We start from the raw sequence: 72,089 nt of genomic DNA on the forward strand, positions 1-72,089 counted from the left end.
CCGCTCAAAACCGTGTCACGAAAAAGATAGCAATACCGGCACCGGAGACAATAACACTCCGGAGAATGCCGAAGACCCCGAAGCCCCTGTCGAGCCAACATCCGAACAGGATGATTGGGAGGATGGGAAATTTAACCCCGACGATCCAGTCGAGAACAAGGACTCGGAGGATAGTAACCACCTACTGATCTCCGAAGAGGATGTGAGCCTCGGTGACGAAGACTTCATCATGCCGGAGGAACCCCTCGAACAAGAGCGCTTTAAGCGCCGGCTAATCGCCACTGCGAGAGGCCTAAAATAGAAGCAACAACAACTCCAAGCTGAACAGGATACGGTCAACGACAGATGGACTAAAGTCCTGGCAGCCGAGGAATATGGCCTCGAATGCCCAACCAAGAGCTACCCGAAGCGCAAGCTGCTACCACAATTTGACGACGAGGCCCTTGAGCCAATACCACCAAAGTATAAACCCGCTGACAAACCTGACCGACCACCACGTGGACGGGATTGACCGGCTACTTACGCCGAACGCCAGCCTGCGCCACCCCACCGTTGAGGCAGGGAGGCAGCGGTCCCGGGCTATACCTATGACCTACGCAAGGACCTGGACAATAGAGCCGGTCAGACAAGATCAATCTATGGGTCAAGGGGGTGTGCTCCAACACGAGAGGCCGGCCATCATGCCTGGCGCGACAGGCACAACCTCACTGGGGCCGAAAACCGCATTCGGACTTCATCCGAACTGCGCCGCGACATCGCTTGATACAGAGGCACCGCACACCCCTTATGCTTCACCGATGAGGTGATGGAGCACCAGTTCCCTGAAGGGTTTAAACCCGTGAACATTGAATCATATGATGGTACTATAGATCCCGCAGTATGGATAGAAGATTTTCTTCTCCATATTCACATGGCCCGCGGTGATGGCCTCCATGCCATCAAATACCTCCCGCTAAAATTAAAGGGACCAGCACGTCACTCGTTAAACAGCCTCCTAGAAAACTCTATTGGCAGCTGGGAAGACTTGGAGGATGCCTTTAGAGATAACTTCCAATGCACCTATGTTCGGCCTCCAGACGCCGATGACCGTAGTCACATAGTCCAGCAACCCGGAGAATCAGCTCAGAAGCTATGGACCAGGTTCTTATTTAAAAAGAACCAAATTGTGGACTGTCCGGACGCCGAAGCCCTCGCGGCCTTTAGACACAGCATCCGAGACGAGTGGCTCGCCCGACACCTCGGCCAAGAAAAACCAAAGTCCATGGAATCCCTTAACACACTTATGACCCGCTTTTGTGCGGGAGAAGATAGCTTGCTAGCTCGCAGAAGCAATAGCACCAGCGACCCTAGCACCTTTGAAGCCAGGGATGGCAACGGCAAGCCACAGCGCAACTGTTGGAGATATGCCCTAGAGGCAATCATGTATGATGATATTTCCTATGTGTTTATGAATAAAGATAGTCCTTGGACATTATCAATGATGTGTATCAGCAAGTACGCGACTTGTTTGTGGGACTATGCATTGTATGATGACTGTCCTAAAAGGTCCCTAGTCGAAAGGGTTGTGTGGATGCGCGGCCAATTAGACTAGCATATGACACGGTCGATGGCTTGGTCTCACTAGCCATGCAGCATTGGATGCTAACCGGATAATATGGACTTGGAAGGATCTGGTCGGATTCGACGTAGTCGGATCCGAGTCGAGATAAGGTCCGAGTCGGACAGACCCAACTATGAGACGCAGTGATATGTCATCTGTGAGTCTCTAGTACACCATACATTCTATGTCCTAAGACCTGAGCTGGCACATGTACTCGGGGTGGTGACAAACTTGCTTTGGGCCGAACAAACGCTACTCCGTGATTGGGTAGTTACAAAGGTAGGTTTCGGGCTTGTCCAGACCAATGCCGCGAGACATGGTCGAGCAAGATGGGATTTGCCCCTCCGATCAGGAGAGATGTACTCTGGGCCCCTCGTGTGATCCGACCAGGATAAGCATGGCCATGCGACAAGGATTATGAGATAATCCGGTTTATAGTCGGCATCACTAGAACGAGAAAGTGGTCGGGCTAGCACAAGGATGACACACACGCCTTGAGCCCGACAACATATATCATGTGGAAAAAGGAATGGAAGTATGATGTACAGGTTCGCCTAACCAGTTTCATAGTCTGCTTGGTGTTCAGCATGCCTTGCTAGGGGCCGCTACCAACCATGCAGTTCGGAGGTGATCCGAACTGCGACCAAGCCGGCTTGAACCTAAGGGGTCGCGCGCTTAAGAGAAGGAACCTACGAGGTCGGATCTGAAGGCACTGGTCCGATGTGATCCGAGCTGTATTCGGATTGTTGCTGAGTAGACTTATGGGCTTAAGGATCCGTGCGAGGCCCAAGTGTTGAGCTAGTGACGGATGCCTATATAAAGTGGGGTGCGGCACACTCATGCGGTTGATCGCTTCAGCGCTGTCACTAGGATTTGCATGTGTTGCGAATAGACACCTCCACTCGCCGTCGGTTGTGTGATCGGACCAAGCAGTCCGCCGCACGATGTTCCTGCTGCACGCGCGGATACCGTTAGAGGCGGTGCACCTACGCCGCTCCGGCGAACTTGTACGAGGGATCCGACGATCGGCTGTTCGAGGGACATCGGACGAGGAGGAGACGAACCACGCGGATGCGCTGCCCCAACTCTTCTTCCGCTGCACGGCACTGCGCGTCTAGTGGTAACGAACTGTGATCCATCTCCCGTAGCATGTTCCTGGTTGTTCTGCATGTAGGAAAATTTTAATTTGCAGTCAACGCACCGTACCATAGAACCCAACAGTGGTATCAGAGCCTCTGCTATAGGATTTGGTTTCAGATTGTATGCATATTAGATAGGTGGAGGCGGCAGATGAGATCTGTTGTCGTTGATGAGATCGGTTGTGTGCATGGTTGATGAGATCAACTGCACATGGGGATCGATGAGGCTATGTTTTCTGTCAATCGAGATCGATGAGATCGTGACACAACCTACCCATACCGGTCGGTATCCGCCATCGGGGTTAACAGTGAAACGTAAATCCGAATCAGATTCGCGATAATCGATGAGTTGGTCAGATCAGAAAAATCAGCGTGATCGAAGTGCAGATGTGATCTATGATTTACGAAAACCTCGGGCACTGCCCCTTCGAACCCCGCCCCCTAACCAGCTAGCGGGACCGCGTGTGCGTAGCGCCTTGTATTTCATACACGATCACTCAAACCAGTAGAATGCGATTCTATACGTAACTTTATTTTGCAGGGTTTGATGTGAATAGTATGACTCATGTGTATGTGATGCATGTGTGTAAATTATACATGGCCTGCGTGTCATGTTTGTCAGCCGGCAGGAGCCAAAGTGCTGTCATTATAATGTATAATGACCTGCATGTCGACTTGTGACTCTATGTAAAATTCATTACTAGTTGTAGTAGTTGGATAATAGAGATCAGGTTGGTGGCTTAGCGTCCCGGCGTGACAAACAAGATGGAGTTCCTAGATGGTCATCGGAGTCGGAGCTGACCTGGAAGAACGTCCATGAAGGAGCCATACTATTTCACAATATATGTTTATTTGTGATTGTTATGCTTCTTGTTTTCTATGCATGTTAGAATGGTAGAAAGATCACTCGTTAATATCAAGCAATTTGCCATTCCCGATGTTGCACTTTCGCACGTCAAGTACGTCTAGTAGTGGGCTCATAAAATTGAGGTGCTGCTGGGTGTCCTTGAACTGAAGGGTTCGTGTCGGACACGGACATGCACTGCATCAAGTTAACTTGACAAGGCTATCCAAACGGTTTTGGGCCTTGTGGCAAAGAAGGTTGGGATCCGGGGTATGAGATACCTTCCCGACCGACAGGAGTCGTATAGAGATACGATTAGCAAGGAGTTGCTTACCGGATAGGCATGTTGTCTAGCAGTGATGCTACAGCTCACTAGTCGCATGTGCTAGTCGGATCCTGAATCACTGAGAGTTTGCGGAGGGATGCCGATTCAGTGGGAGTATTTTTGTTTAGGCTTGAATTACTCTACATAAACACATTGCTTAGTGATTGCATATTTTCTGTTGTAGATCAATGGCACCACCTGCTCAACCCAACTTTGCATTAAAATCAATTCTGGAAAAGGATAAACTGAATGGAACAAACTTTACCACCTGGTATAGAAATTTGAGAATTGTTCTCAAGCACGATAAAAAGGAACATGTTCTAGAGGATCCACTTCCAGAGGAACCTGCCGATAATGCTAATGCCACAATTAAGAATGCCTACCAGAAACTCGTTGATGAATCAACGGAGATCAGTTGTCTGATGCTAGCTTGTATGGAGCCCGATTTGCAACAACATTTCGAAAATGTTGAGGCTTACGATATGATCGAGAGTCTCAAGAGCATGTTTCAGACACATGCTAGGACCGAAAGGTTCAGCGTCTGGCGATCCTTGATGGGTTGCAAGCTGAAGGAAGGTGATCGACTGAGCCCACATGTGATCAAGATGATCGGATATGTGCAAGCTTTGGATAGGTTGGGCTTCCCGCTCTTGGATGAGCTCGCTACTGATGCAGTTCTGGGTTCTCTTCCGCCCAGCTATGGGACGTTCATCTCGAACTATCATATGCATGGCATGGATAAGAAGCTCACTGAATTGCATTGGATGCTTAAAGTGGAAGAGCAGGATATCAAGAAAGGCACGCATCAAGTGTTGATGGTGCAGAAATCGGCTAATTTCAAGAAGAGTTGGTCCAAGAAAAAGGCTAAGGCAAAGGGCACGGAGATGGCAACCTCCGCCGCTGCGCCAAAGTCTGGACCGGACTTGAAGACCATTTGCCATCATTGCAAGGAGACCGGTCACTGGAAGAGGAACTGTAGCAAGTGGCTTGCAGAGCATGGCAAGAAGGCCGGAAATTCTTCTTCAGGCAAAGGTACACTTGTTGCATATGTTATAGACATTTACCTTGCTGACATACCTAGTAGCTCTTGGGTATTTGATACCGGATCGATTGTTCATATTTGCAACTCGATGCAGGGGCTGGTAAGAACTAGGCATGTGGCACAAGGGGAGATTGACATCAGGGTCGGCAACAAAGCAAGAGTTGCCGCGTTGGAGGTCGGCACGATGCAGCTCCAGCTTCCTTCTGGATTTATTTTGGAATTGAATAATTGTTATTACATTCCTGCACTTAGTCGGAACATTATTTCTGCCTCATGTTTGATGAGTCAGGGTTATGAATTCAATTTAAAGGACAATGGTTGTTCGTTTTATTTGAATGGTATGTTCCACGGCTATGCACCCATTGTTGATGGGCTATTTATATTGAATCTAGAACAGGAACCGGTCTATAACGTGAATGTCAAGAGGCATAAGCCTAATGAGATAAATCCGACATACTTCTGGCATTGCCGGCTTGGACACATTAGTCTGAAACGCATGAAGAAGCTCCATGATGATGGGCTCCTAACTTCGTCCGACTTCGGGTCATTCGAGACATGCGAATCATGCTTGCTTGGCAAGATGACTAAGTCTCCTTTCGCAAAGAGTTGCGAGAGGGTGTCCGAGCTATTGGAACTGATACACAGTGATGTGTGTGGACCAATGAGCACAACTGCCAGAGGTGGCTATCAGTACTTCGTGACTTTTACCGACGACTTGAGTGGATATGGATATATCTATTTGATGAGGCACAAGTCAGAAACTTTTGAAAAGTTCAAAGAGTTTCAGAACGAGGTTGAGAATCAGCTCGGCAAGACTATAAAACTTCTACGATCAGATCGTGGAGGTGAGTACATGAGCCAAGAGTTTGATGATCATCTGAAAAGCCGAGGTATAATACCTCAGCTCACACCTCCGGGTACGCCACAGAGAAACGGTGTGTCGGAACAGAGGAATAGGACCTTGTTGGGCATGGTTCATTCAATGATGAGCAAATCGGATTTACCCTTGTCATTCTGGGGATATGATCTAGAAACTGCAGCTTTCACACTTAACAGGGTACCATCAAAATCCGTAGACAAGACACCACATGAGATGTGGACTGGAATACTCCCAGTTTGTCTTCTCTAAAGATTTGAGGTTGTGTAGCATTTGTCAAGCGACTTATGTCAGACAAGCTTACACCTAAGTCGGATAAATGCATATTCGTGGGATATCCGAGGGAAACCTTGGGATATAGCTTCTACAACCGGGAAGAGAACAAAGTGTTTGTTGCTCGGAATGGGGTTTCCTTTGAGAAAGAGTTTCTCAGTCGGGAGGCCAGTGGGAGGACGGTTCGACTCGAAGAAATTCGAGGACCACTTGGGGACGGCTCGGCTGGTGATAAGATCATACCGGAGTCAGTCAGGGAACCCGTAGTGGAAGCGGCACCGGAACCACGGAGGCCGGAAAGATTGCGCAGAGTGCGTTATGTATTATTGCTAGAAAGCGACGAGCCAGCCACATATGGAGAAGCGATGGTGAGCCCAGATTCCAAGGCATGGCTGGAGGCCATGAGATCCAAGTTAAAGTCCGTGGATGAGAATCAAGTCTGGGACTTGGTTGATCCGCCGCCTGGCGTAACAACCATTGGTTGCAAATGGGTCTTTAAGAAGAAAACTGATGTGGATGGAAATGTTCAGATCCACAAAGCTCGACTTGTCGCTAAGGGTTATGGACAAGTTCAAGGAATTGACTATGACGAGACTTACTCGCCGGTAGCGATGCTGAAGTCGGTGAGGACCATACTAGCTATAGCTGCATATTTTGATTATGAGATATGGCAGATGGATGTCAAGACGGCTTTCCTTCATGGAAATTTAACCGAGGACGTGTATATGATACAGCCTGAGGGTTTTGTCGATCCGACTAGCGCTAGTAAGGTATGCAAGCTCAAGAGATCCATTTATGGGTTGAGGCAAGCATCTCGGAGCTGGAATATTCGTTTTGATGAGGTCGTCACTGGTCTCGGTTTCATTAAAAGCGAAGAGGACACTTGTTTATACAAGAAGTTATGTGGGAGCTCGATAGTGTTTTTGATCTTGTATGTGGATGACATATTGTTGATCGGGAACGATGTTTCGATGTTGAACTCGGTCAAGGAGTCATTGAATGGCAAGTTTTCGATGAAAGACCTTGGTGAGGCAGTGTATATTTTAGGCATTAAGATCTATAGAGATAGATCGAGAAGGCTGCTTGGCTTAAGGCAGAGCATGTACATAGATAAAGTGTTGAAGTGGTTCAACATGAGTGAGGCGAAGAAAGGGTTCTTGCCACTCTCACATGGTATAAGGCTAAGCGAGACTCGGAGTCCTTCGACATCTGATGAGCGAAGCAGGATGAGTAGGATTCCGTATGCCTCGGCAATCAGATCCATCATGTGTGCCATGATATGTACAAGGCCCGATGTTGCTTTTGCAATAAGCCTAACGAGCAGATACCAGGCCAACCAAGGTGAGAGTCACTGGGCAGCGGTAAAGACTATTTTGAAGTACCTGAAAAGGGCTAAAGAGATGTTCCTAGTTTATTGAGGTGAGGAAGAGCTTGTTGTAAAGGGTTACGCCGATGCTAGTTTCCAAACCGACAGAGATAATTGTCAATCACAGTCCGGATTCATGTATGTCATGAACGGAGGGGCAGTGAGCTGGATGAGTTCCAAGCAAGATATGGTGGCTGATTCTACCACAGAAGCCGAATACATTGCAGCTTGTGAAGCTGCAAAGGAAGGTGTTTGAATCCGGCATTTTTTGGATGATCTTGGTATTTTCCCAGCCTCGGTAAAACCGTTGGACCTTTATAGTGACAATTCTGGTGCCATGCACAAGCCAAGGAGCCGAGGAATCACCACAAGGTCAGACACATAGATCAGAAATATCACCTGATACGAAATATCATAAAGAATGGTGATATAGAGTTATGCAAGATTCACACGGATGCAAATGTTGCAGATCCGTTGACTAAGCCGCTTCCACAACCCAAGCATGAGGGGCACGTTAGAGCTATGGGCATTCGATGTCTATTTGATTCACTCTAGTGCAAGTGGGAGACTATTGGAGATATGCCCTAGAGGCAATCATGTATGATGATATTTCCTATGTGTTTATGAATAAAGATAGTCCTTGGACATTATCAATGATGTGTATCACCAAGTACGTGACTTGTTTGTGGGATTGTATGATGACTGTCCTAAAAGGTCCCTAGTCGAAAGGGCTGTGTGGACGCGCAACCAATTAGACTAGCATATGACACGGTCGATGGCTTGGTCTCACTAGCCATGTAGCATTGGATGCTAACCGGATAATATGGACTTGGAAGGATCTGGTCAGATTCGACGTAATCCGATCCGAGTCGAGATAAGGTCTGAGTCAGACAGACCCAACTATGGGACGCAGCGATATGTCATCTGTGAGTATCTAGTACAACATACATTCTATGTCCTAAGACCTGAGCTGGCACATGTACTCGGGGTGGTGACAGACTTGCTTTTGGCCGACGAAACGCTACTCCGTGACTGGGTAGTTACAAAGGTAGGCTTCGGGCTTGTCCAGACCCATGCTGCGAGACATGGTCAAGCAAGATGGGATTTGCCCCTCCGATCAGGAGAGATGTACTCTGGGCCCCTCATGTGATCCGACCGGGATAAGCATGGCCATGCGACAAGGATTATGAGATAATCCGGTTTATGGTCGGCATCACTGGAACGAGAAAGAGGTCGGGCTAGCACAAGGATGACAGACTCGCCTTGAGCTCGACAACATATATCGTGTGGCAAAAGGAATGGAAGTATGGTGTACAGGTTCGCCTAACCAGCTTCATAGTCTGCTTGGTGTTTGGCATGCCTTGCAAGGGGACGCTACCAACCATGCAGTTCGGAGGTGATCCGAACTATGACCAAGCCGGCTTGAACCTAAGGGGTCGCGCGTTTAAGGGAAGGAACCTACGAGGTCGGATCCGAAGGCACTGGTCGGATGTGATCCGAGCTGTATTTGGATTGTGGCCGAGTAGACTTATGGGCTTTAGGATCCATGCGAGGCCCAAGTGTTGAGCCTGCGACGGATGCCTATATAAAGTGGGGTGCGGCACACTCATGCGGTTGATCGCTTCGGCGCTGTCACCAGGGTTTGCATGTGTTGCGAATAGACACCTCCACTCGCCGCCGGTTGTGTGATCGGATCTAGCAGTCCGCTGCATGACGTTCCTCGTGCACGCGCGGATACCGTTAGAGGCGGTGCACCTGCGCCGCTCTAGCGAACCTGTACGAGGGATCCGACGATCGGCTGTTCGAGGGAGATCGGACGAGGAGGAGACGAACCACACGGATGCGCTGCCCCAACTCTTCTTCCGCTGCACGGCACTGCGCGTCTAGTGGTAACGAACTATGATCCATCTCCCGTAGCATGTTCCTGGTTGTTTTGCGCGTAGGAAAATTTTAATTTGTAGTTGACACACCCTACCATAGAACTCAACAGCAACAGACACAAGCGCCGAAGCAATAACGAAGATACCGAAGACATGACGGTCAACGCCGGATTCAGTGGCTCTAAACCTGGTCAGCGGAAGTACTCGATCGGCCTTGCCAGATTCATGGCACCCCTGATAAGCCTGCTAATCATACAAACAGGAATTGTTGGGTCTTTAAACAGGCCGGCAAGCTAAACGCCAAACATAAGGGGAAGGGGCCACCCAGCGAGGACGATGATGAAGAGCCTCGCCCACCTAACATAGGGGGACAGAAGAAATTTCCCCCTGAGGTAAAAACGGTGAATATGATATATGCTACACATATCCCCAAAAGGGAGCGCAAGCGCGCACTAAGGGACATCTATGCCATAGAGCCTGTCGCCCCAAAATTCAACCCATGGTCAGCTTGTCTGATCACTTTCGATCGCAGAGACCATCCGACCAGTATTTGTCATGGAGGTTCAGCAGCATTGGTCCTCGACCCAATTATCGACGAATTCCATCTCACGCGAGTCCTTATGGACGGCGGCAGTAGCCTTAACCTGCTTTATCAGGACACTATCCGCAAAATGGGCATCGATTCATCAAGAATCAAGCCCACTAACCACCTTTAAAGGAGTAATACCTAGTGTTGAAGCCCGTTACACGGGCTCAGTAACACTGGAAGTTGTCTTCGATTCGTCGGACAACTTCCGAAGCGAAGAGTTGATCTTTGATGTCGTCCCTTTCCGCAGCGGTTATCACGCACTGCTCGGAAGAACTGCCTTCGCCCGCTTCAACACGGTCCCACATTATGCTTACCGAAAGCTCAAAATGCCTGGACCTCGCGGCGTTATTACAGTCAATGGAAACATGGAGCGCTCCCTCCTTACCGAGGAGCATACCACGGCTCTCGCAACTGAAGCACAGGGTGGCCTTATCAAGCCGAATACTACCCCGGCAGTCAAGCCCCCGGACACTATCAAACGAGTGCGGTCTACCCCACAGAACGACAACCCAGATCGTCCAGAGCTAGATTAGCAATCCGGCGTCTGTCGCAACCCCAGCTGGATGGCGGCATACGTACTGCGCGTACATAACTACACACTAAAGATACCACGGGCACGGACGGAGGCATACGGAAAACACGGTCCATGGCATGGCTCGACCCTATCTGGACCTTATATTCTTCCATCTTTTTTTCTTGTTTTTCTTTTTCAGGTTCTTTACAACCCACACCACTCTTCGATGGTACTTAGAGCCCTTTTCCAGGCCCCTTATATACACTCGATCGTTGATCCTCTCAAAGGACCATACACTATGGGGAAAAGCGGCGCAGACGTGCGGCAGAGTGTCCAAAGGATCTTCGAGATCATCTTTTCAAATTTAGGACCCGTATATAGCTTTCCCTTGTTCTCGACATGTAAAATGGCCTTGATGCTTATGGCATCTTCTGTTAAAATATGTTTCGGCGTACCAATCAGACTATAAGGGAAACAGCTTCGCCCAACCTTGTTCGGTATTGGCTTATTTCTTAATCTGTTTTCCGACTTTACGTCCGAATTGGCATATACACCTTGGTACAATTTAAATCACCAATGGCTCCATGCAAGCCATATATATATTCTCAACAATCGGAAGTCCGAACACTCTCAGAGTATACTTCGGCGTCCCGAATACTGCATTATATGCATCGGCTCCGAATCACGTCTTTGGTCAATAGTTGGGTTGCCCGGCTCCTGTGCTTGCCACCTTACGCTCCGTTTTTCGGCTAAGGTAGTAAAGGGAGAACTACTGCGATTGTGTTCCCAGCTGGCCCAGTCAAACACCTCAGTAGAGAAAGCCGAAAACTGACTGTCGTGATGCAGTGAGAGTTGGTCAGCAATTCGGTGACTTACTAAATCTCTAGCAATTTCTTCCGTATTACACGAAGGGCTGTTTTTTCCCACTCACACGCGTAAGGCACCCAAGTTCGGATAGCTGCATATGCACCAGGGGTTACCTTATAACCCCATTGTCAAACTCCTATGGCTAAGTGAGAGTGGTAAAGCCGCATAGTCCGATTTCTTGGTTCGCGGCACTGACACCTCCTTTACGGACCAAGACGTTGGGTCAACGTGTGGTCATGTGCTGTTTCGAACACCCCCATAGTATCTACGTTGGGACTGAAGCCGACGACTGGCAAACTCTCAGGGATATAAACGGCCGCACAGGAGAAAAACACTTTAAAAGACAAACAACATAAATATATTACAAGGCCTTGGTTTATATTACAAAGCTTTGGTTTATACAACATCCGGGCAGTTCGGACACATTCACTCGAACATGATGTCCTTTGAGCACTGGCCCTCTATCAAGCAGGCACCTTCCAGGACATCTTCAAAGTAGCGCCCTGGCATACGGTGGTCTTTGCCCCCGGGCGGACCTTCGACGGCCACGATGGCGGCCTTCATTTTGGCCCAGTGCATCTTGACACGAGCAAAGGCCAGTCGCGCACCTTCTATACATGACAATCGTTTGACCGCTCAATACGGGATAGTTCGTCAACAAGTCGCTGCACTAGGCCAAAATAGCTGCTCGGAACGGCTTCGGTTGGCCACAGCCGGACTATGACATCCCTCATGGCCAATCCGGACATCCTATGCAGCTCGGCCCACTGCGCCATCTGGTCATTCAGCAGTGCGGGGTGCTCCCGCGCGATGAACTGGGACCAGAATAGCTTCTCCGTCGCGTGCCCCTCCTGGGTCCAGAAGAACTGCGCGGCGTCGGCGGCGCCCTTTGGAAGATCCGCAAAGACATCTGGAGCACACCAAAGTCCCGTGAGTAAAATATACGTCTGATTGCCGAATTTACTTTGTAAGAGACAGGGCTTACCAGCCGCTATTTGACCGGCCTGCTTAATCTCCTCGCACGCGGCTCGGGATTCGGCCCGTGCCTCCTCGGCCTCCTTAAGGGCCTTGGCAAGGTCGGTCGCCTGGGCTTTTACTCTTCTCCTCTAGGGACTTGCACTTGTCGGCGGCGTCCTTGAGCGCTTGCTCTACTTCGGTCACCCGCTCCTCGTATTGGTAGCGGACAACCTGCGCGGACTTCAAGTCCTCGGCCGCTTTATCAGCGGCCGCCTTGTTCACCCTCGCCTGCTCCTGTGCCTGGGCAAGTTCACCCCTAAGGGCCTCAACCGCAGCCGCGCTACCTGCAATCATACACATAGCAGCGCATGAGCTTTGACTCAAGATCTGAGTATTAATACAGGCATGAACGAATTGTTCTAAAACATACCTTGCACCTCATCAAATATTTTATTGATGCGGATGAGATCCTCATCGGCTAGCCCCAGCTTACGCTTAAGTTCGGATACTTCGGCGGCCTGGGCGGTCGCTGCTAACAGTGAAGCCTGCATTTCGACATATAAACGTATATTATCTCCTGCGAAAATTATTGATCCTCTGTTCGTCCCCCGTTTTTAAAAAAAGGGACGATCAGAGTCTCAGGGGCTACTATCTATACACAGGCATCTTTTTCATATGAAAATCGGTTAGGGATATTACATTGCATACCTCGAAGCCTATTAGCAGGCTAGTGAAGGCCTCCTTCAGCCCGCTCTTGGCGGACTGAATCTTTTCAATCACCACACCCATCAGGGTGTGGTGCTCCTCCACGATGGAAGCATGTTGCAGCGCCTCCATCAGCGTGTTCGGCACCTCCGGATTAGCGAAGGTTGCCGCTGGAGTTGGTACTCCCCCCTCCTTTGAGGGAGGTTGCTTATTCGATTCCGGAGCCACTTGGGTTTCTAGAATAGTGTTCGGCTGGGGGCCGGACTGGTCTAGGCCCCCGCCGTCAGTCCCCGAGGGGATCGTTCCCCCCGTGCTTTCGGTGGCCGAGGTATTACCCTCTAGCGCCGTTTTAGCGGCTTCCTGTACCACCCCGTGCCCCGGAGAGGCCCTTCGAGACAACACCTCGGTGTCGTCCGTGGCAATAGGCGGGGAGGCTCGCGAAGGTGACTCACTCTCCATCATCCTTGGATCCAAAGAGTTCCCCTTCGATGATTATTGGGGAAGATCGCGGGCCGGACTACACCATACAAAACAACAAATACCATAATCATCAAAACTGAACTTATGTACGGCATCTTCGAATACTTATGATTCGGCAAGGGGCTTCGGCCTGGGGCGCCACTTGGGGATGGCCTCGACGTCCGAGTGCGAGCCGTCTGGGAGGGATATTTTTCCCCTTTTGGGCACCTCCGCCTCGGGATCTTCGGAGGCCGCCCTTTTCTTCTTCTTCCGCTTAGGGGAAAGGTTGCTGTCGGCCTCCTCCTCCTCTTCGTCTTCATCCTCCTCGGAGGAGTGAGTTTTGGTCTCTTCAGACATCGTGTCCGAAGTACCTTTGTGGTGGAGGCCATCTTTGGCTTCCTTCTTCTTCTTCTGGACCTTTTTCTCCGGCGCCTGATAGGGCGCCGGGACCGGCATCCTCATTAGAAGAGGATCTGCTGGGTTTTCGGGCAATGGAGCTGGACATCTGATCCGTTCCGCCTTCTTTGTCCAACCCTGTTTTACAGGATGGAATTCTCAGTGCACTCCCTCTTTTGATTAATGAACTATGTTATGTTCGAAAATGTAGCACTTACTGGGGAGGCTGGATGATTGCAGTCGAGGCCGATGTCCTCGGACGTCCCTGGCCACGACTTTTGAGTCTTGAAAAGTAGCTTCCAGATCGCTTCATCCGTCGTGCCAAAGAGTTGCTTCAGGATCCGTGGCCCTGCAGGATTGAACTCTGACATGCGGAGAGGCCGACGTTGGCTGGGAAGGGACCGGCGGATGGGCATCACCTGGATCACATATGTGAGGCTGGTGTCCTTCTCTATGATATTTTTGATGCGCTTCTTCAGCATCAGCACTTTGTCGAATGATCCCCAGTCCAGACCCTGGTTGGTCCATGATGCAAGCCGCAATGGGGGTCCGGACTTAAATGCAGGGGCGGCCGCCCACTTAATACCACGCGGTTCAGTGATATAAAACCACTCATGCTGCCATATCTTGAGGGTCTCCACAAAGGCCCCTTTGGGCTAGATAACTTTGGGAAGCTTGCTCACCATGGCCCCGCCACAATCCGCGTGTTGCCCGTCAACCACCTTCAGCTTCATGTTGAAAATCTTGAGCCACAGACCGAAGTGTGGAGGGATGCGGAGGAATGCCTCACACACGACGATAAACGCCGAGATGTGAAGGAAGGAGTTCGGGGCCAGATCATCAAAATCCAGCCCGTAATATAACATGAGACCAAGAACAAAGGGGTGGAGGGGAAACCCTAGCCCACGGAGAAAGTGAGGGAGGAACACAACCCTCTCACCGGGCTCTGGAGTGGGGATAACTTGCTCCTTGGCCGGGGGTCTGTGTCTGATTTCCACTGTCAGGTACCTCGCCTCCCGGAGCTCCTTGATGTCCTTCTCCGTCACGGAGGAGGTCATCCACTTGCCTTGCGAAACCAGATCCGGACATGGCCGGAGTACTTGGTGGTAGTGGGAGAGATTGGGACTTGGGTGCTAGAGCTTGGGAGCAGATGGGCTGAGGAAGGAGAAGGCGTGGGGTAAAAAGATGGATCCTTATCTCCTTTTAAAGGCAGTGAATATCAAGCGCCCCCCACGAGCCTTAAAACTTGCCTATTCCCAAGGGATCGTGCAAACGACACAGTTGGATTATCCAAACCCGTATTGATGAGAATCCAGCAATAAGGAGACATGATCTCTGCTTTGACAAGACGCATCAATGAGGACCGCGCCTTGAAATACGAAGCGGGAGGCTAAAAATGGTTCGAAATAATAATAAGGCCAAAACATAACGTCTCGCCGAAAAAGCTGTCAGTAGACACGGCTAATTTTGTTTAAGTATTTTGCCCTTGTGGTTCAGGGTTGTGATTGTTATACAGAGTCGAACACAGTTCTTTTGACCAATTGCTTTGGAGTATTCGGAGGAGGAACCCGCCTTGCAATGCCGAAGACAATTTGCGCGCCGGACACATCATCATTGAAGCCTGGTTCAGGGGCTACTGAGGGAGTCCTGGATTAGGGGGTTCCCAGGCGTCCGGGCTATGTGATATGGGCCAGACTAATGGGCCTAGAAGATACAAGATAGAAGGCCTTCCCCCGTGTCCGGATGGGACTCTCCTTTGCGTGGATGGCAAGCTCGGCGTTCGGATGTGAAGATTCCTTTCTCCGTAAACTGACTCTATACAACCCTAGGCCCCTCCGGTGTGTATATAAATCGGAGGGTTTAGTCCGTAGAGGCGAGCATAATCATACAGGCTAGACATATAGGGTTTAGCCATTACAATCTCGAGGTAGATCAACTCTTGTAACCCCTATACTCATCAAAGTCAATCAAGAAAGAAGTAGGGTATTACCTCCATTAAGAGGGCTCAAACCTGGGTAAACATCGTGTCCCCTGCCTCCTGTTACTTTCAATCCTCGGACGCATAGTTCGGGACCCCCTACCCGAGATCGGCCGGTTTTGACACCGACAATGATGACATGATGTAGAGGGATAAACTCAAGCAATATGATGAAAGCCCTATCCTTTTACCCTTGATGGCATCAATACAATGCATGCCTTGCTACCCCTACTATGTCACTGGGTGAGGACAACGCAAGATTGAACCCAAAACTAAGCACCTCTCCCATTGCAAGAAATACCAATCTAGTTGGCCAAACCAAACCGATAATTCGAAGAGAAATACAAAGATATTTAATCATGCATAAAAGAGTTCAGAAAAGACTCAAATAATATTCGTAGATAATTTGATAACAAATCCACAATTCATCGGATCTCGACAAACACACCGCAAAAGAATATTACATCGGATAGAACTCCAAGAACATAGAGGAGAACGTTGTATTGAAGATCAAAGAGAGAGAAGAAGCCATCTAGCTACTAGCTATGGACCCGTAGGTCTGTGGTAAACTACTCATGCTTCATCAGAAGGGCATCAAGGTTGATGTAGATGCCCTCCATGATCGAATCCCCCTCCGGCAGGGTGCCAGAAAAGGCCCCAAGATGGGATCTCACGGGAACAGGGGCTTGCGGCAGCGGAAAGCTATTTTGGTGGACGCTTCTATTGGTTTGGGAATTTATTGCGCAAGAATTAGGGTTGGAGGACTCCCGAGGGGCCCACAAGGCCTCATGGCGCGCTCCCTCCCAGGTGCGCGCCTGGCAGGCTTGTGTCCTCCTTGGCCATCTTCTGACCCCCTCTCCAAGTTCCGTGGATGTCGTCTGGTCCAAGAAAAATCATCATAAAGTTTTATTCCGTTTGGACTATGTTTGATATTCCTTTTCCGTAAAATTCAAAAACAAGGAAAAAACAGAAACTGGCACTGGGCTCTAGGTTAATTGGTTAGTCCCAAAACAGTATAAAATAGCATATTAATGCATATAAAACATCCAAAACAGATAATATAATAGCATGTAACAATAAAAAATTATAGATACGTTGGAGACGTATCACCGCGCACCGGACCCACACATATTCGTGTAACCGTAAGTGTGGGCTCTGATACAAAATTGTAATGCCCTGTTATGCCTGGCGGGATCAAGACTGGCCTAACATACCAACACTAGTCGTTCCTGCGCACTTTGTCCCACCCGTGCGCACCCGGGACCATCTTCCCGACCGGTCACCCATCCTAGAATTACTCCAGGCTAAGCATGCTTAACTTTGAAGTTCTTTTTGAATGGTCTTCCGAAAAAGAAGGAATTCCTTGATTATATGAGTAGGCTATCATTTCTATTAAGCCAGACTCACACATCGGCGTCGTCTCAGGATCTCACCATTTCCGTCACGCTGAGCCGGTCCTCCAAAGGGTTAGCGTCCCTCGAATGGGCCGGAGCACGTTCAGTCGGCTTTACGGGCAGGGCTTGTCTCTTTTGGTAGCCCCGCCTGTGTCAAGTCAGTGGCTGCGCTAGTCACCTCTGCAGAGCCGACTATTCGGGAGGTTCATCAGGAGCCGGAGAAGGCCTCATTTGTCATCTAGATCACCCTCAGCGAAGGCGTGTCCCACAATGTTTCCGCCAAGGTGGACTTCTCTAACGCATAGGCCTAGGGGCTATGCTTGATCCCTCGAAACGTGGCGACATGTTGCTTCACTGAACAAGAGGCCACCCTGGGATCGTCGTCCACCGAGCAATCGATGCCCACAGTAGGCTCATATTAGGCTTTGTTGTTTTATGTCTAAAAAGCTAAGTTCTCTATCAGCCATGTACTCGGGATCTCGCCCGTTAAAAGGAGCGTCATGGCAATGCCCACACTATGTATCGTTGTAGTCTTGTTCCGTTTCCCCGTACTTGTACTCTCCATGTGTATTCATCGAGCTGGGAAAAAGGGGACATGGAGTCACTGACGCACGCACACGTCTAAACTGTTTCCTTCCCAAAATTTCTTCAACGTATACCAGTCTCGGCTGTAAAACGGCGGCTTCCCGAGACCTGCTCCTGCGAATGCTCTATCGCCCCGAAAAGTAAAGCAAAGACATTGCGTTTCGGACCTGCTCCAACGTATATGCATTGCACTATTCTTGTGATCAGAGGCAGTTTCCCCGACTACGTGGGATTCTGCTGATTATACTATGGGACCCGGGAAGAATGGTGTATGCACACACTTAAAAATGTAGGATTCCTACAAGAAATCCTTAACTTCTTACAAAGTAAGAGACACATACTTAACAAAATCCTCCATGCTACTTGACGGTGTCCTAGACTAGGGGTACCAACCCAGATGGTCCACAATCCATGGGCCGAGGTTATGGCCTACCGATCTCATAAGGAAGGACTCCGGAAGCCTCGCACTTCGACGTGATCTAGAAGGACCGTGCCTAAGACTTGGCGTGTACTCCAAGGACAACATCGGCCGCTGGCATGTTTATCCCTAGATGGGCAACCGACCATGTGTAACCCTAGGTAACCCCAATGTCTGTATAAGCTGAGGGGTTTAGTCCATAGACAAGGTCAAAATTATAATCACCTAGCCTTAGGGTCAGAACACAACTTATGATCTCGAGGTAGATCAAGCTTGTACTTGATACATCATCATCAAGACAATCAAAGCAGGACGTAGGGTATTACCTCTTCGAGAGGGCCCAATCCTGGGTAAAAATTGTCCCCTTCGTCTCCTGTTACCCATAGATCTAAGATCCACAGCTCGGGACCCCCCTATCCCAAGGTCTGACGGTTTTAGTACCGACATTGGTGCTTTCATTGAGAGTTCTGCTGCGTGATTGGAAAGAGATTGATGGCTCATCTATAGATCAACTGCAACACTAGCTGTGGTGACATCTTCATCCCTGGCCAGCTCTTCGTGTTTGGGAGCATTGTTTTGCATGCTGACTCAGCGGGCCATTTCGCCCCGAGAATTTTGCTTCGGACTAGGCTGTCATGTTCTGGAGCTTGGAGTACACCACACATGTACATGGTGAACTCGTCCATTCTGGCTGGATGCCTGGTCGGGTCGAAAACCCTTTGGCCTACGCAAGTTCGACCTTGGAGCCGACCTCTTTTCTGGGCTACGGGTCGGATCCCCCGATAGATCCGGCCCCAACCGCGGAGCCGGTCGCCGTCACGCCAAGCATGGAACTTATCCCCTTGTCAGGTTCGGACCTCGACCCGACCCCGAATACGGACCCTGCACTAAGTTCAGATCATACCTCCTTAGTAGGCAGTCCGGGATCAGCCCCAGCCAGCCAATGCGCCGAGGTTGCGCAAGCGACTTGTGAGTCGCGCTTCAAATTTTCCCCGGCCTATAACATGTGATTTTTTTGGAATATATGTGATTTTTGGGAAGCGGAATCAACATGAGATGATGCCCGAGGGGCCCACAAGCTCAAGGGGCGCGCCCCCTACCCAGGGCACGCCTTGCAAGCTTGTGTCCACCTCGTAGGTCGGTTCTAGGTGTCCTTCGGTCTCAATGAAGCTTATATCCGTATAAAAATCATATTAAAGTTTTAGCCCAATCGGAGTTACGGATCTTCAGGAACTTAAGAAACTGTGAAAGGCCAGAAAAGAAGAACGCGAAACAGAAGAGAAAGAGAGAGATAGATCCAATCTCGGAGGGGCTCCCGCCCCTCCGCCGCCAGGGAGGCCATGGACCAGAGGGGAAACCCTCCTCCCATCTAGGGTGAGGCCAAGGAATAAGAAGAAGGAGGGGGCTCTCTGCCCCTCTCTCCCGGTGGCACCGGAACGCCGCCGGGGCCATCACCGTGACGACGATCTACACCAACAACTTCGCCGCCGTCATCACCAACTCTCCCCCCCTCTATGCAGCGGTGTAACATCTCTTCTCCCAACTGTAATCTCTACTTAAACATGGTGCTCAATGCTATATATTATTATCCAATGATATGTGGCTATCCTATGATGTTTGAGTAGATCTGTTTTGTCCTATGGGTTGATTGATGATCATGATTGGTTTGAGTTATATGTTTTATTATTGGTGCTGCCCTATGGTGCTCTCTGTGTCGCGCAAGCATGAGGGATCCCCGCTGTAGGGTGTTGCAATATGTTCATGATTCGCTTATGGTGGGTGGCGTGAGTGACAGAAGCACAGACCCGAGTAAGTGGGTTGTTGCGTATGGGAGTAAAGAGGACTTGATACTTAATGCTATGGTTGGGTTTTACCTTAATGATCTTTCGTAGTTGCGGATGCTTGCTAGAGTTCCAATCATAAGTGCATATGATCCAAGTAGAGAAAGTATGTTAGCTCATGCCTCTCCCTCATATAAAATTGCAATAATGATTACCGGTCTAGTTATCGATTGCCTAGGGACAAATAACTCTCTTGTGAAAAAAGATCTCTACTAAAACTAACTTAATTGTTTCTTTATCCAAACATACCCTAGCTTTTATTTACGTGTTCTTTATCATCTTGCAAACCTATCCCTTTACACCTACAAAGTACTTGTAGTTTCATACCTGTTCTAGGTAAAGCGAATGTTAAGTGTGCGTAGAGTTGTATCAGTGGTCGATAGAACTTGAGGGAGTATTTGTTCTACCTTTAGCTCCTCGTTGGGTTCAACACTCTTACTTATCGAGAAAGGCTACAATTGATCCCCTATACTTGTGGGTTATCAAGACCTTTGTCTGGCGACCTTGCTAGGGAGCAATAGTGTGGGGTGAATATTCTCGTGTGTGCTTGTTTTCTTTATCACTAAGTAGATTTTATTTTCTGTTCTAAGTTGTTCTTTATCTTTAGTTATGGATATGGAACACGAAATACCAAAAAAAAATAGGTGTACTTGCTGCTCATGGAGATAGGTAACCTCCTAAAACCTTTGATGCTTGTTATGGGGAAAATATTAAACACTACATTGATAATCCTGAGAAAACCCCATTCAACTTGACAATGGGAGACATGTTGGATAAACGTAATACTTTAGGGATTATCGCTTGACTCAAAAAGGAAGCTCTTATGGGATAAAATTGAAATGTTGCAATTGTATGCTTGGATTTTATGCTTGAGATATGATTATACTTGTTGCTCTAGGATGAAGGCTCCACACCTTCCCTTTTTCATGTGAATTTAATCATAATGAAACCTTGGCTTCTTATGCTAATGGTATATATGATTACTATGATGTGGAACAAATAGAAGAATTTGTTGCTTTTAAGGGTGCCTATGTAATTGATTTGTTTTTGATAAGTGTGAAAATTATGATGATGATGTTTATAGACCTCAAAATTATGCTATACTTAAATATTGCTATGAGAATTATGAATATAATGCTGATATTAATGAGTTTATCAAGAAAGTCTCCGCTATCCAAGAAGAGACTAATATTTTGCAGGAATCTATGGAAGAAGAAATTGATGGCATTGTGAGCTCATTAGATGAAAAAGATGACGAGGAGAGCGAAGAACAAAAGGAGGAAGAGCGGATTAGCTACCCGTGCCCACCTTCTAATGAGAGTAACTCTTCAACTCATACATTTTTTAATCTCCATTCGTGCTTATGGAAGGATGAATGATATGATAATTGCTATGATCCCTTGGATTCGTTTGAAACATCCCTTTTTGATGAACTTGATGCTTGCTATGCTTGTGGCCATGATGCCAATATGAATTATGTTTATGCAGATGAACTTTCTATGGTTCCGTATGTTAAATATGAAATTGTTTCTATTGCACCCACACATGATAGTCCTATTTTTTTTGAATTCTCCCAACTACACTATACCGGAGAAGTTTGCGCTTATTAAGGATTATATTGATGGGTTGCGTTTTACCATTACACATGATGATTTTGATAGATATAATATGCATGTGCTTTCTGCTCCTACTTGCAATTATTATGATAGAGGAACTACATCTCCACCTCTCTATGTTTCCAACACAATAAAATTGCAAGAAACTGTTTATGCTATGTATTAACCTTTACTTGATGTGCATGAATTGTTCTTTTATGACATGCCGATGCATAGGAAGAGAGTTAGACTTTGTTGTTGCATGATATATATTAATTTGTGCTCACTACTAAAATACAAATCATTGTTAATTAAAATTGGCTTTGATACACCTTGGGATCCGGTGGATCCATAAGTTGAGCACTATATGCCTAGCTTAATGGCTTTAAAGAAAGCGCTGCCAGGGAGACAACCCGAAAGTTTGAGAGAGTCATATTATTCTGTTGTGTGCTTTTAACACGTTTAGAAACAAACAAATTATAGAGGGGAACCTAAAACTTTTCCAAAAGAAAAGTCAAAGTAAGAAAGACAAGCACCGTTGAAGTGGGGTAGCTCCTTGAACTTTGTTCATGCCCATGGAAACTTTGCAAATCTTGAATTACAGAAACATTTCAACAAAAATAATTATCCCCTTGTACAAATCCATTGTATTATAAAAATAATGTTCCAAGATTTTCCTTTAGGATGATAGATTGCTTGTTTGGTATGTGCAGTGCAAAAACAGAAACTTTGGCTGCAGTGGTGAATATACCTTTTTTATTGGAACGTCAAAAGTTACTAAATTTTTTACACAGTACTGCTATCCAATTTTTTTTCTTTTGTCCTATTTTTCAGTATTTTTGGAGTTATAGAAGTATGGTCATGTTCAGATTACTACAGACTATTATGTTTTCGACAGACTTTGTTTTTGATGCATTGTTTTGTGTGTTTTGATGAATCTATGGATTGTATCGGTGATATAAGCCGTGGTGAAGTTAGAGTACAGTAGTTATAATGCAAAAATAAAATATTAATGGGTTTGCAACAGTACGTAAAGTAGTGATTTGCTTTATTATACTAACGGATCACACGAGGGTTTTGGTAAGTTTTGTGTGATTGAAGTTTTCATGTTTTGGGAGAGATCACGATGGATGAAGGAATAAGGAGTGGCAAGAGCCTAAGCTTGGGGATGCCCAAGGAACCCCAAGGTAATATTCAAGGAGTCCCCTAAGCTTGGGATGCCCCGAAAGGCATCCCCTCTTTCTCTAACGACTATCTGTAATTTACTTGGAGCTATATTTTTATTCGTCACATGATATGCGTAAATTCTTGGAGCACCTTTGTCGGTGTTCTGGGAACCAGGGTACCCAGACTTGCCTGTATACGGCCCACGGCGTGGCTCCCTTAATGGCTTGGTACGACCCATCTGCAAAACCGCCGAGACAAGACCCTCGCGAGGGCCCTGGCCTCGTGAGGCGGACGACACCAAGACCTCCAGAGGGAGTAGCCTCCCGAGGCGGCCTCCCGAAGCGGAGATTTCTATGTAGGTAACTATCGGCATTCTGGGAACCAGGGTACCGAGACATGCCTGCCTGCGGCCCATGGCATGGCTCCCTCGACGACCTGGAACGGCCCATCTGTAAGACCGCCAAGACAAGACCCTCGCAAGGGCCCTGGCCTCGCGAGGCGGATGACACCAAGACCTCCAGAGGGAGCGGCCTCCCCAGGCGGCCTCCCGAGGAGTGGAGATTTCTATGCAGGTACCCAGCCTCATGAGGTTGCGATGACGTGAGCCATGACGACAAAGGCCGGGCGGGCGCAGAGGAGGCAGTTTCCCCTTTGGTGCTAAGGATGTAAGTACAGGCATGGGTTCCCGAGGAATCTCCCAAATGCTTCCATTCCGGTGCTAGAAGACCAAGACCACGGGCTTGACAGGACGGATGTCATTGCCGAGCCCAACGTTGCGTCACGACCAGAAGCTTTGCAGGCGAAGTCCACCTTTCATCAGGATTAGATGTACTTGTCCCCTTTAAAATAGGCCATTGTGGGATCCCTTCCTGCCTAAGTTTTGGGGGAAGAGGACCGGGCCACTATAAATATAGGTTAGCCACCACCGTAGAAGAGGCCGATCCCCCCGGACCCGGATCAGATCCAACCCTTTGCACCCTCACTACGATAGCCCTCGCAAGGCTATTCATCCACTGTATCTGTTCATCCTCAGCCCCTCGTGAGGCCAATCCACCCCAAAGCAAGAGTAGGGTTTTACACCGCAAGGTGGCCCGAACCTGGGTAAACTGCTGTGTTCATCTTCTTCCCCATCCACGCAAATCCGGCAAGGCTAGGATGTGGGGCGATGAGCTCGAAGCTTGAGAGGTTGAGATCTTCGCACACGCCCTAGAGTTCGAACCTTTTTGGGTCTGCAGAGCCCTGAATCCGACATTTGGCACGCCAGGTAGGGGCGTGTCGAAGTCTTCTCCTCCATCGACCATGCTTCGTCCTAGCCTCGCAACCCCCATGGCGGGCGTGGCCTTGCAGGCGTGGCCGCCCGAGGCATACGGGAGCATCGCAGGTTGCTCGACTTCCACCCTCGATCTGTGATGAGTGCAGTGGCCCGCAAAGTTCAGGCCGACGTTGCCCCCATGGTACAACAGCGTCGCGAACCCCGAAGGATTCCTCCGGTCATACGCGCAGGCCATCAAGGCGGCAGGCAGCGATGACAAGGCCATGGCGAACTGGTTCCCCTGGCCCTCGCGGAGGCTCCCCGGTCCTGGCTCCTCGATACGTCTCCAACGTACCTATAATTTTTGATTGTTCCATGCTATTATATTATCTGTTTTGGATGTTTAAATGGCTTTACTAAGCACTTTTATATTATTTTTGGGACTAACCTATTAACCGAAGGCCCAGTGCAAATTACTTTTTTTTGCCTATTTCATTGTTTCGCAGAAAAGGAATATCAAACGGAGTCCAAACGGAATGAAACCTTCGGGAGAGTTATTTTTGGAACAAACATGATCCAAAGGACTTGGAGTGGACGCCAAGAAAGAAGCGAGGAGGCCATGAGGCAGGGAGGCGCGCCTGCCCCCCTGTGCGCCCCCCACCTTCATGTGCCCCTCGCAGCTCCACCAACCTACTTCTTCCTCCTATATATACCCATATACCCCAAACATCCAAGAGCACCACGAAACCCTATTTCCACCGCCGCAACCTTCTGTACCCATGAGATCCCATCTTGGGACCTTTTCCGGCGCTCCGCCGGAGGGGGAATCAATCACGGAGGGCTTCTACATCAACACCATAGCCTCTCCGATGATGTGTGAGTAGTTTAACACAGACCTTCGTGTCCATAGTTATTAGCTAGATGGCTTCTTCTCTCTCTTTGGATCTCAATACAAAGTTCTCCTCGATCTTCTTGGAGATCTATTCGATGTAATTCTTTTTGCGGTGTGTTTGTCGAGATCCAATGAATTGTGGGTTTATGATCAAGATTATCTATGAACAATATTTGAATCTCCTCTGAATTCTTTTATGTATGATTTGTTATCTTTGCAAGTCTCTTCGAATTATCAGTTTGGTTTGGCCTACTAGATTGATCTTTCTTGCAATGGGAGAAGTGCTTAGCTTTGGGTTCAATCTTGCGGTGTCCTTTCCCAGTGATAGCAGGGGCAGCAAGGCACGTATTGTATTGTTGCCATCGAGGATAAAAAGATGAGGTTTATATCATATTGCTTGAGTTTATCCCTCTACATCATGTCATCTTTCCTAATGCGTTACTCTGTTCTTATGAACTTAATACTCTAGATGCATGCTGGATAGCGGTCGATGTGTGGAGTAATAGTAGTAGATGCAGAATCGTTTCGGTCTACTTGTCGCAGACGTGATGCCTATATACATGATCATGCCTAGATATTCTCATAATATGCACTTTTCTATCAATTGCTCGACAGTAATTTGTTCGCCCACCGTAATACTTATGCTATCTTGAGAGAAGCCACTAGTGAAACCTATGGCCCCCGGGTCTATTTTCCATCATATAAGTTTCCAATCTATTTTTACTTTGCAATCTTTACTTCCAATCTATATCATAAACATACCAAAAATATTTATTTTATTATCTCTATCAGATCTCACTTTTGCAAGTGGCCGTGAAGGTATTGACAACCCATTTATCGCGTTGGTTGCAAGGTTCTTATTTGCTTGTATAGGTACGAGGCGACTTGCGTGTAGTCTCCTACTAGATTGATACCTTGGTTCTCAAAAACTGAAGGAAATACTTACGCTACTTTGCTGCATCACCCTTTCCTCTTCAAGGGAAAAACCAACGCAAGCTCAAGAGGAAGCAAGAAGGATTTCTGGCGACGTTGCCGGGGAGATCTACGCCAAGTCAAGTCAAGTCAAGACATACCAAGTACCCATCACAACTCTTATCCCTCACATTACATTATTCGCCATTTGCCTCTCGTTTTCCTCTCCCCACTTCACCCTTGCCGTTTTATTCACCCTGTTTTTCTGTTCGTCTCTTTTTGCTTGCTTCTTGTGTGCTTGTGTGTTGGATCGTTTGTCACGATGGCTCAGGACAATACTAAATTGTGTGACTTTTCCAATACCAACAACAATGATTTTCTTAGCACTCCGATTGGTCCTCTTACCGATGCTGAATCTTGTGAAATTAATGCTGCTTTGTTGAACCTTGTCATGAAAGACCAATTCTCTGGCCTTCCTAGTGAAGACGCCACTACCCATCTAAACAACTTTGTTGATTTGTGTGATATGCAAAAGAAGAAAGATTTGGATAATGATATTGTTAAATTGAAGCTATTTCTTTTTTCGCTTAGAGATCGTGCTAAAACTTGGTTTTCGTCTTTGCCTAAAAAGAGTATTGATTCTTGGAATTGGTGCAAAGATGCTTTTATCTCTAAGTATTTTCCTCCCGCTAAGATCATCTCTCTTAGGAACGATATTATGAATTTTAAGCAACTTGATCATGAGCATGTTGCACAATCTTGGGAGAAGATGAAATTAATGATACGTAATTGCCCTACACATGGTTTGAATTTATGGATGATTATACAAAATTTTTATGCCGGATTGAATTTTGCTTCTAGAAATCTTTTAGATTCGGCCGCGGGAGGCACTTTTATGGAAATCACTTTAGGAGAAGCTACTAAACTCCTAGATAATATTATGGTTAATTATTCTCAATGGCACATTGAAAGATCTACTAGTAAAAAAGTTCATGCGATAGAAGAGATTAATGTTTTGAGTGGAAAGATGGATGAACTTATGAAGTTGTTTACTAATAAGAGTGCTCCTATTGATCCTAATGATATGCCTTTGTCTACTTTGATTGAGAATAATAATGAATCTATGGATGTGAATTTTGTTGGTAGGAATTTTTTTCGTAACAACGCTTATAGAGGAAACTTTAATCCTAGGCCGTATCCTAGTAATTCCTCTAATAATTATGGTAATTCCTAAAACAACTCTTATGGAAATTTGAATAAGATGCCCTCTGATTTTGAGACTAGTGTTGATGAGGACATCAATACCATTGTTACACCCACAACCCCTACTGTTACATATACTGGACCAATTACTAAGCTCGCGCACGCCAATTAAATTACCAGGTACTTTTGTTTCTTGGTAATGATTCTAATGTTCATGAGAATATGATGCTGCCTAAATTGGATACATTTGTTTTGCTTACAAATGAAGGGCCTAGCTTGGAGAAGGATGAACATTCGAGCAAGATCAAGCATGGAGTTGATGGCATGCGCAAGGGGAACAAGAACGGAGTTACAAGTGATGATTTCAGGACTTTGAAGCCACCATAAGGACTGCATGAAGCCTTGGACGAAATATACAAGATGCCACTTCATAAATTTCGTCCAGAGGCTATTCTAGGTGCTGCGTCACCTTATTATTGGGCCAGGCCCATGTAATTTCAAAATACATAAGTATAGGCTGTTTTTAGAGTCCGTATGTGTGGGAAACAAGAGATAGGGTTGGTTTCGGACCCCTTCCCCAAGGGCCATGAAATCCCCCCCTCTTCCTCCATATATACAGCCCTTAGGGAACTGTTTAGACTTTGGGTTTTGTTTAGATTAAAAGTTCGCCATAGCTGCAACTTCGTGTACTTCGTTTGTGTTCAACAACCAGACCAAGGCGTCATAGAACCCCACCTTCATTAATAAAGCTTTCCTCTTATATTCGCAATATCCAGATTGCAATCTTAGTTTCTTGCTTGTTCTTTGTTTGCTCGCAGGAAACAGACCCTTGTGGTCAGGTTGATTGTGCTCCGGCGTGGTCAATAACCCTCGGAAGTTGGTTTAGCGATTGCTAAGGCGCGACGTCTCGCACGTTCGTAGTCGGATCGTCAAGGTCGACTCCCACGGAAAACGATAGCCACCATCTCATCAAAACATCGGGACACCTTTGCCTCTATCAAGTGGTATTAGATTTTCAGGTTGCTCGGTGAGATTTTACAGCTTTTCGTAGTTTAGATCGAGTCTGTTCTTCATACCTACAGTCCACGAAAAAGCCACAAAAAAATTAGGGTTAGTTCATCATATCCGAACCAGTTTGAGCCTTTGCATAGTCTTTTCAGTATTTTGCTTTGTTGAATTTGCGGTTGCATCGTCGTGTCCAGTTGCTGGTCTTAGCATCTGGTTTCCCTTAGAGTTTTGAGTTCTGTTCACAAGTTGTCACGCCGCCGCCGCACTATCGTCATCGTTCCTACCATATACCACCACCAACATATTCCTTACCGCTGCCATATACATCCGCCCGTCCACCATCAATCCGAGTCCACATATACATCTGCCTGTCCACCACAAATCCGAGTCCACATATACATCCGCATGTCCAGCACCAACCAGAGTCCACATATACATCCGCCTGTCCACCACCAATCCGAGTCCACATATACATCTGCGTGTCCACCACCAATCCGAGTTCTTTTCGTATTAGGTTTGTTTTCGAGATCCATCTAGTTTTTGTTTTGTGTTTCCTTGCCTGAGTAGGTCTCGAAAAAAAAGTCTGGAGACCCCTGGGCAGTTTTTAGGCCAAAATTTTGGTGACCAAAAATATTTTTTCCCTATCCTATTTTTCGGTCCCACGGAGCGTTTTGAGACACTCGCCATCATAGTGATTTTTTGTCGTACTTTTTCGTCGTCACTGCCCTGATTTCCGAAAAAAAATTGTCAAACAAAAAATTCATGCCCATCTTGTCAGTTTGACCTCGAAAGAGTTTTGAGACATTCGCCATTATAGTGATTTTTCGCAAAAAAAAGACCGCAAAAAAAAGAGCATAAAAAACAGAGCGAAAAAAATTCCAGAGTGTGCTTTTCCCTAGTTTACGTGCAACGCCATGATTTTGTTAGTGTTCTAGGCTCGCGTCTCTAGCACGGTACCGTCGTTGAGCGTTTATTCAACTTTGCATCTCTGAATTGATTATTTCTGACCCTTTTTGCTACCATATTATAAGCCTTCCCAGCTCCACATACATCTACGACGTGCGTTTGACTCTCCCTGGTAATCGCTCTATCCAAGCTTTGAGAGTTTTGACTACAACAGTTGCCGTTCACCGCCTGCTGCTGGGTAAGAATTGGTAAGAATTTGAGATTTTCTTGATGGATTTGTGGCACCCCACCACCGTCATTTTCTAGTAGTCTGTAGGATCATATTCTTGTGTGTTTCTATTGCTGCTAACCATGGCAGGATCATAACCCGACGAGATTGACTGGGAGAACTTGACGAACAAGGAGCTTCATGATAAGTTTCAGCAAATGATGAGTGGACAGGTGCAAGATGTGCTAAACAGATTTGAAGAGGCCATGGAGAAGATATATGGCATGGAGAAGACGTTCGAAACAAAGCTCGATAACAAGTTTACTGAATTGCTTTCGCGTTTTCCACCACCACCGCCGGCTGCACCTGTCGCACCTCTACAACAACAACAACAACAACGTCGCCTTCCAAATCAAGTGGGACGAGCACAGCGCGTTCCCATTGACCCTGGGCAAAATTCTGGTGCCACTGTTGATGCTTCTATAGCTTCTGCTGCTACTGCAGAGGTGGAGGACCATTACGAGGATGAGGTTGATCAAAATCAGAACTACGTGCAACCACCAGCACCACCACCACCAGGTCGTCCTCGTGCATATCATCGCAACGGTAGGGATGCACCACCACATGAGGTACGAGATCATGACCATCTTCCTAAACTGAAATTGAATATTCCACCATTTGAGGGTAGATATGTTCCTGATATATATCTTACTTGGGAGTTAGAAACTGAACAACGTTTTACATGTTTACAATATCCCAAGGAGAGACGTGTTCCTGCTGCTGTTTGTGCTTTCACTAGTTTTGCATGTGTTTGGTGGTCTGAACATTGTAGATTATATCCTATTCCAGCTACTTGGGCTACTTTGAAAACTGCTATGCGTACTCGTTGGGTTCCACCATATTATCAACATGAATTACTTCAAAAATTGCAGCGCTTAAGACAAGGAAAAAATTCTGTAGAAGAATATTATCAGGAATTACAAACTGGCATGATTAGATGTGGTATTGTTGAGGAGAATGAAGCTATGCTTACACGTTTTATGGGTGGATTAAATAGAGAGATTCAGATCATTCTAGAGTATAAGGATTATAATAATATCACTCGTTTATTCCATCTTGCTTGTAAAGCTGAACGTGAAGTGCAGGATCGACAAGCATTGGCGCGGACTAACTTTTCTGCAGGTCGACCTTCATCATGGACACCGCGTGCATCCTCTACTTCCAGACAATCTACTGCACCGATACCTCCATCAGCTGTTACCTCCAGCCGTGATACAAGGAAGCACACACAACCACCATTATCTGCCAAGAGCACACCTATCGGGCCTGCACAGAGTTCTTCTTCCATGGCATCAACAGGGCACACAAGTGATATTATTTGTCGTCGTTGTAAGGGAAGAGGGCATTTGGCGAGAGAATGCAAATCTCAGTGTGTGATGAGTGCTACTGAGGATGGTGGGTATTAGTCCGCTAGTGACTATGATGAGGAGACTTTGGCTCTTATTACACGTGAAGAACACGGTGGAGATGATTCTGATCATGAGACGCAATACATGGCTCCTGAAGATGCTGACAGGTATGAATGTTTAGTTGCTCAACGTGTTTTGAGTGTGTAGGTCACACAAGCTGAGCAAAATCAGAGGCATAATTTGTTCCATACAAAGGGAGTTGTGAAGGAACGTTCTATTCGCGTCATCATAGATGGAGGGAGCTGCAACAACTTGTCTAGCATGGAGATGGTGGAGAAGCTATCTCTCACCACAAGACCACATCCACATCCTTACTACATCCAATGGTTCAACAACAGCGGCAAGGTTATGGTAACATGTATTGTTCGTGTGCATTTCAGTATCTCTACATATGCTGATTATGTTGATTGTGATGTGGTACCCATGCAAGCATGTTCCTTATTACTTGGTAGACCATGGCAATTTGATAAAAATTCTGTACACCATGGTAGAAATAATCAGTATACCCTTGTTCATAAGGATAGCCATATTACTTTGCTTCCTATGACTCCTGAATCCATTTTGAAAGATGAAATTAATAGAGCTAATAAAGCAAAACAGGAGAAAAATAAGAGTGAAAATCAGATTGTGGCAAAAGAGTTTGAGCAACAAATGAAACCTAATAATAAACCATCTAGTGTTGCTTCTTAAATTAAATTGAAAAGTGCATGTTTACTTGCCACAAAATCTGATATTGATGAGCTAGATTTTAGCAAATCTGTTTGCTATGCTTTTGTGTGCAAAGAGGCATTATTTTCATTCAAGGACGTTCCTTCCTCTTTGCCCCCTGCTGTCACTAACATTTTGCAGGAGTTCACTGACGTCTTCCCACAAGACATGCCACCGGGATTACCACCTATTCGAGGGATTGAGCATCAAATTGACTTAATTTCCGGTGCATCACTACCCAACCGTGCACCATACCATACCAATCCAGAGGAGACGAAAGAGATTATGCATCAAGTACATGAGCTGCTCGACAAAGGTTACATGCGCGAATCTCTTAGTCCTTGTGCTGTTCCTATTATACTAGTGCCTAAAAAGGATGGTACGTCGCGTATATGTGTTGATTGTAGAGGCATTAATAATATTACTATTCGGTATCGTCATCCTATTCCTAGGCTAGATGACATGCTTGATGAATTGAGTGGCTCTACAATTTTCTCCAAAGTTGATTTGCATAGTGGATACCATCAAATTCGTATGAATTGGGAGATGAATGGAAAACAACATTTAAAACTAAGTTTGGTTTATATGAGTGGTTAGTCATGCCTTTTGGGTTACCTAATGCACCTAGTACTTTCATGAGACTAATGAACGAAGTTTTACGTGCTTTCATTGGATGATTTTTGGTAGTCTATTTTGATGATATACTGATTTATAGCAGATCTTTGGAGGAACATTTGGAACATTTACGTGTTGTTTTTATTGCTCTACATGATGCACGTTTGTTTGGTAACCTTGGGAAGTGCACCTTCTGCACCGACCGACTATCTTTTCTTGGCTATGTTGTTACTCCACAGGGAATTGAAGTTGATAAAGCCAAGATTGAAGCTATTGAGAGTTGGCCGCAGCCCAAAACGGTCACACAAGTGAGGAGTTTTCTTGGCCTCACTGGATTCTATAGGCGTTTTGTGAGAGATTTCAGCACCATTGCTGCACCTCTCAATGAGCTTACAAAGAAGGATGTGCCTTTTGTTTGGGGTACCGCATAGGAAGAAGCCTTCACGGTATTGAAAGATAAGTTGACACATGCTCCTTTACTCCAACTTCCTGATTTTAATAAGACTTTTGAGCTTGAATGTGATGCTAGTGGAATTGGATTAGGAGGTGTGTTATTACAAGATGGCAAACCTGTTGCATACTTTTCTGAAAAATTCAGTGGGCCTAGTCTGAATTATTCTACTTATGATAAAGAATTATATGCTCTTGTTCGGACTTTAGAAACATGGCAACATTATTTATGGCTCAAAGAATTTGTTATACATTCTGATCATGAATCTTTGAAACATATTAAAAGTCAAGCTAAACTGAATCATAGACATGCTAAATGGGTTGAATTCATTGAGACTTTCCCTTATGTCATTAAACACAAGAAGGGTAAAGAAAATGTTATTGCTGATGCATTGTCTCGTTGCTATACTATGCTTTCACAACTTGACTTCAAAATATTTGGTTTGGAGACAATCAAAGGTCAATATGTGCATGATGCTGATTTTAAAGATGTAATGCAGAATTGTAAAGAAGGAAGAACGTGGAACAAGTTCGTCATTAATGATGGATTTTTTTTTCGTGTTAACAAGCTATGCATTCCAGCTAGCTCTGTTCGTCTTTTGTTGTTGCAGGATGCGCATGGAGGAGGATTAATGGGACACTTTGGCGTGAAGAATACGGAGGATATACTTGCTACACATTTCTTTTGGCCAAAGATTGGACGTGATGTTGAGCGTTTTGTTGCTCGCTGCACTACATGTCAAAAAGCTAAGTCACGACTAAATCCTCATGGTTTATATATGCCTTTGCCTGTACCTAGTGTTCCTTGGGAGGATATATCTATGGACTTTGTTTTAGGTTTACCTCGAACAAAGAAGGGGAGGGATAGCATATTTGTTGTCGTGGATAGGTTCTCGAAAATGGCACACTTTATACCATGTCATAAAAGCGATGATGCTGTTAATGTTGCTGATTTGTTCTTTCGTGAAATTATTCGCTTGCATGGTGTGCCAAATACTATTGTTTCAGATCGTGATACTAAATTTCTTAGCCACTTTTGGAGATGTTTATGGGCTAAGTTGGGGACTAAACTGCTTTTTAGTACTACTTGTCACCCCCAAACTGATGGACAAACTGAAGTAGTCAATAGAACATTGTCTACTATGCTTAGGGCTGTTTTGAAGAATAATAAGAAAATGTGGGAAGAATGCTTGCCTCATATTGAATTTGCTTATAATCGTTCATTGCATTCTACTACTAAGATGTGCCCTTTTGAAATTGTGTATGGTTTCCTACCTCGTGCACCTATTGATTTGTTGCCTCTTCCATCTTCGGAGAAGGTTAATTTTGATGCTAAAGAACGTGCTGAATTGATTTTAAAAATGCATGAGTTAACTAAGGAAAACATTGAGCGTATGAATGCTAAATATAAACTTGCTGGAGATAAGGGTAGAAAACATGTTGTGTTTGCACCTGGAGATCTTGTTTGGTTACATTTGCGTAAGGATAGATTTCCTAATTTGCGCAAATCAAAGCTAATGCCACGTGCTGATGGTCCTTTTAAGGTGTTAGAGAAAATAAATGATAATGCATATAAACTTGAGCTGCCTGCAGATTTTGGGGTTAGTCCCACTTTTAACATTGCAGATTTGAAGCCTTATTTGGGAGAGGAAGATGAGCTTTCGTCGAGGACGACTTCATTTCAAGAAGGGGAGGATGATGAGGACATCAATACCATTGTTACACCCACAGCCCCTGCTGCTATACATACTGGACCAATTACTAGAGCTCGCGCACGCCAATTGAATTATCAGGTACTTTCGTTTCTTGGTAACGATTCTAATGTTCATGAGAATATGATGCTGCCTAAATTGGATACATTTGTTTTGCTTACAAATGAAGGGCCTAGCTTGGACAAGAAAGATGAACCTTGGAGCAAGTTCAAGCATGGAGATGATGGCATGCGCAAGGGGAACAAGAACAGAGTTACAAGTGATGATTCCAGGACTTTGAAGCCACCATAATGAGTGCATGAAGCCTTGGACGAAATATACAAGATGCCACTTCATAAATTTCGTCCAGAGGCTATTCTAGGTGCTGCATCACCTTATTTTTGGGCCTGGCCCATGTAATTTCGAAATACTTGATTATAGGCAGTTTTTAGAGTCCGTATGTGTGGGGAAACAAGAGTTAGTGTTGGTTTCGGCCCCCTCCTCCAAGGGCCACGAAATTCCCCCTCTCTCCTCCATATATATAGCCCTTAGGGCATCGTTTAGACTTTGTGTTTTGTTTAGATTAAAAGTTCGCCATAGCTGCAAATTCGCGTACTTTGTTTGTGTCCAACGACCAGACAAAGGCATCACAGAACCCCACCTTCATTAATAAAGCTTTCCTCTTTTATTCGCAATATCCAGATTGCAATCTCAGCTTCTTGCTTGTTCTTCATTTGATCGCAGGAAATAGACCCTCGTGGTCAGGTTGATCGTGCTCCGGCGTGGTCAATAACCCCTCGGAAGTTGGTTTAGCGATTGCTAAGGCGCGACGTCTTCCCACGTTCGTAGTCGGATCGTCAAAGTTGACTCCTACAGAACACGAATGCTATCTCATCAAAACATCGGGACACCTTCGCCTCTATCAACACCTTTTGGGAGAGACACACATGAATCGGAATTTATTAGAATACTTTATGTGCTTCACTTATATCTTTTGAGCTAGATAATTTTGCTCTAGTGCTTCGCTTCTATCTTTTAGAGCACGGTGGAGGTTTTATTTTACAGAAATTATTGATCTCTCATGCTTCACTTATATTATTTTGAGAGTCTTTTAGAACAGCATGGTAGTTTGCTTTCGCCATAAAATTAGTCCTAATATGATGAACATCCAAGATGGGTATAATAAAAACTATCATATAAAGTGCATCAAATACTATGAGAAGTTTGATACTTGATAATTGTTTTGAGATATGAAGATGGTGATATTAGAGTCATGCTAGTTGAGTAGTTGTGAATTTGAGAAATACTTGTTCTAAAGTTTGTGATTCCCGTAGCATGCACGTATGTTGAACCGTTATGTGATGAAGTCGGAGCATGATTTATTTATTGATTGTCTTCCTTATGAGTGGCGGTCGGGGACGAGCGATGGTCTTTTCCTACCAATCTATCCCCCTAGGAGCATGCGCGTAGTACTTCGTTTCGATAACTAATAGATTTTTGCAATAAGTATGTGAGTTCTTTATGACTAATGTTGAGTCCATGGATTATACGCACTCTCACCCTTCCACCATTGCTCGCCTCTCTAATACCGCGCACCTTTCACCGGTATCATACACCCACCATATACCTTCCTCAAAACAGCCACCATACCTACCTATTATGGTATTTCCATAGCCATTCCGGAGATATATTGCCATGCAACTTACCACCGTTCCGTTTATTATGACACGCTCATCATTGTCATATTGCTTTGCATGATCATGTAGTGGACATCGTATTTGTGGCAAAGCCACCATTCATAATTCTTTCATACATGTCACTCTTGATTCATTGCATATCTCGGTACACCGCTGGAGGCATTCACATAGAGTCATATTTTGTTCTAAGTATTGAGTTGTAATTTTTGAGTTGTAAGTAAATAAAAGTGTGATGATCATCATTATTAGAGCATTGTCCCAAGTGAGGAAAGGATGATGGAGACTATGATTCACCCACAAGTCGGGATGAGACTCCGCACAAAAAGAAAAAAAGAGGCCATAAAAAAGAGAGAAAAAGGCCCCAAAATATATAAAAAAATGAGAGAAAAAGAGAGAAGGGACAATGTTACTATCCTTTTGCCACACTTGTGCTTCAAAGTAGCACCATGATCTTCATGATAGAGAGTCTCCTATGTTGTCACTTTCATATTCTAGTGGAAATTTTACATTATAGAACTTGGCTTGTATATTCCAATGATGGGCTTCCTCAAAATGCCCTAGGTCTTCGTGAGCAAGCGAGTTGGATGCACACCCACTTAGTTTCTTTTTGAGCTTTCATACACTTATAGCTCTAGTGCATCCGTTGCATGGCAATCCCTACTCACTCACATTGATATCTATTAATGGGCATCTCCATAGCCCATTGATATGCCTAGTTGATATGAGACTATCTTCTCCTTTATTGTCTTGTCCACAACCACCATTCTATTCCACATATAGTGCTGTGTCCATGGCTCACGCTCATGTATTTCGTGAAGATTGAAAAGGTTTGAGAACATCAAAAGTATGAAACAATTGCTTGGCTTGTCATCGGGGTTGTGCATGATTAACTACTTTGTGTGATGAAGATAGAGCATAGACAGACTATATGATTTTATAGGGATAACTTTCTTTGGCCATGTTATTTTGAGAAGACATGATTGCTTTGTTAGTATGCTTGAAGTATTATTATTTTCATGTCAATATTAAACTTTATCTTGAATCTTTCGGATCTGAACATTCATGCCACAATAAAGGAAATTACATTGAGAAATATGCTAGGTAGCATTCCACATCAAAAATTATGTTTTTATCATTTACCTACTCGAGGACGAGCAGGAATTAAGCTTGGGGATGCTTGATACGTCTCCAACGTATCTATAATTTTTGATTGTTCCATGCTATTATATTATCTGTTTTGGATGTTTAATGGGCTTTACTAAGCACTTTTACATTATTTTTGGGACTAACCTATTAACCGAAGGCCTAGTGCAAATTGCTGTTTTTTTTGCCTATTTTAGTGTTTCGCAGAAAAGGAATATCAAACGGAGTCCAAACGGAATGAAACCTTTGGGAGAGTTATTTTTGGAACAAACGTGATCCAGAGGACTTGGAGTGGACGCCAAGAAAGAAGCGAGGAGGCCACGAGGCAGGGAGGCGCGCCTGCCCCCTGGGCGCGCCCCCCACCCTTGTGGGCCCCTCGCAGCTTCACCGACCTACTTCTTCCTCCTATATATACCCATATACCCTGAAAACATCCAAGAGCACCACGAAACCCTATTTCCACCGCCGCAACCTTCTGTACCCCTGAGATCCCATCTTGGGGCCTTTTTCGGCGCTCCGCCGGAGGGGGGATCGATCACGGAGGGCTTCTACATCAACACCATTGCCTCTCCGATGATGTGTGAGCAGTTTACCACAGACCTTCGAGTCCATATTTATTAGCTAGATGGCTTCTTCTCTCTCTTTGGATCTCAATACAAAGTTCTCCTCGATCTTCTTGGAGATGTATTCAATGTAATTCTTTTTGCGGTGTGTTTGTCGAGATCCAATGAATTGTGGGTTTATGATCAAGATTATCTATGAACAATATTTGAATCTCCTCTGAATTCTTTTATGTATGATTTGTTATCTTTGCAAGTCTCTTCAAATTATCAGTTTGGTTTGGCCTACTAGATTGATCTTTCTTGCAATGGGAGAAGTGCTTAGCTTTGGGTTCAATCTTGTAGTGTCTGTCGGTGTACAAAAGAAGGGGCGCACCTTTGTACCCCTTTACCTGTGCACGGACAGTCGGAGCCGCACCCACGGCCTCACCAAGCAGAACAGGGGAGGTGAATCAAGGCAAAACCGAAGCCCAAGACAGCCAAAGCAACGCCAAGACCAAGAACGCAAAGAAGCAGAGGGGCGGAGCAGTTTCCCCCGGCAAGACCCTTGCCGGGGATGGCCTCAGCAGCCCCGGCAAGACCCTTGCCGGGGCAGCGCGCCCAATCACCAACAGAGCGAGCCACCCTCGAGCCCACGGTCTCCAACACTATTGACCACGTTGGGCCAGGGCTCGGGAGGCACCTCAGTGGTGGCATGCAGATCTTTGTGAAGACATATTCAAGAACAGATGAGGATTAGAAGACAGCGATCCTCGGCAAGATCCTTGCCGAGGGGAACCACAAGACCCCCGGCAATATCCTTGCCGGGGACAACAGCGCGCCACGGCAAGGCCCTTGCCGGGCCACCGTGCAAGGGCGCCAGCAGGGCCACCTCCAGGCCAGCACCAGCCAAGTCTCCACTGCCGTTCGCATGCAGCTGCCAGCCCAACCAGCTGGGCAGGCACCTGCGTGGCAACATGCAGCTCCCAGGCCAACTCAGCAAGCGCCTGCGTGGCGGCATGCAGATCTTCATGGAGGCTCTACCACCGGGCGACCTCAGCTGCCTGCCTGCCTACATGGCACCGCATGCATCACTGACCAAGACGCGTGTCGAAGCAAGGAGGAGCGGTGATGGATGGGACGGGCCTCGTTCCTGTCCCCAATAAAGCAAGGGGACACCTAAGCGATGTATTAAATGCGTCTTGTCCTATAATACGAGCGATAAGCTCGTAGCACTGTATGCCTTTCCACCTCCTGTATGCCACTGTGGCAGCCCCTTTCGACTATAAAAGGAGGCCCATGGCGTACTGGAGAAGGATTCGGCTCTTCCGAACCACGCACCCACCATAGCTAGTTCGAGAGCTCAAGAACTCTCTGAAATACATCCACCAAAGTAGGACTAGGGTTTTACGCATCCTCGCGCCCGAACCTGGGTAAACGATCCTCGTGCTGACTACGGATCCCACTCTTCTTGCAACCCCGCGCCCCGGTAACCGTAGTAGGGATTCTTGTGATCCCATAGGTGTCGTTTCCCACCGGCAGTGTCCTTTCCCAGTGACAGCAGGGGCAGCAAGGCACGTATTGTATTGTTGCCATGGAGGATAAAAAGATGGGGTTTATATCATATTGCTTGAGTTTATCCCTCTACATCATGTCATCTTGCCTAATGCGTCACTCTGTTCTTATGAACTTAATACTCTAGATGCATGCTGGATAGCGGTCGATGTGTGGAGTACTAGTAGTAGATGCAGAATCATTTTGGTCTACTTGTCGCGTACGTGATGCCTATATACATGATCATGCCTAGATATTCTCATAATTATGCACTTTTCTATCAATTGCTCGACTGTAATTTGTTCACCCACCGTAATACTTATGCTATCTTGAGAGAAGCCACTAGTGAAACCTATGACCCCCGGGTCTATTTTCCATCATATAAGTTTCCAATCTATTTTTTACTTTGCAATCTTTACTTTCAATCTATATCATAAAAATACCAAAAATATTTATCTTATTATCTCTATCAGATCTCACTTTTGCAAGTGGCCGTGAAGGGATTGACAACCCCTTTATCGCGTTGGTTGCAAGGTTCTTATTTATTTGTGTAGGTACGAGGCGACTTGCGTGTAGTCTCCTACTGGATTGAGACCTTGGTTCTCAAAAACTGAGGGAAATACTTACGCTACTTTGCTGCATCACCCTTTCCTCTTCAATGGTAAAACCAACGCAACCTCAAGAGGTAGCACTCCGCGGCCTCCCGCATGCCTCGATCTCCTCTTGGGAGGAACTCTGCCACCAGTTTGTCACGCGCTTCGCAGCTCCGGCGCCCCACATGGTCGCGTGCATCATCAGTGGATCGTAGGTGCCTGCGTCTGGTCGCCGCATCAAGCAGCTTCTCCGTCGGCAAGGTACTGCCCAGCCACAACGCGGGTCTGTGAACGGCAGCGCCGGGCCTGAAACCGCCATCACCTTTGATTCTAGAGACCACCCCAAGCCATGACCGTGGCGTGTGCCCTACCCATGCTATGCACGCCCACCATCAGCAATGCCGCGGTGACCAAGATCCTCATCGACGGAGGCGCCGGCCTGAACATTCTCTCGGTGGTAACCTTCGACCTGCTTCAAGTGTCGTACGACCTGCTCCTCCCCACCCAGCCTTTCTTAGGGGTGGTCAAGGGCTCGCCCACTCCCCTAGGGCAGATATGCCTCCCCGTCACCTTCGGCACGCGCGGCAACTACCACACCAAGCTCATCGACTTTGACGTTGCCCACATCGGCCTCCCGTACAACGCCATCCTGGGGTATCCGGCCCTTGCCAAGTTCATGGCGGCGACCCACCCGGGCTACAACGTCGCCAAGATGCCGGGCAACAGCGGTGTCATCACGGTGGCCGGGGATACGAAATACGTGGTCCGGGTTCTCAAGCTCGCCTACAGGGCCACAGACGCTTCGTGCCCTTCCACCGTGGGCGCCACGGAGGCTCAGGAGGCCGCGCCCACTATGAAAAAGCAGTTGTTCTCTCAGGACCGGGCCGAGACAAAGCAGGTGCTTGTCGACGCAGGGGGCTCGAACCCCACCTTCACCATCGGTGCGGGCCTTCCTCCGGGCCAGGAGGAGGCACTGGTTGGCTTCCTGAGGGCTGGCAAAGACGTGTTTGCGTGGGGAGTGTCGGACTTGGTTGGTGTCTCGAGGGAGCTTATCGAGCACCACTTGATGGTGTGTCCTAGTGTGCGCCTGATGAAGCAAAAAGCGCGACGTCAAGAACAAGAGAAGCAAGCGTTCATTGTCCAGGAGTTCGCCAAGCTCCGAGAGGCCGGCGTCATTTGGGAAGTACGCCACCCGGACTGGTTGGCGAATCCTGTGATCGTCCCCAAGAAAGGGGGGAAGGAGTGCATGTGCGTTGACTTCACAAGCCTCAACAAGGCCTGCCCTCAGGACCCTTTCCCGCTCCCGTGTATCGACCAGATTGTGGATTCCACTACCGAGTGCGATTTGCTGTGCTTCTTGGATGCTTTCTCCGGATATCATCAAATCAAGATGACGATAGAGGATGTCTAGAAGACAGCTTTTATCTCCCCGTGTGGCGTGTACTGCTACATTTGCATGCCCTTCGGGTTGCAGAACGCTGGGGCAACTTTCCAGCGACTGATGCACATCATGCTCGAGCCGCAGCTGGGGAGGAATGCGGAGGCATACGTTGATGACATCGTAGTCAAGTCACGGGAGGCAAGGACCCTAATCAAAGACCTAGAAGAAACATTCACTAACCTGCACAACATAAACCAGAAGCTCAATCCGGAGAAGTGTGTGTTCGGGGTCTCGTCTAGCAAGCTGCTGGGTTTCCAGGTGTCGCATAGAGGGATCGAGGCCAGCCCCAAGAAGGTCAAGGAAATAGAGCGGATGAGCCCTCCTCAGACCCTCAAGGAGATCCAGAAGCTCGCGGGGTGCGTGACCTCCTTGGGGCGCTTCATCTCCAAGCTTGGCGAGCGCGCCCTCCCTTTCTTCAAGCTAATGGAGAAGAAGGACACGTTCGAGTGGACACCGGAAGCTGAGGTGGCCTTCGAAGACCTCAAGCGATAACTCACGAGCCCGCCTGTCATGGTGGCGCCCAGTCCGCGTGAGCCCATGGTGCTTTACCTGGCGTCCACCCCCCACTTGGCCAGTGCGGCGCTCGTGGCGGTCAGGGAGGGACCTGCCGGCGTGGGCTCGAAGCAAGGCAGCCCACGAGAAGCCGCGCAACCTTCATTGCCCCAGGGCGATGCTCCTGGGGATCCCATTGCTTTGTCGACCTCTGAGCCTCACGAGTCCCTCGCGCCCCCTCACGGAGGAAGACGTCCCTCACTCCTCGCCCCTCATCAAGCATCTGGTGTACTTCTTCAACACCGTGTTGCCCGATGCATGCGCGCCCTACCCGATGCAGCAGAAACTCCTGCTCGCGCTCCTCGCCGCCTCTAGGAAGCTACATCACTATTTCCAAGGCCACCCCATCAAGGTCGTATCGGCATATCCTTTGGAGAAGGTGCTGCACAGCCCTAACCACGTGGGGAGGGTTGCAGAATGGAACATCGAGTTGCATGCCTTCCAGCTGGAGTTCAGCACGACCAAGGTCATCAAGAGGGTGGCCCTGGCCGACTTCATGGCGGAGTGGACCGATGCTCCTGATCGGGGGCTGTATGAGGGCCAATCCCTCGTGCCAGGTCACGAAGCACCCGACGGATGGGTCATGCACTTCGATGGTGCCTTTGCGTGGCAGAGCGCGAGGGCTGGAGTCGTGCTCGTCTCGCCAACCAAGGACAAGCTCTACTATGTCGTGCAATTCTGCTTTCGGCGCGACGAGAAGGTCTCCAACATCATCGCAGAGTATGAGGGCTTGATTGCTAGCCTCAGAGCCGTGGCCGGCCTAGGAATCAAGCGCCTCACCATCAAGGGTGACTCCCAACTCCTCGTAAACTTCTCCAACAAAGAGTACAAGCCGAAGGACAAGCACATGGAGGCTAACTTGGAAGAGGTACGTAAAATCGAAAAACGCTTCCTGGGCTTGGAATTGCAGCATGTCCCGGGGGGCGCAAACGAGGAAGCAGATGACATCGCCAAGAGGGCATCCCGTTGCAAGCCCAGAGGCTTGGTGTCTTCGAGGAAAGGCTCCACAAGCCGTCAGCGGCCCCCACGGCCACGGGTTCAGTGTTGCTCAGGGAGGAGCTGCCGACGGCCCCGACCTCAGGAGCTCGCTCACTCCTAGCGCTGGAACCTCGGGCGGGTTGCTGGACCGAGGAGTTCAAGGCGTACGTGCTCCGTGGCGCCATGCCAGAGAAGGAGGAGTACGTGTAATGCATGGTCCGCCAGGCCATTGCTTATTGCTTGCAGGACGATGTGCTATACCGGCGACGCCCCAACAACGTCTCGCTGCGGTGCATATTTGAAGAGCAAGGGCACGGGTTGTTGGCTAATATCCACGGCAGGGACTACTGGCACCACTCCTCGTCATGCACCGTCATGGGCAAGGTGTTCCGTAGCGGTTTCTACTGGCCGACGGTGCTTAACGACGCTCAACGACACCACCGATCTCGTGCGATCATGCGAGGCTTGCCAATTCCACGCCAAGCAGATTCACAAGCCCGCGCAAGGTTTCCATACCTCCCGCTCTCATGGCCGTTCGTGGTCTAGGGGTTGGCTATTCTAGGCCCATTCCCTCGAGCGGCCAAAGGATACCACTACCTCTACATCGCCATCGACAAGTTCACCAACTGGGTAGAGGTGGAGCCCATACGCACCATCCCCGCTGGGTCAGCCGTCAAGTTCATCAAGGGCCTCGTGAGCTGTTTCAGTGTTCCTAATCGTATCATTACTGACAATGACTCAGAATTCACAAGCAACCTCTTCAGAACGTACTGCGCTAACCTTGGAACGCAGATTTGCAATGCTTCAGTGTCGCACCCACGGAGCAACGGCCAGGCCGAGCGCACCAACGCGGAGGTCCTGAGGGGCCTCAAGGCGAGGAGCTTCAAGAAGAATCTCGAGGCTTGCGGCAGGCGTTAGCTTGGTGACCTTCAGTCTGTGTTGTGGTCAATCTGCACCACTATGACTAAGCCTACCAACGAGACCCCGTTCTTCCTCATCTACAGGGCCGAGGCGGTCCTCCCTCTTGTGGCCACGCATCGCTCCCTGCGGGTCTTGGCATTCGACGAGGCGCGTCAGGATGCTCGGGGAGGAAGCCCGCCACCAAGCATCGCTCCATGCAGCGAGGTACTGAAGGCAATATGCCCTAGAGGCAATAATAAAGTTGTTGTTTTATATTTCCTTATTCATGATAAAGGTTTATTATTCATGCTAGAATTGTATTGATCGAAAACGTTGATGCATGTGTGAATACATAAACAAACAATGTGTCCCTGGTGAGCCTCTACTAGACTAGCTCGTTGATCAAAGATGGTTAAGGTTTCCTAACCATGGACATGAGTTGTCATTTGATAACGGGATCACATCATTAGGAGAATGATGTGATGGACAAGACTCATCCGTTAGCTTAGCATAATGATCGTTCAGTTTAATTCCTATTGCTTTCTTCACGTCAAATACATATTCCTTCGACTATGATATTATGCAACTCCCGGATACCGGAGGAATGCCTTGTGTGCTATCAAACGTCGCAACGTAACTAGGTAATTATAGAGATGCAACACCAACGACAACAAGAACAAGAGGAGCGAGCGCGACAACACCAAGATGCACAAGATGCCGAGGCACAACGCCAAGAACAACAACTACGAGAAGCTCAAGCACTTGAGGCGCAATGCGCCCTTCGAGATTCAAGTCGTGCCGTAGCCAATCGAGGCCGACTAGCGCGGGAACATCAAGAAGCGCTTCGTGATGAAGTTCAAGAGCAGATTTATCAATCACGTGTGCATCGTCAAGTTCCTCGTCAAGATCGACAAGCGCCTCCTCAAGCTAGACAAGAACCTCAAGTTCGCCAAGAGAATGAAGACAATGGAAATCCTCCAAGACAAGAGCAACATGAGATTGTCAATCCTCAACGTCATGGGCGTCATCATCCTCGACCCCAACACAATGCAGAGCAATGATACAGCAAGGTAAAGTTCACCATGCCCAAGTTCTCCGGAAGCAATGACCTTGAAGAGTACATATCATGGGAATTGAAGGTTGAAAAAATCTTCCGCTTGCACAACTATGAAGAAGAGAAGAAGATCATGATGGCATCCCTTGAGTTCCAAGACTACGTCCTCATTTGGTGGGAACAAGTCATTGAGCGCCGAGCGGCAAGAGGTGAACCACCCATCACTACTTGGGAGCAAATGAAGGATGTCATGAGAGCACACTTCATGCCAAACTACTACAACCGCGACCTCTTCAAGAAACTCCAACTACTCAAGCAAGGAACCAAGAGCGTTGAAGAGTACTACAAGGAAATGGAGATTGCCATGATACGAGCCAATGTCACGGAAGATGATGAGCAAACTATGGCTCGTTTCTTGAATGGACTCAACCATCCTATCAAGAAGATTGCCGACTTCCAACCATACTCGAACCTCATCGAGCTAGTGCATCAAGCTAACAAAGCGGAACGCCAAGTGCAAGATGACTTCAAGTACACCAAGTTCTCATCCAAGTCCTATGGTTTCTCCAACTCTCAAGCGTCAATGACTCCAACACCTTCTACCTCAGCCTAACCATCTACAACCAACGGCGGCAAGTCAAGTTACAAGAAAACTTCGACAAGCTCAAGTCCTCCTCCTAATACAAGCAACTTCAAGCCGAAAGCTTCATCATCATCTACCCCAACCGATGAGACTATCAAGACGAGTTCCTTCAAATGCTTCACATGCGGCGGCCGAGGCCACAAGTCTTTCGAGTGTACAAGCAAGCGCACCATGATCCTCAACGACGATGGAACCTACGACTCCATGAGTGAAGGAGAAATGGAAGCCCTTGAGCAAGTGGCCATGCACCAGCAAGTGAACGACGATGAAGATGATCAAGCCTTTTGTGACGAAGATTCGAGCCCCGCTCTCGTTGTCTCCAAGGTCTTGACTCTTCCACATCAACAAGAAGAAGACCAAAGATGCCATATCTTCCACACCAAGGCCGGCATCAATGGAAGGTACGTCAAGGTCATCATCGATGGAGGGAGTTGCCATAACTTAGCAAGTGAAGAACTATGCTCCAAGCTTCAATTGGTCAAGATGAAGCACCCGCACCCCTACAAGGTTCAATGGCTAAGCGACTCTGGCACAATCCAAGTCGAGCATAAGGTACAAGTTTCCTTCAAGATCGGAGCTTACAAAGACACTTTGGAGTGTGCTGTCATTCCAATGACCGTTTGCCACCTCCTTCTTGGACGTCCATGGCAATTTGACCGAGGTGTCATCCACCACGAGCATAGAAATCACTATAGCTTCAAGATGAAAGGAAAGGAGTACGTGCTATGACCTATGTCTCCAAGTCAAGTGATCGCCAACAAGCAAGCTACCCATCGTGGAGAGTGCTACCTCTTGAGCACTGCGTTGGTTTTCCCTTGAAGAGGAAAGGGTGATGCAGTAAAGTAGCGTAAGTATTTCCCTCAGTTTTTGAGAACCAAGGTATCAGTCCAGTAGGAGGTCACGCTCAAGAACCTCGCAACCAACGCGATAAAGGGGTTGTCAATCCCTTCACGGTCACTTGCGAGAGTGAGATCTGATAGAGATGATAAGATAATATTTTTGGTATTTTTGTGATAAAGAGTAAAAGTAAAGAAAGCAAAGTAAACAGTAATGGAAATAACAGGAGATTAATATGATGGAAAATAGACCCGGGGGCCATAGGTTTCACTAGTGGCTTCTCTCAAGAGCATAAGTATTACGGTGGGTGAACGAATTATTGTCGAGCAATTGATAGAATTGAGCATAGTTATGAGAATATCTAGGTATGATCATGTATATAAGCATCACGTCCGTGACAAGTAGACCGACTCCTGCCTGCATCTACTACTATTACTCCACACATCGACCGCTATCCAGCATGCATCTAGAGTATTAAGTTCATAAGAACGGAGTAACGCTTTATGCAAGAAGACATGATGTAGAGGGATAAACTCATGCAATATGATATAAACCCCATCTTTTATCCTCGATGGCAACAATACAATACGTGTCGTTTCCCCTACTGTCACTGGGATCGAGCACCGCAAGATTGAACCGAAAGCTAAGCACTTCTCCCATTGCAAGAAAGATCAATCTAGTAGGCCAAACCAAACTGATAATTCGAAGAGACTTGCAAAGATAACCAATCATACATAAAAGAATTCAGAGATATTCAAATATTGTTCATAGATAATCTTGATCATAAACCCACAATTCATCGGATCTCGACAAACACACCGCAAAATAAGATTACATCGAATAGATCTCCAAGAGAATCGAGGAGAACTTTGTATTGAGATCCAAAGAGAGAGAAGAAGCCATCTAGCTAATAACTATGGACCCGAAGGTCTGAGGTAAACTACTCACACATCATCGGAGAGGCTATGGTGTTGATGTAGAAGCCCTCCGTGACCGATGCCCCCTCCGGCAGGACGCCGGAAAAGGCCCCAAGATGGGATCCCACGGGTACAGAAGGTTGCGGCGGTGGAATTAGGTTTTTGTGGTCTCTTCTGATAGTTTGGGGGTACGTAGGTATATATAGGAGGAAGAAGTAGGTCGGTGGAGCCACGAGGGGCCCACGAGGGTGGAGGGCGCGCCTGGGGGGTAGGCGCGCCCCCCTACCTCGTGGCCGCTTCGTTGGTTGCTTGACGTCCACTCCAAGTCCTCTGGATCACGTTTGTTCCAAAAATCACGCTCCCGAAGGTTTCATTCCGTTTGGACTCCGTTTGATATCCTTTTTCTGCGAAACACTAAAATAGGCAAAAAAAACAACAATTTGGGCTGGGCCTCCGGTTAATAGGTTAGTCCCAAAAATAGTATAAAAGTTTATAAATAAGCCCATTAAACATCCAAAACAGAATATATAATAGCATGGAACAATAAAAAATTATAGATACGTTGGAGACGTATCAAGCATCCCCAAGCTTAATTCCTGCTCGTCCTCGAGTAGGTAAATGATAAAAAACAGAAATTTTGATGTGGAATGCTTCTTAGCATAATTCTCAATGTAAATCTTTTTATTGTGGCATGAATATTTAGATCCGAAAGATTCAAGATAAAAGTTTAATGTTGACATAAAAACAATAATACTTCAAACATGCCAACCAAGCAATTATGTCTTATCAAAATAACATAGCCAAAGAAAGCTTATCCCTACAAAATCATATAGTTAGGCCATGTTTCAATATTGTCACACAAACGTTCTCATCATGCATAACCCCGATGACAAGCCGAGCAATTGGTTCATACTTTTTAATGCGCTTCAGCCTTTTGAACTCTTACGCAATACATGAGCGCAAGCCATGGATATAGCACTATGGGTGGAGTAAAGTATAATGATGGGGGTTATGAGAGAAGACAAAAAGGTAGAAAGTCTCACATTGACGCGGCTAATCAATATGCTATGGAGATGCCCATCAATTGAGGTCAATGAGAGGAGTAGGGATTGCCATGCAACGGATGCACTAGAGCTATAAATATATGAAAGCTCAACAAAAGAAACTAAGTGGGTGTGCATCCAACTTGCTTGCTCACGAAGACCTAGGGCATTTTGAGGAAGCCCATCATTGGAATATACAAGCCAAGTTCTATAATGAAAAATTCCCACTAGTATATGAAAGTGACAACATAGGAGAGTCTCTATCATGAAGATCATAGTGCTACTTTGAAGCACAAGTGTGGAAAAAGGATAGTAACATTGTCCCTTCTCTCTTTTTCTCTTTGTTTTCTTTTTTTCTTTTTTTCTTTGGGCCTTCTTTTTTCTTTTTTTTGGCCTCTTTTTTTATTTATTTAGTCCGGAATCTCATCCCGACTTGTGGGGGAATCATAGTCTCCATCATCCTTTCCTCACATGGGACAATGCTCTAATAATGATGATCATCACACTTTTATTATTTACAACTCAACAATTACAACTCAATACTTAGAACAAAATATGACTCTATGTGAATGCCTCCGGCGGTGTACCTGGATATGCGATGAATCAAGAGTGACATGTATGAAAAATTATGAATGGTGGCTTTGCCACAAAATACGATGTCAATTAACTACATGATCATGCAAAGCAATATGACAATGATGAAGCGTGTCATAATAAACGGAACGGTGGAAAGTTGCATGGCAATATATCTCGGAATGGCTATGGAAATGCCATGATAGGTAGGTATGGTGGCTGTTTTGAGGAAGATATAAGGAGGCTTATGTGTGATAGAGCGTATCATATCACGGGGTTTGGATGCACCGGCGAAGTTTGCACCAACTCTCAAGGTGAGAAAGGGCAATGCGCGGTACCGTAGAGGCTAGAAAATTGTGGAAGGTTGAGAGTGCGTATAATCCATGGACTCACATTAGTCATAAAGAACTCATATACTTATTGCAAAAGTTTATTAGCCCTCGAAGCAAAGTACTACTACGCATGCCCCTAGAGGGATAGATTGGTAGGAAAAGACCATCGCTCGTCCCCGACCACCACTCATAAGGAAAGCAATAAAAGAACACCTATGTGTCAAAATTGTTACACAACTTTTACCATACGTGCATGCTACGGGACTTGCCAACTTAACACAAGTATTTCTCAATTTCACAATTACTCAACTAGCACACTCTAATATTACCACCTTTATATCTCAAAACACTTATCAAGCATCTAACTTCTCATGATATCCAATGAACTCAATATGGAAGATTAATTTCACAATTAAAGCAAATTACCATGCTGTTTAAGACTCTAAAAATAATATAAGTGAAGCATGAGAGATCAATAATTTCTATAAAATACAACCACCGCCGTGCTCTAAAAGATATAAGTGAAGCACTAGAGCAAAAACTATATAGCTCAAAAGATATAAGTGAAGCACATAGAGTATTCTAACAAATTCCGAATCATGTGTGTCTCTCTTAAAAGGTGTGTACAGCAAGGATGATTGTGGCAAACCAACAAAAAAAGACTCAAATCATACAAGATGCTCCAAGCAAAACACATATCATGTGGTGAATAAAAATATAGCTCCAAGTAAAGTTACCGATGGATGAGGACGAAAGAGGGGATGCCTTCCGGGGCATCCCCAAGCTTTGGCTTTTTGGTGTCCTTGGATTTACCTTGGGGTTCCTTGGGCATCCCCAAGCTTAGGCTCTTGACACTCCTTGTTCCATAGTCCATCAAATCTTCACCCAAAACTTGAAAACTTCACAACACAAAACTTAACAGAAAATCCCGTGAGCTCCATTAGCGAAAGAAAACAAAACACCACTTCAAGGTACTGTATTGAACTCATTGTTTATTTATATTGGTGTTAAACCTACTGTATTCCAACTTCTCTATGGTTTATTAGCTCTTTTACTAGCCATAGATTCATCAAAATAAGCAAACAACACACAAAAAACAGAACAGTCTGTAGTAATCTGTAACTAACGCAAACTTCTGGAACTCTAAAAATTCTGCCAAAATAGGACGACCTAAATAATTTGTTTATTGATCTGCTGCAATTGGAATCAGTATTTTATCACGTTCTGGTGATTTTTAACAATTGTTTTCGCGAACAGAAAGTTTCTGGAATTTTCAGCAAGATCAAATAACTATCATCCAAGAAGATACTATAGGTTTAACTTGGCACAAACACTAATTAAAACACAAAACCACATTTAAGCAGAGGCTAGATGGATTATTTATTCCTAAACAGAACCAAAAAGAATAAAAACTAACAATAAAATTGGGTTGCCTCCCAACAAGCGCTATCGTTTAACGCCCCTAGCTAGGCATAAAAACAAGGATAGATCTAGGTATTGCCATCTTTGGTAGGCAATCCATAAGTGGCTCTCATAATAGATTCATATGGTAATTTAATTTTCTTTCTTGGGAAGTGTTCCATGCCTTTCCTTAACGGAAATTGGAATCTAATATTTCCTTCCTTCATATCAATGATTGCACCAATCGTTCTAAGGAAAGGTCTATCAAGAATAATAGGACATGAAGGATTGCAATCTATACCAAGAACAATGAAATCTACGGGCACATAATTCCTATTTGCAACAATAAGAACATCATTAATTCTTCCCATAGGTTTCTTGATAGTGGAATCCGCAAGATGCAAGTTTAAAGAGCAATCATCAAATTCATGGAAACCTAACAAATCACACAAAGTTTTTGGAATCGTGGAAACACTAGCACCCAAATCACACAAAGCATAGCATTCATGATTGTTAATTTTAATTTTAATTGTAGGTTCCCATTCATCATAAAGTTTTCTAGGGATAGAAACTTCCAACTCAAGTTTTTCTTCATAAGATTGCATCAAAGCATCAACGATATGTTTAGTAAAAGCTTTATTTTGACTATAAGCATGCGGAGAATTTAGCACGGATTGCAACAAGGAAATACAATCTATCAAAGAGCAATTATCATAATTAAATTCCTTGAAATCCAAAATAGTGGGTTCATTGCTATCTAAAGTTTTAACCTCTTCAATCCCACTTTTACCAATTTTTGCATCAAGATCTAAAAACTCTGAATTTTTGGGACGCCTTTTAACTAAAGTTGACTCATCTCCAGTCCCACCATTATAAAGATTCATATTGCAAAACAAAGATTTAATAGGGTACACATCAATAACTTTTAGATCTTCATCTTTATTCTCATAAAAACAAGAAGAACACGCTTTCACAATGCAATCTTTCTTAGCACGCATCCTAGCGGTTCTTTCTTTGCACTCATCAATGGAAATTCTCATGGCTTTGAGAGACTCATTGATATCATGCTTAGGTGGAATTGATCTAAGTTTCAAAGAATCAACATCAAGAGAAATTCTATGCACGTTCCTAGCCAATTCATCAATCTTAGGCAATTTTTCTTCAAGCAAGGCATTGAAATTCTTTTGCGAATTCATAAACTCTTTAACACTAGTCTCAAAATCAGAGGGCAACTTATTAAAATTACCATAAGAGTTGATGTAGGAATTACCATAATTATTAGAGGAATTACTAGGATACAGCCTAGGATTAAAGTTTCCTCTATAAGCGTTCTTACCAAAATTGTTCCTACCAACAAAATTCACATCCATAGATTCATTATTATTCTCAATCAAAGTAGACAAAGGCATATCATTGGGATCAGAAGAAACACTCTTATTAGCAAACAATTTCATAAGTTCATCCATCTTTCCACTCAAAACATTAATTTCTTCTATCGCATGCATTTTTTTACTAGTAGATCTTTCAGTGTGCCATTGAGAATGATTAACCATAATATTATCTAGAAGTTTAGTAGCTTCTCCTAAAGTGATTTCCATAAAAGTGCCTCCCGCGGCCGAATCTAAAAGATTTCTACACTACTAGAAAAAGGCCTACTAGTGGCGCATCAGTTTTGCCTACTAATGGCGCACTACTGGTGCGCCACTAGCATCATGCCACTAGTAATTTTTACTAATGGCGCACCGCTGGTGCGCCATTAGTATCTGGTATACTAATGGCGCACCAGTGGTGCGCCATTAGTATATGCCACGGTGCGCCATTACTATCTGACTTAGTAATGGCGCACCACATAGAAGTGCGCCATTAGTAACAAATTTTTTTCAAATATTTTTTCAGAAATATTTTTTTCAAAAAAAAGGTTTTCAAAAAGTTTTTTTATTTTTTTTTCAAATTTTTTTTCCAATTTTTTCTTAATCTCGGGTCACTATGGCTTAATCTCAGGTCAATATGCTTAATTTCAAGTCAAATCGCACTAAGTGGTCAAACTTTCCGGAAGGTCACCCATCCTCACACTACTCCAGCCCGAGCATGCTTAACTTCGCGGTTCTATCCAACGCCAGCACCACCGCACTTAACAGCCACTTGTTGATATATCTATCATATCAATCCTATTAAACCTTGTTGATGTCTAGGACTTTGTTCATATTCATGAGTATGATGAAATTTTGAAAAATATTTCAAACTTCCCTGTCATATTAAGAATCATTTTTTGAAAAAAAAATCCAAAAAAATTCAAAACCAATATTTTTTCTGTTACTAGTGGCGCACCTAGCAACCGGTGCGCCACTAGTAAGTTTGAAATTTTTTGAATTTTTTGCCTCCAGATCTTGAAAGCCCCGTATCTTTTTTTCTGTTAGGTTTTTGAGGATTTTGAAAATAAAAAACATTTTCATCCGAGTTCGTATGCAAAAGTTATGCCCATTTTAAGAAATTCCAGAGAGATTTTGCAAATAAAGTCGAAATTCATATTTGTTAATTTTCCCAACAACTAGACCACATATCACATGGGAAACTTATTTTATTTTATTTTTTTGACATTTCCATCATTTTCTTTTATTTTTTTAAAACTGAAAAGGCGGTCAGGGGGGGTGCATTCGGTGGAATGGGCCAAGTTACTAATGGCGCACCGTGGGGGTGGTGCACCATTAGTAGTTCAACTAGTAATGGCGCACCACCCCAACCGTGCGCCATTAGTAGTTTTAAAAAAATTGAAACAAAATTTGTAACAAAATTACTAATGGCGCACCTGTGGGAGTGGTGCGCCATTAGTAGTTGAACTAGTAATGGCGCACCGTGGGAGTGGTGCGCCATTAGTAGTTGAACTAGTAATGGCGCACCGTCCCACGGTGCGCCATTAGTAGTTTAAAAAATAAAAATAAAAAAAATTTGAATTTTTTTTTGAAACATAATTACTAATGGCGCACCGTGGGATGGTGCGCCATTACTAGTTGAACTACTAATGGCGCACCATCCCACGGTGCGCCATTAGTAGTTTTGAAAAAAAATTAAATTTTTTTTACTAATGGCGCACCGTGGATGTGGTGCGCCATTAGTATTTTCACACTAATGGCGCACCAACACATGGTGCGCCATTAGTATTTAGTAATGGCGCACCACATGTACAGTGCGCCATTAGTGTCCATATTGGCTATAGCTGTTTTTGTAGTAGTGCTAGAAGCAAAATTCAATCCGACATAAATTTTTTGTATAATCATCCATAAGTTCAAACCATGAGTAGGGCAATTACGTATCATTAATTTCATCCTCTCCCAAGCTTGTGCAACATTTTCATGATCAAGTTGCTTAAAATTCATAATATTGTTTCTAAGAGAGATGATTTTAGCGGGAGGAAAATACTTAGAGATAAAAGCATCTTTGCACTTATTCCAAGAATCAATACTATTTTTAGGCAAAGGCGAAAACCAGGTTTTAGCACGATCTCTAAGAGAAAACGGAAATAGCTTCAATTTAACAATATCATTATCCACATCTTTCTTCTTTTGCATATCACACAAATCAGCAAAGCTATTTAGATGGTAGCGGCATCTTCACTAGGAAGGCCGGCGAATTGATCTTTCATGACAAGATTCAGCAAAGCAGCATTAATTTCACAAGATTCAGCTTCGGTAAGAGGAGCAATCGGAGTGCTAAGAAAATCATTGTTGTTGGTATTGGCAAAGTCACACAATTTAGTATTATCTTGAGCCATCGTGACAAGCAAGCAATCCAACACACGATCAAACAAGAAGCAAGCGAAAAAGAGGGCGAACGGAAAAGAGAGGGCGAATAAAACGGCAAGGGTGAAGTGGGGGAGAGGAAAACGAGAGGCAAATGGCAAATAATGTAATGCGAGGGATAAGAGTTTGTGATGGGTACTTGGTATGTCTTGACTTGTGTAGACTCGGAAACGGTGCCAAAAATGGCTTGTTGTTGGGAGTCAAATCTTGACTTGACTTGGCGCACACCTCCCCGGCAACGGCGCCGGAAATCCTTCTTGCTACCTCTTGAGCATTGCGTTGGTTTTCCCTTGAAGAGGAAAGGGTGATGCAGTAAAGTAGCGTAAGTATTTCCCTCAGTTTTTGAGAACCAAGGTATCAGTCCAGTAGGAGGTCACGCTCAAGTCCCTTGCACCTACAGAAAAAAATAAGAACCTCGCAACCAACGCGATAAAGGGGCTGTCAACCCCTTCACGGTCACTTATGAGAGTGAGATCTGATAGAGATGAAAAGATAATATTTTTGGTATTTTTATGATAAAGATTAAAAGTAAAGAAAGCAAAGTAAACAGTAATGGAAATAACGGGAGATTAATATGATGGAAAATAGACCCGGGGGCCATAGGTTTCACTAGTGGATTCTCTCAAGAGCATAAGTATTACGGTGGGTGAACGAATTACTGTCGAGCAATTGATAGAATTGAGCATAGTTATGAGAATATCTAGGTATGACCATGTATATAGGCATCACATCCGTGACAAGTAGACCGACTCCTGCCTGCATCTACTACTATTACTCAACACGTCGACCGCTATCCAGCATGCATCTAGAGTATTAAGTTCATAAGAACGGAGTAACGCTTTAAGTAAGATGACATGATGTAGAGGGATAAACTCATGCAATATGATATAAACCCCATCTTTTATCCTCGATGGCAACAATACAATACGTGTCGTTTCCCCTACTGTCACTAGGATCGAGCACCGCAAGATTGAACCCAAAGCTAAGCACTTCTCCCATTGCAAGAAAGATCAATCTAGTAGGCCAAACCAAACTGATAATTTGAAGAGACATGCAAAGATAACCAATCATACATAAAAGAATTCAGAGAAGATTCAAATATTGTTCATAGATAATCTTGATCATAAACCCACAATTCATCGGATCTCGACAAACACACCGCAAAAGAAGATTACATCGAATAGATCTCCAAGAGAACCGAGGAGAACTTTGTATTGAGATCCAAAGCGAGAGAAGAAGCCATCTAGCTAATAACTATGGACCCGGAGGTCTGAGGTAAACTACTCACGCATCATCGGAGAGGCTATGGTGTTGATGTAGAAGTCCTCCATGATCGATGCCCCCTCCGGCAGGACGCCGGAAAAGGCCCCAAGATGGGATCTCACGAGTACAGAAGGTTGCGGCGGTGGAATTAGGTTTTTGTGGCCGCTTCTGATAGTTTGGGGGTACGTAGGTATATATAGGAGGAAGAAGTAGGTCGGTGGAGCCACGAGGGGCCCACGAGGGTGGAGGGCGCGCCTGGGGGGGGGGGAGGCGCGCCCCCTGCCTCATGGCCGCCTCGTTGGTTGCTTGACATCCACTCCAAGTCCTCTGGATCACGTTTGTTCCAAAATCACGCTCCGGAAGGTTTCATTCCGTTTGGACTCCGTTTGATATCCTTTTTCTTTGAAATACTAAAATAGGAAAAAAACAGCAATTTGGGTTGGGCCTCTGGTTAATAGGTTAGTCCCAAAAATAATATAAAAGTGTATAAATAAGCCCATTAAACATCCAAAACAGAATATATAATAGCATGGAACAATCAAAAAATATAGATACGTTGGAGACGTATCAGAGAGAGTAGTGAGAGAGCAAACCACCAAAAAGAGAGTGAGCGCCACAAGCCCAAATTGAGTGCCTCCACGATGAACGACCAGAACAACTTAGTCCATTTGCCACCAAACGTGAGATGAGAGAAGTGTGTGAGAACCCATCAAGTGTCATGCACTATGTACTTGTGTGCAAAGATGAGGCACCAAAAGCTAACACCTCTCACAATCTACCTCTAGTGTTATCTTCTCTTTTGCAGGAATTCCAAGATGTTTTCCCCGACGAGCTACCTCCGGGTCTACCTCCACTACGAGGCGTCGAGCACCGCATCGACCTCATCCCCGGAGCACCACTTCCAAACAAGGCTCCCTACCGAGTCAACCCTGAATAAACCAAAGAAATACAAAGGAAAGTAAAGCATCTCATAGACCATGGACATGTGCGTGAAAGTTTAAGTCCTTGTGCCGTACCGGTCATTCTTGTACCAAAACGAGACGGAAGCTTTCGCATGTGTTCCGATTGTAGACCTATCAATGCTATCACCATTCGCTATAGGTACCCCATTCCACGCCTTGATGATATGCTAGATGAACTTAGCGGTGATGAGTGGAAAACCGCTTTCAAAACTAAGTTTGGTTTGTATGAGTGGTTAGTCATGCCTATGGGTTTATCGGAAGCACCAAGTACTTTCATGCATCTTATGCATTATGTGTTTCGCCCTTACATTGGTGAATTTGTTGTTGTTTACTTCGACGATATCCTTGTTTTTAGCAAATCTCTCAAAGAGCATGTCACCCACCTTCGCACCGTGCTACAAACTCTTTGAAAAGAGCGTCTTTATGCTAATATGGAGACTTTTTGGTGTTGATAAGCTTGTTTTCTTGGGTTTTGTAGTATCTTCTAAGGGTGTTCATGTTGATGAATCTAAGATCAATGCTATTAAAACTTGGCCCCAACCAGCCAATTTGCAACAAGTGCGTAGTTTCCTTGGTTTAGCCGGTTTCTACTGTAGAATTGTGAAGGATTTTAGCACAATTGCATCTCCTTTACATGCTTTGAGCAAGAAGAATGCACCCTTTGTTTGGGGACCATGTCAAGATAGCGCATTCAATGAGCTTAAGAATTTGCTTACTCATGCTCCCGTGCTTGCATTACCCGACTTTGACAAACCCTTTGAAATTCATTGTGATGCTAGTGGTAATGGCATAGGAGGTGTGTTAACGCAAGAGAAGCGCCCCATAGCATACTTTAGTGAGAAACTCTCCGGAGCGCAACTCAATTATCCCATCTATGACAAAGAGCTATATGCTTTAGTGCGAGTTTTGCATGAATGGGAACATTACCTTCGCCCTCATGAATTTATCATCCATATCGATCATGAAACGCTTAAATATCTTAAGGGTCAAACTAAGTTGAACAAGCATCATGCTAAATGGAGTGAGTTTATTGAGTCATTTCCTTATGTCATCAAGTATATCAAAGGAAAGGAAAATGTTGTGGCAGATGCGCTTTCCCGTATATGCATGCTTGTTACTCAACTTGAATTGAATGTCATTGATTTTGAGCACATAAAAGACTTGTATGCGCTTGATCCTACTTTTGCTATTCCTTATGCCAAGTGTTTGACGCATACTTCTTGGGATAGATATTACCTGAAAGATGGTTATCTTATGAGAGCTAACAAACTTTGCATCCCCGAGTCTTCTCTTCGTTTGTTACTTTTGCAAGAATCTCATGGAGGAGGACTAATGGGACACTTTGGATGCGACAAGACATTTGCTACGCTCTCCAAGAACTACTTTTGGCCAAAGATGTTTCGCGACGTCAACCACTTCACCAACCGATGCTCCACATGTCGCAAAGCTAAGTCTAAAGCTCAATCTCATGGACTCTATATGCCTCTTCCAATAACGTACCAACCATGGGAAGATATTAGCATGGATTTTGTCCTTGGTTTGCCTAGAACTACAAATGGCAAGGATTTCGTGTTTGTTGTTGTGGACGGATTCTCTAAAATGGCACATTTCATACCATGCAACAAGATAGACGATGCTTCACATGTTGTAAATCTTTTTTTAGGGAAATCTTGCGACTTCATGGAGTGCCAAAGACGATTGTCTCGGACCGCGACGTCAAGTTCTTGAGTTACTTTTGGAAGACATTATGCACCAAGCTCGGAATCAAGCTACTATTCTCCACGGCATACCATCCACAAACCGACGGCCAAACGGAGGTGACGAACCGTACACTCTCCACTCTACTACGCGTGTTGATAAAGAAGAACATCAAGGAGTGGGAGGAGTGCCTACCTATCGCCGAGTACGCCTACAACCGTGCAAGACATTCGAGTACCGGCAAGTCCCCTTTCGAGGTCGTCTACGGCTTCAACCCATTGTCACCATTGGACATTCTTCCTCTACCACTCCAAGAGCGCACAAATATGGACGCGAGTTCCCGAGTCAACTACCTCAAGAAGATGCATGAAGATACAAGGCACACCATCGAGCGCCAAGTACACGACTCGCGACCAAGCTCAACGTCAACAAGCAACCCATGATATTGAACATTGGAGATCTTGTGTGGCTACACCTTTGCAAGGACTGCGTCCCCAACGAAGGCAAGTCCAAACTTCTACCACGATCCGATGGACCCTTTAAGGTGCTTGCACGCTACAACAACAACGCCTACAAGATAGACATCCCACGCGACAAGTACTCCGTGAGCGACATCTTCAACGTCAAAGATCTCTCCCCATACCATGGTGATGAGGATTTCAATCCGAGGTCGGATCTTTCCCAAGGGAGGGGAGATGATGCAGAGCATCCTACGGTCATCCCCATGGACCTACCATCGTCTCATCAAGTGCCAAGAGGACCCATGACACGAGAACGAGCTAGAGCCCTCAAGAACGAGGTGACTTCCTTCCTTAGTGATATCACATATGATCCACTCGAGACATGGCTACTACCTAAGTCTGAGATGCTGTGCATGATTAGGTATCAAGAGGACCCTGCTGAAGATGCTCGTGAAGACGGATAAGCCGCCAAGTTCATGGATGAGGAGAACCAATGGAAGGAGTCAAGTAGAACTCCTAGGACCCGGACATCCGGCCCTTGGAAGCGTCACCAGCGTCAAGGAGCTAGCTGCCAAGTCTACAGGGCCCGGACATCCCGCGACCAGCCCGGACATCCGGCCTCCGGCCCGGAAATCCGGTCTCCACCCCGGACAAGCCTATCCAGAGGACAGAAGAAATGACACTTCAGCCCGGACATCCGGCCCGTCCCGAGCTCCCGGACATCCGGCCCCTCGCCCGAACATCCGGACCTTGCCTATCCAGAGAACTTCGAGGCCGACCGCACCAGCCCGGACATCCGACCCCTCCAGCCCGGACATCCGGCACCTCACAAAGACCCGGACATCCGGCCCGACGCCCGGACATCCGGCCTCCCCTGTCTGCGGACAGTGTAAGGGCCGAGGCTGTGTACCCCTTCGCCCACCTAGACTATATATACTCCCCCATCTCCTTTCTAGGGTTAGCATTGGTTTAGCTCATATGTGAGATAGAGCTTTGCTCATCCATACGGATCTGCTCCTTGAGAGAGACCGCGGCCCCTCTACGGAGACGATCCACGTTGGATTCAAGACCCCCTCTTGGGTGGCCCCATCAAGACCTCCTCACGGAGAAGAACCGGTTACCTTTGTAGCGTCCCTTGTTGACTTTGGATCTTGTATCTCCTCTAGTGTTCCAAGGATCTAGCATATGTGTGACTATATCTTGTTGGTTTGAGAGTTCCTCTTATGTTTTCCCTTGTGTTTCCCCATGTGTTCTCTGTGTTCTTAGTTGGGATCCGTTCCTTTCGTGAAAGATCGGCTGTCTAGGGTTCCACCCTACATCACCCAGGCTTCTCGTGCGTCTTAACGGAAGGCAAATGTCTTCCATAACTCAAACCGCCGCCGGGCACCTCTGAACAGGTTTGCCAATCCCTCCATACTTTCTGGAGGGGTATCGGATGGCCATAATGCCTTGACCATACTCCTCATGGCTTTCCGGGCCCGAGCATGTACCACGGACAGTTCCTTCAGCACATCGCCTTGAAATCCGGATACTTCTTCTTCAAGCCGACCAGTTAACAGACCTGCAGCAACAGAGTCATGACGTTCCGAATTATGGACTAAACATGAGCCCCTAGGGTTGTTTAAAAAAACAAAGGAAGACATATTGAACATGCCACCCTTCAACTTCTCATTTTCTTTCTGAGCGGCCGATAACTGAGCCTTTAAGCTCTCTATCTCTTCGGATTGTTTGTCTTTTTCCTCCTCGTGTTTTTTCTTCCCGGACACGCTCATTGCGTCCTTTTTCATTTCCGCCAGTTCGGCAGTGACCACATTTAGCTGCGTCTGATTTATCTTTAGCTCCTGGGATATCGTAGTATTCTTCTCTTTGAGAACCTGCGGGTCATATCGATCCTTAAATTGGTTTGCCCCACCGCTTCAAGTCTCGGGGGCTACTGGCATATGACTATCAAAATTGCATAAACTTTTACATGTATATCCTTTGAGAATAACTGAGTGACTCCGGCAAGTCCGTCTCGAGCGGCTTGAATATATGCATCCACCGAGCTGAGTGCGGTTAATTCTTGCTCGGAAAAGGCCAGAGCACGCATGGCCTCTTTCAATCGACGGTAATTCATCATGCTCTCCACCTCGGAATTCGTGACTAATACATCGTCTGAATCCTCATGAGGCAGTGGAACTGGCCTTGCATCGGCTCTCGTCCTAGTTGGCGAGTCCGGCACCGGATTGGCTGACATTCGGCTAGCAGGGCGCTTTCCCATCGTCTGTCACGTGTTTCTCCTGAAACCAAGGATAAAGGGAGACTTTAAACAATATGGACTCGTGCCCAGGCATGTAATAAGTGAACAAACCTCTTGGAAGATTGTGATATTTCTAGAACGCTCCCGGTCCCCTTTCGTTTTGAATGAATACCCTGCGTAGGGGCCGCCCTTGAGGAGGTACGGTCTGCCGAGCGCCGATCCTATTAAAGTCTGGATCAGTATAAATGACAAAGGTGCAAGTAGGGACTTCTTTTCAAGAGCCCTCTGAATACTTACGATGAAGAAGGGATAGGGGCGAGGGTAGTCGGCAGTGATAGCCACTTCTGAGCCGTCAAGGCTCGCTTGATAAAATACCCCATCATCGAACTCTATGTATATATCTGGATCCTCGCGAAAGCCAGGGTCTCCATCGCGATTGTGATCCTCTGGCTGTGGGGCAGGACAGTGAGCGTCCTCGATCATCTTCCGCCATGACTATTTTAACAAAGAACAAATTGGATTAGCATGCCGTGACAGCAATAAGGCAGCACAGGCAATCGAAATCTTACCCATTCAATGGGGTTGTACATGGAGTAACCTTCCCGACAATTTAAGCGGAGGAAGTCTTCCTTTTCGCCCTTATATAGATCGGTCAAGATCATGGCCAGTTCGGTCGGGGTATCCGGACCCTTGCGTCTGTAACGAGATGCGTCGTCTTCTCCGTTGTAGCACCATAAAGGAGTTACCGTGGATTGGAGAGGCTGGACGCATCTTTTTATTGCAATGGCCATAACCTCGATTATCAAGATCTTGGTATTTGGCCAATAATCTGACCTTGCTAACTAATCTTTTTATTTCCGCACTGTCCTCCTCCTTGGAACTTCGAGGGTGCCAGTTGAGGCGCTTCCTTAGAGGAGCGCTGGAGAATTTAGGAAGGCCGCACCGAAATGGGTCCGGCGGTGGGACGTCGTCCATATAGAACCACTCCGAAGACCACTATGGGTATATCTCTTTGGGAGTTCCTACGAGGTATCCGGATCCGGCTATACGCCATACTTCGACACCACCCACTTCAAATATAGAGCCTCCTTGACGACGGGGAACGAGGCAAAAGAACTTCCTCCATAGTTCAAAATGGGCCTCGATGCCTAAAAACAGTTCGGAGAGGGCAACGAAACTTGAGATGTGCAGAATCGAACCTGGGTAAGGTTGTGTAGTTGAATGCCGTAAAATTCCAATGGGCCCCTCAGAAGGGGATGGGTTGGAAATCCTAGGCCCCGTAACAGGAATGGGACGAAGCACACCGTCTCCTCCTTATTGGGGTTGGGGAAATTTTCAGCCATCACGTCGTTGCCGATTGAGGCCAATCCCACTTGAATGGAGACTATATTTGTGAGGGGAAGATAGCCCTGCGTCTGGAGTCGACTTAGCTGAAGATGAGGAACTGAGCAACTCTGCCAATCGCCCTCTTGAGGGCCATGGGGGCGCGAAGTGGAGCCTGTGGCACTTGTCATATTGGAAGGCTTTTTTCGTAGCTAATCTTGACAATTTTTCTTTGCGCGATGTGAGATGGCATTTGGGGATCTAATCTCCTTATATAGATGCCGCTCGAGCGTGATGAGGGGCTTATTTGCAAAAGATCATGGACTGTTCGCATTCGCCCGACGCGTGGAAATCGAAGCAAAAACAGGAAGGAACCATAAAGGAAGAACGTAGAGGTCCGAACCAGACTGTTGTTGGGCCGAAGTATAATGAAGAACGCGCCTTGCAAAGCCAAAGACATCAGCCGGATACTACGTCATCATTGAAGGCAAGTTCGGGGGCTACTGAGGGAGACCTGGATTCGGGGGTCCTCAGGTGATGCGGAGCATCCTATGGGCATCACCATGTCAAGAGTCCTTTCGGCGAGTGACACGTGCGACATCTACTTCACATACACAAAGGTGAATCACCTCCTTTTCACGTGCTCACTTGACCCCTTTGAGGATGGTATACTACTTGACACTTCTCCCGTGTGCATGCATAGGTATTGTCGGAGCTTCACGGATGACGAGGAGGAGTGCAAGCGCCAAGGAACAACTACACCATCCGCGAGGGAAGCCTGGAAGCGACGGCGCAAGAAGACGGAGGTGCTGACGCTACAGCGGCCGGACATTCGGGCCAAGGGCCGGACATCCGGCGCCTGTCCAGCCGCCAAGGAGCTGCACCAACAGAAGGCCAAGAGCTTCAGCGGCCGGACATCTGGCGCCAGCCCGGACATCCGGCGCCTCAGCAACGCCCGAACATCCGGCGACCAACCCCGGAAATCCGGCGATGCCTATCCAGAGAAGAACAGATTCGGCCACCGCCAGGCCATACATCCGGCCAGTGCCCCGGACATCCGGCGTCTCGCGAACAGCCGGACATCTCGCCCCCAGCCTGGACAGCCGGCGCCTGCCTGCGTGCATGGACAGGGCCAGAGGCCCATGTATCCCTTTCCCACTTACCCCTTCGTGGCTTAGACTATATATACTCCTTCCCCTCCTCCTAGTTAGGGTTAGCAAAGGATTAGCTCATTTGAGATAGAGCTTTGCTCATCCATTATGGATCTACTCCACGAGAGAGACCGCGGCCCCTCTACGGAGAAGATCCCCCTTGGATTCAAGACCCCCTCTTGGGTGGCCCCCTTCAAGACCTCCTCATGGAGATGAACCTTACCTTGTATCTTTCCCTTTGTTGTTCATGTACCATGTGGATCTTGTGTGTTTGATTGTCTAGTGGATGTGTGATTGGACTTGTTCTTGAGTGTTTACCCTTGTGATTTCTCTCTGTTATTCCCCGTGTTCTTCATGTTCTTAGTTGGGATCCACTCCTTTCGTGAAAGATCGGCCGTATAGGGTTCCACCCTACATCATCAAGTGTCCGGCCTATTTGAACATGGGCCGGGCTGATGGGCCATGAAGATAGAACAAAATATTATTCCTCGTGTTCGGGTAGGACTCCTGGATGCGTGGAGGGCAAGATTGGAACCCGGATGTACTGTTTCCTTCCCTTGTAAACCGACTCTGTAGCCCTCCGGTGTATATATAAACCGAAGGGGTTAGTCTGTAGAGATCATCAGAATTCATATAAGCTAGACATCCAGGGTTTAGCCATTACGATCTCGAGGTAGATCGACTCTTGTAACCCCTATACTCATCAAGTACAATCAAGCAGGATGTAGGGTTTACCTCCATTAAGAGGGCCCAAACCTGGGAAAACATCGTGTTCCCTGTGTCCCTTGTCACCTTCAATCCTCCAACGCACAGTTGGGGACCCCCCTACCCGAGATCAGCCGGTTTTGACACCGACACCCCCCGTACGATTCCTCATTCGTACTTCGTGGGCGCCAAAACTACCTCTCCACCAGCCACAAAACCCCGACGTCCTCCGTCCGCCACCCCATCCCACCCATCAACCGTCGCCCTCCTCCATCACGCCAGAGCCGATACCCCAATGTTATCGTCCACCGCAACCACAACACCCTCCACGGCTAGTAGTTGAAGCCGAGGCCGAGTTGCCTCCAGGACGCCGACGTGCGCCGTACCCGAGCCAGTTCAACCACGCCATCCTACGCCTCACTGCTGCTGCTCCAACATCACCACCGTCTACCACATGGGAGCTGTTCCCGCTACGCCGTCCTTTGCCGCCTCGGATCTGCTTCTCCTCCGCCGACAGACGGTGTCCGCAACAGTCAACAATTTGGCCATTGGTTCATCCAAGGCTCCAACCTCCTCGAAAACATTTGTTCCCCCGGTAAAAAGAAGAACATCGCCACGAAATAAGGATGGCAGAGCACTGGCAACCGGAACAGGTACTCCTCTTCCCTTATTTGTGCAAATCGTATGTGTCTGCTTGCAAGGTATTCATCCCACAGAAGACACTAGTTGAGCGCTTCTTCCTACACCTTCTTCCTGATACTAGATGTTCCTAGTAACTCACGATGCACAAGGTTTCTCCTCATATACTATTTCACCTTAGCTAGAGGTCCGTCGCCCCCCCTCCCGGATTTCAATTCCTGGTAAGTTAATTACCAATTAAAGGAAGCATTCCCAGGCATAACAGGCGGTTGTCCGCCTATTATGCCGGGGAAGCAGCACCTCAGTGTTTATATTAGGGGTGTGTGGGGCCTAGGAGCTGTTGGCGCCCGATCTGGAGGTCGGCCGGGCTTAAAGGGATGGCCGGGGGCACTGCTAAGCACGGCGGTGGTGTGAGGTTGAGGGGAGGGAGGGGCGGGGCGGCAAAGGAAGGGGTGTGGGCTGATGGTCGCTGGCGGTTCGAGAAAGATCGTCAACAGTGACTGGCGGGAGGTAGATGAAGGCCATCTGCCCATTCCTTGTAGATCTGACGGTTCATAAAAAAATCGACTGACCTATTTATTTTTGGTCGACTGTTATTTTTATAGGACCACATGTGGTGCTGTGCCGGAGGTGTACCTGCATTTCCCAGCCATCCTTGTGCTCATATATTACAAAATCTTATGGAGTAGAATCTTATTTTGTTTGCCATGCAATGTTGTAGAGCTATCATATCTCTCCTGTCATTTATTTTTTAGCCACTTGCTATCTGCTACTTTATAGTGCACTAGTTCTGCACACACTTCACCCATACCCTCACTATTGTTTTTTTATGGATGGGTATTTCAGCCTCTGTCAACCGATTGATAGAAGCACGAAATAAAAGAGAGAAGTCGCTCCAGCTTTCTTCGTGCTTAGGCAAGACACGTTTAGGTGCTATAAAGTGTGCAATGACAGCAGATGGAGACGGTAAATGTAGCCCTAGAGTTGATGATCTCGCTCGCCATGAACCACCATCCCAGTTGCTTCCTTTAACTTTGCGGTGTCATATGTGGTTACATGTTGCATATGGTGTCTAGCTTTTATTCGAAAGGCCGAAGTCAGTCTTTATTAAGATAAATAAAGATATTTTTTACATGAACCACCATTTTTTTGAGAACTCTGACAGTAGGAGAGGCTCCTACTGACTTTTAAATTAATGCAACACCAGGATCAGGGGAGGTGTGGCCCCATAGTTACAAGGTATGTAGATGAGTAGTATAATACAAACTAGGTGGAGCAAGGAGATGTCAAAACCTACTAGAAAGAAGCAAGCTAGGGGGTGATAGAGATCAGAGAGTGCCCACCAATCCTCTGATGAAGGGGTGGAGAGAGATTTTTGTGCGGTGTACCATCATGGACATATCATCTTTGAACCTGCCTCTCTAGGATTCCATTGATGGCATCACATTCCTAAAATGTTTATTATTCCTCTCTTTCCACACCCCCAAGCGCTATGATGAAAATTTCCATGAATAATGGACCACCCCAGGATCTTCTTCCCTCATGGATGAGTTCCAGCCTGCATTGGGAATCATGCCAGTGCATTCCAATCGCAGTCCAACATTCAGTTGCAAATGGGCAGTGGAAGAATAGGTGGGTCACTGTTTCCTCCGGGGGCGTGTCACAAAGCAGACAGGTGTACACATCACCTTCCAGTTTATACTGCCTCCTCCTCAACATGTTTCGAGTATTCAGACGGTCAGCAAACAGTAGCCAAGCAAAGACTTTCCATTTGTTCGTGCATTTGGATTTCCAAATCCAAGGAAAAACTGCATCCACAATCACCTCTTTAAAGCAGAACTTATAGTAATCACTTGATTTGAAAGCTCCCAGTTCTCTAGCATCCCAGACACAACACCATTTGTCATTTGTGTCACTGTCAGGATTAATCCCCACAGTTAGAGCCTGAATCTCTTCAACTTCTGCTCTTGCCTGAGGAGAGAAAGGTATGTGGAAAGCCTCTCCAATGGTGCTAGATCTCAGCAAAGTCTGTAGTGACACATCCTCAGCTCTCACAAATGAAAATGCCCTCGGGCATGCGGTCTCCAGTGGTTGATCACTCCAAAGATCCTTCCAGAACAAGGCTGTACTACCGTTCCCAACTTTGATCTTAGTCACTCCTCTGAAGATGTCTGATAATTGCATGAGATCCCGCCACCAGAAGGAGCCACAAGGTTCCGAGGCATGCGGTACAGCAGCTGAGTAGTATGCACTCCATATCAGGTTCACCCATGGCATATCTAGTTTGTTGTTAAACTTGTGTAGCTGTTTGAGCAAAAGGCCTTGATTCTGAAGTTTAAGGTCCACAATCCCAAGTCCCCCTACAGCCTTGGGGCGGCAGACGAGCTCCCAAGAGGCAAGAGAGGTGCTCTTTGTCCCATCCTCCGTCTTCCTACTCCAGAAGCATTGCCTACGGATTTTATCCGGGTGTTCCACTATCTTAGGAGGGATTCTGAGTGAACACATGGCATACACCATAAGCGATGACACCACTGAATTAACATAGGTGAGTTTCGATCCGTAGTCTAGCAGGTTAGCAGCCACAGAGACTCTTCTCTCGACGGATGTCACAAGAGGCATGAAATCCATTATTGTGGGTTTAGTAGTCCCAAGCGGGAGCCCTAAATATGTGAATGGCATTTTCCCCACAACACAACCAAACATGTCTGCAAAATCCAGTGCTTCCGCGTGCGTAACATTAATCGGAATCAGGGTTGATTTCTGAAAATTGAGTCGTAACCCAATGGACGTAGCATAGTCGACCAGGAGTTTTTTCAGAGCCTCAACCTGCTCTTTCACAGCTGGTAGAAAGACAATCGTGTCGTCCGCATACTGGATTACCGGGTAGTCTGTCTCAGCTGACAGGATTGGTTTCTGAAGTATCTCCTCACGGAAAGCATGGTTGATGGCAGATTGCAACAGGTCAGCCGCTAGGACAAATATGAGCGGTGAAAGAGGATCCCCTTGGCGTACTCCCCGTTTGCAAGAGAACTGCCTTCCTGGTGTGCCATTTAGAAGGACCGAGGATTTACCTGACTGGAAGAGACAAGCAATCCATTGTAGCCACTTCTCATTAAACCCCATCGCTCTCATGATCTCTATCATAGAGGCATGTTCAATAGTATCAAACGCTTTGGCGAAGTCTAGTTTTAGCAGCAAGACCTTTCTCCCCGACGCCTGACACTGATGAGTGTACTCGAACGCCCAAGCTAAGCAATCTTGAATCGATCTGCTCTTAAGGAACCCGTATTGGTTTGTATGGATAATGCGCAAGATGACCCTCTGAAGACGATTCGCAAGCAATTTGGTAATGATCTTCAGACAACAGTTTAGAAGTGTGATTGGGCGGTAATCATTGACTGTTTCTGGGGATTGGCATTTAGGAATCAAAGTAATGAACCCAGTATTAATGCTGTCAAGGTCTAGGTCCCCCTCATAGAAATCCATGACAAGCTGATAAAAGTCCTGTTTTATAATATTCCAACATGATTTCATGAAGCAACCGTTAAATCCATCTGGCCCTAGTGCTCTATCCAGCGGCATCTCTTTGACCACTAGATCAATTTCATCAGTGGTGAAAGGAACTGTCAAATCATCAAGGCCCTCCACTTTCTTAATGATTTGAGGTAAGTCAAAGCGCATGTTTGGGGGGGGGGGGGTCAGAGGAGCCCAAACGCTGTTTATAGGAAGAAAACAGCAAGGACGCCTTACCTATGTGATCCTCAATGAGCGTACCATCATCAAGTTTAAGTGTGGATATTGAGTTCTTACGGTATCGCTCTGTGGCCACTGCATGAAAGTATTTCGTGTTACCATCCCCAACTTGAAATCTCCGGATAGTACATCTTTTCTGCCAATACATGCGTTTATACTCCAGTAACTTGAGGAGGTGCGCTTTGAGAATAATTCTGAAGTTGGTTTCTGGAGTAGTAAGAGGTCTTTTATCCTCTAACGTATCCAAGTTCAGAAGAGTCTCATTGGAATTATCAATGAGAATGGATAATCTTGAGAGTTTCCTGCTCCAGGATTTTAAGGCGTAACGCAACCTCTTCAGTTTTTTACAGATCAGAGCCGCGGAGTTAGCCGCATAGCAGGGTTGGTTCCAAGAGCGTTGCATAGTGTCATGAAACCCTGAAAGATGTATCCAGTAGTTCTCAAAGCGAAACACTTTGCTCTTAGGGATACACGAGTCTATGCCAATGACGCAGGGGACGTGATCTGAGACAGGTTTACCCAAGGGCGAGACAGTGGTATTAGGATATGAAGAAGTCCAATGCACCGAGGAGAAAAACCAATCCAACTGCACGAGCAAAAGGTCATTTTGCATATTACTCCACGTGTACGTCCTACCCTTGATGGGTAGTTCCACTAAAGACTGGGTGCGAATAAAATCATTGAAGATCAACATATCATTAGCGTTGCCACCCGGCCTACTTCTGTTATCAGGTGCGCGACAGTAATTAAAATCACCAGCCAAGATCCAATCTTCAGAGATTGGAATGTGCATACTGAACAGCCACGCCGTAAAGGTAGAACGATCAATACCATCACATGGGCCATAGATATTGATTAGAGTCCATACAACATTGGAGTGTAACGAAGTGAATTTAGTTCCAAGGGCAAAAGACTCCTCAAGGAAAACCATACCAGAGAAAACAGACGAATTCCAAGCAGTAAACAGACCCCCCGATGCCCCATTAGAGGGAATAAAAGCAAACATATCGAGTCTCTTGGGACAAATAGTTTTAACAAAAGCCCTATCGAAATTCTCACGCTTAGTTTCTTGCAGACATAAGACATCACAACCACTTATATCAATAGCATTACGAATAGCAAGATGTTTTTTGTCCGCGTTAAGTCCACGGACATTCTAGCAAAGGATATTCCACCTCCTAGTTTGCGGCATCGTTGGGAGAGGGTGAAGCTGGCGGAGCGACCATCAGCTTCTCAGCAGTGAGATCTTCAGGCGACACTCCACATCGAACAATGCCAATCTCCTGAAGAACGGAGATTGGTGTAGGAGCAGGGACAGACTCCAAACTGCCATCCAAAATAACAGGAAGACCAGACGGGGCCGTAGCAGACAAAGTGCGAGTGACAACCGGAGTTTTCCGAGGTTTCACCTTGGACATGCCTCGTTTGAGATCAGAAGGCTGAGTGACACGAAACCCATCATAACGGGTGGAGCGAGTACTGCGGCGTAGGTGGGTGGTGTCCACATGACCAGGCTCCTCCAGAATCATTTTGCCAACACGGTCAGACCCACTGTCAGCATCTCCAGCAGAGACCAAACCAACAGTCCCACTGCTTCCACTCCCAGAAAGAGCAGATGGTGGAATGTACTCCGACCCAGCAGGCTCAACAGAAATGCAGATAGTATAGGTCCCATTATCCAAAAAGAGAGCTTTTGGGAGGCTGGCCCAGATACAGTCCTCCCTCCTGAGATCAGTGCAGCATTGAGTCCAGGTATGAACCATAGCATTGCCCACAATCGCAAACAAGTTGAGCGGATTGAGAGGGAACTGAAAGGCACCAAAAGAGCTGGGTGGAGGGCTATCATTGCAGAGTCTAGGAGTCCAGATACCGGCGTAGATGAGACCAAAGATGTCAAGCAGAGCAGCAAAAGGGTCAACAACCACAGACCTCTCAAAGCCAGAAGCATGAACAAACTGCATCCCTGGGGTGTCAACACCTTGAACAAAGTTATCTGCCGCCTCAGAAATATCAGAGTACATAGACCATTCATCCTGCGGATCATCAGAAAAGTTACTGTCGTGCTCCACGCCATCCAGCAGAGAGTTACCAGTGTACTGGAAATAGGTTCTGAAACTAAAGCCTCGGTACGGTGGTGGTACAACAGGCCAAACTCCCCAACCATTCTCTTGCAACTGTTCATGCTGCTGCTGTGGAAGCCCCTGGTCCCAAGCTTCATCTACCTGCTGTTGAATCCATTGCTGATGGTCAAGTTGCCACTTCTGAGCTGCAGACAGGAACGGCAACTCGTATGGGTGTGGCGAAGCATTCATAGGCGGGGGGCATCCTCATTACCAACTAATCCAGGCAGCGTGTCACGACCATTCAAAATATAAACTGGCACCGACCACGAGCACCCCATCCCTGGCAGATGACTGGACCTCCGAACAATCAGACTATGTGGAACCAGAGCAATATCACTGACGATGGCACGCACCAACACTCTCTCTTTGCTCTGTCCAGGTCTGTGCCAAAGCTCAAGTTTGCCAGAACAGGATACTGCTTTATTGATATAATGCTCTGTTTGGTAATCCATGGGGAAAGCAAGAAATAGTATCCAGGCCACATACTGAAACGGACACAACCGCATATTTTCCCCTTCATCATGCGGAACAAGAGAAAATGTCATACTTTCATCCATAGGATCCAGTTGATGAGGGCTCTGTCTAATATACTCATCCCGGATAAAAACATCCTCAAAAGCAACCATGCCAACTCCAATCGGATAAACAAAGGCATCGGGGATACGCAGATGAAAATCATCTCGAAGAATACTAAGCACATCTTGCAGCACTAACTCCTTGCGATGATCCGGAATTGCGGGGGTAACAGTGACAATAGCATACCTATCGTGGCTCAACGGAGGGTCATCCACGACTATGGTGTTCCTCTGCAGCCGGTGGTCCGGCCCCCGCTCGAGCGCAGCTCCCTCTGGCACAAAATGGAAAGGCACAGCAGGGAAGTTCGCCATTGCCACCCTAGTGTGCAGCTTGGGGACGGTCAGGGGTGGAGGAGCAGGGGGGGTTGCAATGACAGGGCTATGGGTGGCAGACTCAACGAATGAGAAAGAGCCGGAAGCGGAGGAGACGGCGAGAGAATACCTTTCTGCAGCACAGAATCCCCAGTAGTCCTGTTTTTGGGTACCCAAATCTGTGTGACCAAGGAAAGTTTGGGACTCCTCGATATTCTCGCTCGCGGCTTGTGGGCCTGGCAGGAAACTTGCCAGCGGAGATATAAGGCGGTATCCTCTCCACATTGGCGGCCCAGGTGGCCCAGCAACCCACAACATATACAAAGTAACTTAGACGGGCAGCAGACAGCAATATGAGAGATACTATTGCACAAATCACAACTTGGTCGGCGCGTATCAGCAGTTTCCATACTGCCTGAAGGAACTTTCCCAGAGAAATGCACAGAATTACGTAGTTGCAACGTGCAATCAGCAGCGATGTGGCCCATTCTAGAACAAATATGGCATAGCCCCAAACGGGCAATAATATATTTCCGATTAGGCACTGACACTAAATTCAAAGCTGCCATAATATCATCATTCGCATACTTGGCTTGCCAAAAATCAAGAATATCATAAAGGGTGTTATCTGAAATCAAATCCCAACTCTTGGAAGGACAATTAATACCCACAAATTTCTTGATTGGCAAAATATCCTGTGATGTCACCGGAGCAAATTGACCAAAAATAATCCCTTTATCAGCGGAGACGTCCATATATGTGTTCT

This window comes from Triticum aestivum, chromosome 6D (genome assembly GCF_018294505.1).
Source record: "Triticum aestivum cultivar Chinese Spring chromosome 6D, IWGSC CS RefSeq v2.1, whole genome shotgun sequence".
Lineage (NCBI taxonomy): Eukaryota > Viridiplantae > Streptophyta > Magnoliopsida > Poales > Poaceae > Triticum > Triticum aestivum.